Genomic DNA, 69278 nt, shown 5'->3' with positions numbered 1-69278 from the left:
GTAGGCCAGTTGCGTAGCTCTAGTTAGTTAACTAGTTAGTAAATTAGTAATATAAAGTAAACCTTGGAGCTTTCAGCAACCCCTCATGGGTGCTACATGCTCCATTGCAAAAACTGTATAGCTATTACACACTCTGAATCAAAACTCTGAATCATAGCGGGATACCTCACATACTCACGGGCACTCAATCAATAGAGCGGGAAAACAAAATAGCACACTGCAGATATACAAGATACGGCGTCAGCAGTTCACACTGAAAGGGAGTTCGCACTTGGTGTCCACAATACAGTTGTGAGACCAGTCTCACTCAGGAAGGCTACCAGCGCACTGATTGCATTCAGTTGAAAGATGAAAGTCGCAGAAAAGGTTAGCCAGCTGTAGGACTCGAACCCACATCTTCTGGATTACCGGTCCAGGGCTCTACCAATTGAGCTAAGCTAACACGCCTCCCCAGTGACTTTCGGGGTGCGTCAACTGAAGGGACAAACCAGCCACTCACTCTCACTCATTCTCCTTTCACTCTTACATTTTTGCTCACTCATACACGCATTCATACGACGGGATCGACGCAAGCGGCGCCTGTTGAACATGAGAGAACTGATGTTCTGAGGCTGGAACAACATAGAAGGGACAAATACAAAAAAATCCAGAAGTAATCCAGCAGATGTGGGTTCGAGTCCTACAGCTGGCTAACCTTTTCTGCGACTTCATCTTTCATCGTTAATTTCTTAGGCAATTTGAGACTTTGTTTGTATTTGTCCCTTCTATGTTGTTCCAGCCTCAGAACATCAGTTCTCTCATGTTCAACAGATGCCGCTTGCGTCAATCCCGTCGTATGAATGCGTGTATGAGTGAGCAAAAACGTAAGAGTGAAAGGAGAATGAGTGAGAGTGAGTGGCTGGTTTGTCCCTTCAGTTGACGCACCCCGAAAGTCACTGAGGAAGCGTGTTAGCTTAGCTCAGTTGGTAGAGCCCTGGACCGGTAATCCAGAAGATGTGGGTTGGAGTCCTACAGCTTGCTAACCTTATCTGCGACTTTCATCTTCTTTGTCCCTTCTATGTTGTTCCAGCCTCAGAACATCAGTTCTCTCACGTGCATTCAGTTGATTGCGCGCAGTATCCCATGGATCCAATAAATGAGTCAGCTTCACTGGGCGGTCTGTCATGCGCAAAATGCCGGCAAGGAGTGACTCTCTCTCTGATCTGAAGTGGCAGCATTCCAGCATAACGTGACCGCCGTCATCCACCACATCACACTCGGGGCACAACGAAGAATCAACCAGTCCCATCTTGTGCAGACGAGAACAGCAGAACAGGACGCCAGCTCGAAGAGTCTCACCAGGTCAGGATTCCCCGCGAGGCATGAAAAATCTTATCTTGGTCCATCTGTCGTCAAGTTACGGCTGCTGTCTGCAAACCAGATTCTAGCTCTATAGGAAGAATATGTGATGAAGTAAGCGCGCAACATTTCCCTTTACACGTGAGCAGTAAAAATTAAACAAGTCAGAAACGTGAGAAGTGGAGAAGGAGCATACGCAAAGCGGTGCCTGTTTGATTGGTCATTGCTTGAAAAGTAAATGTAGTTCTGCTTATTGGTAGTTCAATTGTGTCGTGATACATTGCCTTTGTGTTGTGGATTAACTGGTACACTGCTGTGAGCTCGGACACAGCAAGTCTGGCAGACTTATTTTCGACATGCTTCAGTACAGTTTGAGATCGATTCACGCTGCGAATGCAATGTGCCGGCAAGTACCATCATCTATGTAATGCTGTCCGTCTTATTAGGCTTCCTTTAAGTGTTCTTGCTGGATATGGTTGTGTTGATGGCTTACAAGCTTGTCTACGAAGCAGGGCACAGGCTCGTTCTCCAATGGATTTCAGCCCATTGCGGTGTCGCAGGCAATGAACAGGCTGACAGCGCTATCGAAGCAGCTCTCTCGTCTCGGAGACGGACGCGTATTGCACTGCTGAGAGGAGATCGTTAGTCCATACTTCGACGCCTCGTGACTCCTCAGGCTACCCGCCAACCGCTGGACCGCTGACATTCTACCCCCCGCCATGCTGAGCAGAGTTGACCCATCGTCAAGATGCCGGATTAGTTCACCGAATGCGCCTCGACGTGGCCTGAACAGCACAGTGGCGCTACCGCTTGAGACAAGTTGCCTCTACTCACTGCAGCCACTGCGGTGCTGTTGAAGATCTCGAGCACATTCTTCTCCATTGCCTACACTACCAACCTTCCCGAACCGTGCTCTCCGCATCTCTCAACCAGCTAGGCTCCCGCCCGCCCTCTCTCACAAAATTGCTTGGTCCCTGACCACATCCAGCACACCAACGCTCTGCCCTCAAGGCTCTCTTCACGTTTCTGGACACCACAAGACTTCGATCCTTGTTGTGAAGAGGCTCATTATCTCATTCTCCATTATCTTATTATCTCATTTACAGGCTTTAGCCTCGCAATCCAGTTGGTATTTTGTGTATACATTGTTTATTGTGCATAAACAAAATCTGAATCTGAACCCCGCAACCCCTCCAGCACTGGGGTAGAGCATCGCCCCCGGCGATGAAACTCCCCACCCATCATACCGAAATAAAGTTGTTGTTGTTTTTATCTTGCTGGCACTGTGCGTGTGAAAAAAGAGACTTTGGGAACAGAAAGTTTCACGACTACACAGCTTCATCACCATGGACTCTATTTGCAATAAGTGTTTATCCATTTGTCCGCTCTCTCGCTAAAGGGAGTACCTGACAAATAAAAACGTCATTGCAGACAATAGCATTTCTTGATAAAAGCAGCTTTATGGGAGATATAAAATGGAAGCGGTTTGCGAACCGGTTTGGTTTCTGACGTGACCGAACCGGAACTGAACCGGAACAAAATCCAAGCGGCACGAACACGAACCCGAACCGAACCCGTATTTTTTTGCGGTTCGACACCCTGGTTTCAAATACTGTTTTTTTTCCTACTTGCCATTGCCAATTAGAATAATTTACTACATCAGGATGTCTAATGTGGCGCATTACCATCCTGTACTGAGTTAGTCGAATGTTACTCGAGTTGAATTTTTATCATTTGTGCATTTCGTTGTATTATGTTGTGCCTTGTAGACCTCTTTGTACGGCCTAATATTGAGCTAGAACTATGCTAAATAGTAGTAAAGAAAAATGCTGATAAAAGGGACCGTGTGATCATTAAACCCTGCCTGATAAAAGAATAAGGAAATAAAGGGCGTCAGCCGCCAGTCTGTTCCGCCAACAGATAATCCGATAGCATCCACACACAAATACACCAATAAGTATCATCCACATGAACAACTATCTGAGCACCGTACGACGTGTCGTATCTTTGAAGGTACTGTAAAGTAGTGGAGGTGCAGTCTCAGAAAAAAATATGTTGTCAAAACTCCCGGGCTAGGGAGCTACGAAAAGATACATACATGGACTAAGTATTCATAGTTCCGTAGTCTCGGGTTTTATTAAGATGAATTATAATCCATTGTTTCCTTTTTAGCAGTTCTTTCAGAAAATTTTATCTGATCCCTAGGCTGAACCATCAGAACAGTTATGTCAGAAGTTTCGTCCCGATTGCGCTCATAGTTTTTCTAGCAAGTTGAAACGGAAAATCACGGGCAACACTTTTCGAAGTGGTCATCAACTGAGCACAACTGAGCATTGCTGGTCAAGTGCGGTGGCTAAACTATATTACATGCGTACAACACTGGGACTAAAACGAAAGCAGTTCTCAACGCGTCGGAACCCAGGAAAAATCTAGAGTGGGACCAGTCCAAAGTGGTTTTTGAAACAGGTCTCATGCTGGTCCCCACTCCCAGGTGGTCCCAGTAGGGAACCACTCTGGGATGGGGACTGCTTGGGATCTGGAACCAGTCAGGAAGTGGGACCACTTGATGGATGGGATTTCAGTGGGACCCGTCTAGGCCCCGATCCCAACCCAGGCAAAAATCTGAAGTGGGACCACTTAGTGACTGGGACCAGTTGAAAGTGGAACTAGCCTCACGATGGTCCCACTTGAAGTGGAACCAGTGGAATTGATCCAGTGGTCCCCTCTGCTAAATGGTCCGGGATCCGGCCACTTAGCAGCTGGGACCACTGAATGTATGAAGGAAAATAATGAGTAGAAATGCACATATTAGTCAAGTGAATACCGTTTATTCTGCTAAAAGCATACACTGAGCAGAAAGAAATAATCAATACATCTCTACATGTACATACTACGTAGTATAAGTCTGATCACTCACTGTGTCTAGACAAAGCATATGCCTGACTGTGCGATGCACTCACGGACCACAGGGAGCTTTCGTTCGTTGGCCACCTCACGTCTTGTATTTTCTCAGAGAAGATGACACATGACACTCCTGTTTTCCATGCAGGTCGCGACATACACCCCATACCCACCGTACGTTCGGAATCGTCTAATCCTGTTTCTCTTCAAGTTCCTCCTAAGTTTCTAAAATGAAACATCTAATTAATAGTAATCAAAACATCACGGTCATCACTCATACCTGCAAACATTCGCGACGTACAGTCCAATTGGCGTTTCACAGTGCGTTCTTGCCCCTACGCCGTTTACGTCTTCTTGGCGTCAAAACTCTTCCGGGAAATCGACAATGTGTTGCACAGAAACCACTGTCATCGCATTGTCTTACAAAGCGCACTAAACCACACGCAAATACTGCACAGGAGGGAAATACACCATCCTTGCGACGGCAACGGAAGACAAAACCAACTTGCTGCGCGCGTCCAAGTTCCAACGTTCCAACCGCCACCTGCCAGTCTCGCCAGTCCTCCTCAGGTAACCGAGGATGCGGCTGTAGAGTATGTACCACTGCGCCAATCGACAACGTTGCAAGCTCATTGGCCCAGACTGCGTGCGCGCTCCGATTGGTCGACAACGTATTGAAATCGCACTTTGTACGCGCGCATGTGTGTGCAGCGTCCCGGCGGCCATTTCAGCAGTTTCAGCATAGTTTCGAAATAGCTCGCATCGGTCGGCACGGCGTCCGTCCTCTTGTGTTCCGTGTTTCGGTGATGTCAATCGGCAGAACAGTTTGTGATTCAACGCGTGTTGTGCTGTTCCTGGACACGACTATTATCCCACGTACAGTCTATCAACTACGGAACTGGAATGCGTCGTGGGCTGGTGCGGTTGGAGCGTGAAGAACGCGTTCGGGCGCCGTCGGATTTTGAGGCCTGACAACAAAGACGGGATTACGATTACGTGCCACACGAGCGCATTTTCCGCTCTGCAAACAACGAAAGAAGATGCTCATCATAAAATCGGTCGGCAAGGCGTCCTCTTGTGTTCCGTGTTTCGATGATGTCAATCGGCAGAACAGTTTGTAGACGTGTTCGCTGGTTTATTCATGCGTCGATGTGATTCAACGTGTGTTGTGCTGTTCCTGGACACGACTATTATCCCACGAACAGTCTATCAACTCCGGAACTGGAATGCTTCGTGAGTTGGAGCGGTTGGAGTGTGAAGAACAAGCGCGGGCCCCGTCGGATCTCGAGAGCTGTGTTCGTTTTGCTTCAAGTTCGAACTTAGTTACAGTGCGTCAGCAACGCAATGGACTTTGTATCCACAGTGCATCCATGTATCAGATCTTTGAATCAGTGCTTTGTGTCAAATACATATTTCTTTTAGCCAAAAGAAGCTTCAGTTATTTTGAATATCGGGATCGGGTAACTGCGGTAGGCGTGAAATCCGGTAGAAGTCGGTGGTAGCCAGAACCGGTCGAAAGGTCAGCCAAAGTTAAGGCTCCTGATTGGCCGGCTGGCATTGCATAATTTCTACAATGTTGCACTCTCATTGGTCGTGTGCCCAGTGTTGTGTGAATTATCTCAAACTATGGGCTCTATGGGGAGCTGTTGGAGCCTGGTCTCGCCTTGCCCTCTCCTCTCCCTCTTGGCTCTCGCCGAGCCGTCGTGGCGTCTTCACATTGCATCAGCATCTGCAATTACCTTTTCTTCTTTTTTTCGTTGTCTTTCTTCTAGTTATTTAGTTTCATTTTTGTTGTTGTTGAGATGTATTTTTTTTTACATTTCTCTGGTACTTAATATGTTATGATATTCATCCACCTTCAGATGAGAATATCTGCACGAATTGGAGTTACAGGGATATAGTATATATTTGATCGCAGACGCGCGCATCTGGATGAACAGCAATAAAAAGAGGTCATGTATGTGCTAAAATAGATCAGAGTAATAGATCAAACAAAACCAGAAGGATATATGGCAAGTGCGGACAAGATGAAATCTCAAAGGGGGAAGGTGGGAAGCTGCCCAACTTGGAGTCTCAAGTGACCATTCTGGGAACAAAATGGTACCTGTGAGGCTCCAGTTGGAACTTCTGGAACCATCTGAGACCAGAGTGGTACCACTGATGTCAGCAAAGTGAAACCAGCCACCCCACTTGGGAATCCAGCTGGGACCATCCACATTCAACTGGAACCATTCCGGGACCAGTCCAGATTTTCGCCTGGGAAACGTAACCATCATAGCAGCAGGGGTGCGCAGTACGAGTAATACCTTGTATTACAATACTATTACTGTAATACTTTCGAGTATTTGTGTTACATATTATAATACTCATTTCCGAAATGTATTTCTTTCTGTATTACGATACACACAATGGATGTGTAACATGCATTACAATAGTTTTGAAGGTGCAATACTTTCCCAGAGGTCATACGTCCTAATTCCTGGGTGTCACGGGCGCACTTTATCAGTGATTTTTCGTGTCCCACAAGCATTTGGACACCAACAATGCCCCTATTATTCCCCTGTCCCAACTTATCCCAAAGGTAGTGACCTCGGGATCAGACGCTGACCCGCATTGCTTCGGGTTCCGGGTCTGTAAGGATGAGTCATCCCATGGCAATGTCTTTATTGTTTGAAAGTGTACGCACAGTCCAGTGACCTCTATATGCGTATGCACTATAGACGGTCACACACTTTTGGACGGACCACACTTTGTCCTCCAGACTCAACGAACTCGAGACTTTGCCACATTGTGAGCAAGCTGTTCGCTGTGGTCGAGTTCACCAGCGCTATCTCACCAAATTCGGAAAGGATGCGCACTATAGAGGACTACCCCTTGGAGAACACCCTAAAAGTGTAAGCACCTGACATAAAACGTGGGTGGAGAATGACCGTCTCGATAAATATTGCACAGGTCGTATATATTTCTGCTTTTCTTATCATTTTGCTCGCTAAGTTATGTGTCAATGACTCCTAGCATTACTCGTGTGAAACACGCCAGTATTAGTACTATGTATTATAATACCCCAGAGTCAAAGTATTATGTGTTCGTATTAGGATACCGATTTCTGTGAAGTACTATGTATTAGTATTATAATACAAATTATGAGCATTACTTAAACAAGGTCCAAAAATGTTTGTGAGTATAACTTAAGTCAGTCGCGAACATAGATCACTGTTGACCGACAAAGAGAGCACTATTACCTAGCCGAGCCCACGCGTCTCACGAAACCGTATTAAAGTGAGTTTACTAACATATGAAAAACATAAGGTGCTGTCTGTTACAAGTATACTGATACTGATATGTTTATTGTGTCTCAACTGAGAGTACAAAAAAATACAAGACCACGAGGCCATGCCTGTATGATGGTTATAACTTGTTGTTCTGGGTTTACAAGCGAAGCTCTTCACCTACGCCGTCTACATAAACAGCCCGTCCGCTGCTTCCCGGTACTTCAACATTTTTTTGTATTGCCTACACATAAAGTCAGATAATGTGTATGCTGTGTCCTCCTTCGTTCATCCGTTCCGCCATGATGCCTAAAAAACCAGCATACGGAGTACGAACGAAAATAAGCTTCCATGAAATCTTGCAGATTGCAGCCTGGCCTGCTGCGGTATAGACGACCCATTTCATTTGGACATCACTTACGAAGTTACAGGATTTTATGCTTTGATGGCAAACCTTGCAACCTTGCAAAAGATGTAAGTTCAGTACCCTGGGGGCCAGAAATCACTACTCATAACGCAACAGTTCTTCACTTTCGGTAGCTGCTCAAATGTTACATTTCAGACAAACGCAAAATGGCCTAGTAAGTGGAGAGATCGAATACTCTGAAAAGGTGTGCACATACCTTTAGATTGGCATCCAGTACATCATTATTTTCCGAACAGAAATCATACACGGTTGACTTAACGCCGACGCACACATATGGAACACGTTGCACGGACACACAACTCATCCAATGCATCAGGCAGTCAAACTTCAAACAGGCATTCACCGCAACGCTCGATCAAGACCATTCTTAGTGACGAACACGAAAGTTCCTCAGACGAAATGGCCGACGAACAATTGTCCAAGGAAGTGACACCAGACACGCTTCGATGTGAGAAACAGTTGCAATTTTGCACACATATGAGTGACCGTTGAGACGGAGAACTATCTGCAAAGAAACCGAAGTTAACACCAGCTCGCAGTCTTCTCACATGAAAGCTGGAAACGATACACCATTTTGTAACTTACGTCCTTGCAACGAATACAGTCCCACAGTCATCTGGAATGAAAGGATACAATTAGCCTCACTTGTAATGTACGCCATCCGTTCACCCATGTATCCGATCCTCGTCTGCCGCCATTTGAAATGTGTCCACCGATGTCTGCAAATGAACGTACTTCATGCTCAAATACAAGTAAAACGTCGGCGTCGTACGATGCATCACAGCTAGGTTGACCTACCTCTCTTGTATTTAATCAAACCCAGTGAAAAGAACGGTTGTCATCCTTGTCAACGACGAGGTGCAACGCAGACAATGGGCGTGAAAGCAAGGAGAGCCCTGCGGAAGAATACGCGGTGTCATGCCACTCCTCACCGGCAGAGCAATGTAGTGCGCTCCAACAAAGGCACACATATTAAGCGGGCACAGAAACTGCTGAACAAGCACACGAGTACACAGGTTATGAGACACACATATAATTCAGCGGGAACACAAATTATTCAAAAGGCACGTGTGAACGACATTGTCAAACTAGAGGCAGTTTTTGTGTATTGTTTTTGTTGCCCTAATGTCTTGCCCATGCGAGAATGTTGTGCTTGTTGTGACTGAGTAGCGCATTCTACTAATATACACATGGAAAGTGCATCCAGCAATAGACCACCAGGATATGCCTTTCACGGTACGATGAGGCTGCTTATACTTTCTGTTACTTTATACCTTTATGGTTTTTTATACCTTTACTTCTGCAACGTGCTGTATCACATCATTATTATTTTTTCTTGAGACGGTATCAGCTAAGTTAAACGAATATTTAACTAAGAAACGCACACATCAGTACAGTACTATCTAAATCCACATGGTTAGTTTATGGCTGCATAAAATCTTGATTGCTGGAATGTGGAATCTAGATGTCCTCCCCCTTAGGGTTGCGTACCAGACGAAAGCTGCTCCACAGTTTGTCAAGTCGCCACCAGTATATCAGTATATGTTGCTCTGTAAATGTCTATCTCGCGATACATCGTGATACACATTTGATGACTGCGCAGAGCGACCTTGCTCGTTGAAAATTTTCTTTGCAGTTGAACTCCACATACTTTTTTTTTACATGCGGAGTAATGTTCAGGAGCTTTTCGTCCTACTTCACAGCCATATGCGTTTGCGTGTGTTTGTAGTACATGTGTGTGTGTAAGTCAAAAACTTTTCTTTCCTCCAAAGGTGATTTTTCTAGTTCGCTCCTCTAAAAATACCTATGCCTAGGTGTGATGTAACATCATCATGATACTCGTGCAGACCTTCACAGGGGTATAGAGCTATACCCCTAAAGGTATGGCATATAGCCCTTTGTTGAGGACTATTTTTTATACCTGGTAACCGATGTATAAAATAATACCTAAGAAGGGCTAAGTTATTGAACAGGCGATCTAAACCTATAAAGGTATAGATTTTTCTCTGAGTGTGTGAAAAAGACATGTCTCCGTGCAATCTTATGCATATATCTTATCTTATCTAATGCATTCTATATACAACTTTGTATTCAACATGTGTATAGACATCTGTATACAATTTTTATAAATTTTTAACCATAGGCACAGCAAGCATATAGAATGATATAGGAATATATAGGTGCTATGGTACCCAGTCTATAGGCCATTTTCATAAGGGTAGCTCAGCCCTGCGCGCTAACTTTACATCATTTTGACGTGGCGCCTTGCTCACCAATTACGATCAAGGGTTCCACGTATGATTTTATTTCATTGGCGCAAATGGACTAGGTGAATGTGTTTCATTCAAAACCTAAACAGTTAATACCTCACACTGGAAAAGAAATGTGTTCAGTTTAGGTACCACACCGGAACTACGTTTTCCGCGCAGTAGCACGCAGCACACCGCGAGCGCGAATGAATATTCTGCGCTACAGTTCCGCAATCTTTGGTAGGTCATCTTCGTCATCTCCAAATGGTTCCCACGGCTGGGCTGCCGTACTTTGGATTCAGCCACGCGGCATCGCGGCACTAGCTCACGTGGCACAGTGGTTAGCGTGCCGGCTAGCGTCACGTCATGACTGGGAGGTACCCGGGTTCGAATCGCGTCGTATGATAGCAGCTCCATTGTTGACATTTGCGCCAGCCGAAGATGTTGGAGATGTCATGACGCTGAACTTCGGAACCACGGAGCGCAAAATGTAGTTCCACACAAACAAACGGAGCACCCCGCCTCACAGCTGATGATGATGTCTGTTTATTGGCTGGTAATTCGAACCGTCATGTTCGGAACTCGGCTTCTGATTGGACAGCAAAAGGCAACGTAGCCATGTGACGTATGCGTGGCGGAGAGAGGCGCGCAGGTTTTTCATCTTCGAAAGCATTTATATGGCCACCGAGCTGCCACGAGCCGAACGAAATGTATGTTTTTGTATTATGACCTGTGTTCTTTCATGGGGTATCATTATTTGTGAAATGTTTGGCGGCCTGTTTACGACCCCTTTGAAGTACAAGTACCCAGAAATTGACCTGGTGTAGTACTTGGTACTTCAAGTACTTCCCATCACTGGATGGGGACGTGTGCCGTCCTCCAGTCCTCGCGCCGGCTGTGGTGTCTCTAGCGACAAATCACAAATGTATTGATCGTTCCTTTGTGGTACTGCACGTGTGTATTCACATTCTTTCAAAACCAAACCAAGCTATTCTCCTGGAATTCGACAGGTGTGCAATAATCATGATGCTTACATCTCGACATAGCACAAGCACCTCAATGGATGGGAGTGTATGGGACTGGTGATAAGTGTGCATTATTGATGAGTATTACCTGGGCGCCGAAGAGGTCTGACACACGGCGACAACTAAACACTAACATTTCAATTAAACAGGAATGTGATAATGGTGCATACGCCGCTGATGCATAAACTGGAAATGATCTGTCCCAATCCAACTTTAACTCTGCACTATGAACATAACGCACTCGTTTAGGAGTGGCATATGTATTAGTGCTCATTCAACTATTCTTTGGACAACTTTATGGAAACAATGCACATTCTTGCTTGTGTTTCTCCCGCGCAATGTTTCCTACGAAATCGCACCCCGGTAACGGAGACAGATTAGCTGTAGACGTTCATTCAATGACTACATTGGCTTAAGGAAACTACGTACTAAAAACAACTAAAACATTACAGCATGGCATCTGCATTCTTGGAAAATGCGTTGCGAATACTACATCAAGGTAGAAGAGGTCAACTGGACCACTGACGGGATTCCACGTTGGCTTTCAGTCGCCGACCCTGAGACAACCCTAACTGTGTACACTATTTGCTTCATTAAAGCGAATTATATCTTATTTGATGCTGTAGGTAAACATGCCTGCGCACAGAAACATGTCCTAACGAAAGGTAGGTTATTTCGCATTGCTTAGTAGTTGTGACACATCCGCAGAGTGTTTGTGTCACTGGCGTTTATCCTTCATGTTGTCTGCATTTAATCTCACTCTGTCGGTTTATTAAAGTGACTGCCTTATAGGGTCCATCAAAGCAGGTAGCCCTCCTCAGTCAGGCTAAAACAAATCAAGCTGTAAAACACAGAATGAAATGCAGAAATGCAATGCACATAGATATCAGTCAACGTATAATGACCTAATTATTGACCGGTGTGAAAGTGATTCAACAATGATGTTATTTTGTAGTTGTGTTTTAATGGGAAGTGGCGGCTTCTGTGATAGCAGCTGTAAACCATATTTGGTTATTAAACCCGCGATATTGTAAAGTTCGTTCCTACGTAAAGAGTAGGAGATCGGCCTGGTTGTGAATTTGGCTAGCTTGCGAAAGATGTAGTTGTGCTTAATTGGCGTACTGTAAAGAATTGCCAAACGGTGACTATGCAAGTTAGTTGTTTTCATTATGTTAAATTTTTGAAAAAGAAACTGCGTGGAGTGAAAAGAAGGGGACACCTGAAGTCAGATGAATCACTTTTTTCTGGCAAATGAGCGGTCTGCTGAGGTTTGTTTGTGTTGTAGTGCCGCATACTAGGTGACAGTATGTAAAGTGAGGTTATAAATGAGAAGATTGTATAATCATCAATTTCGCTTTACAAGGCAGTAGGTATCTAGGGGATCACTCTGGTTTACACTTCGCAAAATAAACTGCGAGAATAAACTCGTCGAAATAAATCACGAAAAAATCTACGGTACAAAGATAAAGCCGTAAAAATCAACTTTTGCGATACAAACGCTTGAGATTCAAACTTTCAAAATAAATAGTCTCTGATTGGTCGACAGCCTCTGAGCAGCGAAGGCGTGACTCCAGCGTCTCAAAATAGTTCCCCGCAGGATGTGGCTCTTTGCGGTGGGCTGGGAACGAGAGTAGCGTGCCTGGACGAATTGTTTACTGTATTTTTCGCCGGCTATCAGGATTCTGTTGACATTGCAGTTAATGCTTTGTTCTGCTGCTCGCCTGTCAAATTTGAGTATGTTGAACTCTGACTTCGTGTCGTAAGTCACCAAATTAGTTCCCGGTGTTGTTTCCAACTATGGTGGACACCTGCTATATTATGAACATTGTCGCGAACATCGCCATTCTCCTGGAGGGCTTCTTGGTTGTGAAGTCGTAGAGTTGAATAGTGACGATCGACGAAAAAGCCCGATACCGTGTGGATGTGTTGTGTTTGTCCGTCTGTGTTTATTTGTGTGTGTTCCAGCCTCAGAACCGTAGAATCGTGAAATCGAAACCTGCCCAAGCAGCACAGCAGCTTGGCCCAATATTGGCTGCACATTGGGAATACCAGTCCAATATTAGATCAGTATTCCCCAGATTCTGCCAATATTGGCTCACCATTGGGCATATTGGCCCTATATTCCCAATGTTCTACCAATATTGGCTCGTCGTTGGGCATATTGGCCCAATACTACCAAGATCCTGCCAATATTGGTTCATCAGTGGCCATATTGGCATTCCCCAATATTGGTCATATACAGGGAATACTGGCATTTTTTCGAAGTCTAGAAAATCAGATATAATAATATTCCCGGGTCAAACCAGAATCTGGCAGCTACACACTAAATCCAAAACACCCTTTTCTACACAAAAAGGGTGCTTTAAGTGATATACACCTTTTTTTACTCCAGTGACCATGATGAAGAGTGTATCAGGCAGTGTTTAAAAAAGAGTTTTTAAAAAAGCACCCTTGGTAACTCAAAATGCTGTGATCAGAAAAGGTGCTGAAGTGATTTACACCCTTCCGCACCACGTGTTACACCGTTTTAGCCGAAAGCATGTCAGAAAGAGTGTTTTCAAAAGCGAGTTAAGTTAGGAAAGAAATATCATGTCAGTGTGATCCCATGCGACGTTGCAAAAGCACTAGAGGTCGACCTCAAGGGGGTACACAGCATCCCATACTGCCGGAGGGGGGGGGGTACATGTATATAGAGGCATAGTTTATATTTGTGGGTCTATTCATCGGGAGACCAGCTGTATGGGTAATATAAGCAATTTCTGGGTGTGCTGCAAAAAACATGCGAGGTGTACGCCACTCCTGGGGGTTAGAGAGATTCGTGTTATCGGCTCTCTGAACAAAGCAGTATTTGAATCTGAACTTATGATTAAATGCTGTAGCTTGAATGTCACTTTGTCACCCTTTAGCTGTATATTTAAACTCTAAATACATTTGGCTTTGAGAAAGCGGTTCCTCGTATTATTTATACAGTTCAGTATACAATATATTTCCAACTTATACGACCACATGAGGATCATGCGCATGCGACAGGTTTGCTCCACATTTTGATTCTGCGCATCCGTGCCTCGCCCTCGCATAGTCACGAAGGAGTCATCGCCATTAGCATCATCGTAATGCCGTTGGTTGCACCATGTTTCAAACTCTGTCAGCGTTGGCTCGTCCGTTACTGAACAAAGGAGAATATGATTTTGCATCGTAAGAGGTAAGCTGTGTGATAGAAGTGTGTGATCAAGCTTCACTTATATTCATACCATGACTGTTGTGCTGTATGTTTTTGCTGTTTGTTTCGAGCAGCGGCTGCAGTCTTGCGTCCCGCCAGGTAAGTATAAAGTTTCAGTTCATGGCCGGTGTTAGTTCTGCTAATTCCATTCTCGTTTTTGCAGACCATGAAAGAACAAAGGAGGGTATGATTTTGCGTCGTAACGGGTAAGCTGTGTGATAGAAGTGTGTGGTCAAGCTTCACTTGTATCATACCACGACTGTTGTGCTGTATGTTTTTGTTTGTTTCGAGCGGCGGCTGCAGTCCTGCGTCCAGTCAGGTAAGTGTAAGTGTACTTGTACCAGTTAAGTGTACCGTCAGGTGTATCAGTCAGTTCTTGGCCGGTGTCGATTCTGCTAATTTCAGTCTCGTTTTTGCAAGCCTTACTTTGTTAACAGTAAGCTGGGTGAACGAATGTCGTTGTTGCTATGACCATTTTACTCAGTTTTACTCACTTGCGTCTGAACATTACTAATTTGCGATTGAATGCCCTATTTCAGACACATTTCTCTCTAGCGCTTCAGAGCAGAGAGAGAGCCGACAGAGAGCCGGGCCGTTTCATCGTGGGTCGGCAGAAGAACTCAGACTGCAGCCGGTCATTGGGTGTCAATTTTGCGACGCGACACTGTGCCGCATGAGGCATGTGTACGTGTGAAATACTTCACTACTGTGTGCGCGGGATGTTTTGTACGATTGTGTCGACACTGGATACCACTTTCAAGGTATGCATTTTCGGAATAAAATAGAGACATATATAGTTTTGCAGTACTTCATTTCGTGTATTTTATGCGTGTTGTGAGCGAGTGAACAATACAACGGAGAAATTCAACTTTGCCCAAGTCACAGAAAGTACGAAAACTATTCACATCATACGCGAGATGGTGTTAATTGGGCTTCAGTAAATGATGTTGCACGTGCCATTCTGGTCAGGGGCACCATGCGGATTGGTGTATTCCTGTTAAAACACTGATATAGATGGGTGCTTAAAAAGGTGTTTTTGGCATTATACACCTTTTGAAATGGTGTTTATAGCAGAATACACCATTTAGAAAAGGCGTTTCTCGGAGAAAACACCATTTCAAAAAGGTGTACTCGAACACTCTCATTTGAGAGGTGTAAAAAAAGGAGTGCGCCCTGGAACATGTCATTTACACTTAGAAGGGTGTTTTCGGATTTACTGTGTATGCACAATTTTACCAAAGCTAAAAACTTCACACTGGCAGCCTGACTGAGGGTCTGGAACCGCCCCAAGTTCTGATGGACTTCCAAATCCAAGCTTGTCTGATAAGCCGTCACTCTTCGCACTTCGCTGTGACCGTCCTGGCAACAATGTGCTCTTTGCCTCTCTCTGCTGGGGCTGTTGTGAATGTGCGAATGTGGCGGTTGTGGTGTTACTTGCGGCATGTTTCAACAGTTATCTGGGTGTTGCGACGGGTCGTTTGTTGCTCTACAAGTCATTGATCGTGTGAGTGTAGTGTGATATCTGCAAGGCAAGGATAACCGTTCTCGCTTCCAAATGCAAGTAACGTGGAGCACTGGACTGATACACAACATTCTGCTAGTGGTAAGTATTGCCTCTATATTTTGCTCCCTATTCCTCATTTGAACTACCATTGTAACGGGTTGCTTAGACTATGTAGTTTAACTTTAAGTGGAATGCAGAGATTAGGGCAGTGAACATTATGCGTTGCGATTACCAGTTATATCTCGGATAGTTTCTTTCCGAAAAATGCTAATAGTGGAGCTACATATAGTGTGTTTTGTGTCTTTTTGAAAGGCTCGACGTCCTCTTTCCAACTACTTTGGTCTCGTATGCGCGTGACGTTTTGTTCTCCAGTTGACAGTTACACAAGCAGATGTATGTCAACATTGAAAAGATGAAGGAAAAAAGGTATTTTAAAATGCCTCACTATGTCTAACTCAATTTACTACTTTTCATAGCTTACACCTTAAGAGGTGTTCTTTATCCTAAAATGGTTTTATTGCCAAAATCCACGAGAATGACCGTCATCACATTAACAAGTTTCAACTGTTTACCAAGTAATAACAAACATGTTCTTACTTTTTCTGCAATCAAGATGTGGATTACATCGTTGAGGTGCAGGCTTCAGTGAAAAATCCCTGCTAGTGACGTCACTGCTGAGTGAGTACCAGGACCGGCGATAGGGTAAGGCGACCACCTTAGGTCCCGCGCACGAAGCCCTCAGCCACGGATTACTTTTTTAAACATCAAGTATGCACTTAATCGCACGCGGGATGTTCGATTAAAACAGAAATGAGAGAAGAATATGCTATGTGCCATTCCGTCATGTGATGGGAAAAAGTTCCAATTTTAAGAAAAATCCACCAACCCTGCAAGCTATACCGAGGATTTCGCACCCTTCTCTCCTGCTGCCATTTCCCATACTGCTAAAATCTCCCACAGCGAAAATCTTACCATTTCTTATCTTTTCATTACTGCTTGTGTGAAACAGGCCCCGCGATGTGCCTTTGCCTCAGGCCCCGCGCACCCCTAGCACCGGCCCTGGTGGGTAAGTCACTGCTATTGACGCAACATGTGATGCCAGTGTCTTTCACCCCACCCCATGTTCTTTCATGAGCAGTTAGCATCACAATCAATGAGCTCGCATGATGCACTTATGAAGGGTAATTTCATGTGTGCCGATAAACATACTGCAGTGCTAATTTAAAATGTAGTTTGTGGCTGTGGACCACGCTCATATTCAGTACGGCATGTGAACTGGGGGAGCATTTTCTGGCATAAACATTAGATGAGTGAAGACCCCAAAAAATGTAAGCACTGTTTACGTGCATTTGACAAGCTGCATTTTTATTACTGAGAGGCTTTCTTCGTAGCAAGGGGGAAAGGGTGCTGGCAATGTGGCACATGTTCATAAAATGTAGAACCAGCGGCACAGAAAAAAATTGACAGCATATCATTATCTCAATCATGTCGTTGTGTCCGTATTTCTGTCTCCTGTTCTACATTTGTTAATCTTTTTGTGTAGTTGCTGGACTTTAGCCCAACAGCGGAGGTCAGCAATTAGAGAACATCTATAACACGCAAGGCATACATTCCCTCATTCTTCGCATTCCTCATTCAAATAATGTTGAAGAAATAACCATGCGAAGAAACAATACAACAGTGAAGCTGGCTTCAGTACACTACAATATGTCACATTTAGCAATATACGGTATGCCTCAGTGTTTCCCAAACCTTGTGTCAGGACCCCCATTGAGGCCGCGATAGCCCAAGCGGGGCCCAAGAAAAAGCAGATGAAGTGAGCGCAATACGCCACAAAACCAAGCAACTATCCCGCTACAACTGCATTATATTGAAGTTGTTTTACAAAAATGCAAGTTCAGTCGGGAAACAAGCTAACTCACAGCAATGCTTTCAATCAAGTGTGTCGTAGTTGGTCGCAGTATTCCTCACTGTATGATGACGAGACCCGGGACCTGCATCAGACGTTACTTGCGCGCACTAGTATAACCTTCATATTACTGTATATGTATCAGGGCATAGTACAAGCTTCCTAAACAAGAGCGCGCACGTACACATGCACAGACGGTGATCTCAGTTGTCTCGCGACGTAAACTCCCAATTATTAACGCACATGCACAGACGAGAAAAGATATCTGCTGTCGCACACACAGCCATCCCGAAAGCTACGCCCATCTTCGTTGATGCACCCACGAATCCACAGGAAGACTGCCGAAGCTCTCCCACTCGTATTAAGTATCTGTACCCTGAACTGCAAAAAGTTTGGTGCATGCTCCACCAAACGAGAACAGCTGATTGTCGATTTCATGGGCGCGGCCATGCGAGCCGACAAGGACAGTTCAACAGAGGAGCAATTTTAGGTGAACGCGAATGTGGCGCTTGTGGTGGGCGCAACAATTGGCACTTTAAACGACGTAAAACACCAAAAAGGTGAGTAGCGAGGATGCTTGCTCGCTCATTTGTCATTTGCATGTCAAAATTCAGGGATGGATATTTTAATACACGTGTGTGTTTCAAAATTTTTAAACGTGGTGTAAATTTTATCTAGGACAGTCCCCCATATCGGTATCTGGCTTTTGTTCAAGACGTCCTAATTAATAATTCAAGACGTCGCCTGCCACGCGGGTGGCCCGGGTTCGATTCCCGGCCGACGCAAATTTGTCCTTTTGCAAGGAGAATACGCAACGTCTCAGTATGCCTCATCAAGTATATCACTATTCGGAAGAGAGATGTTCGAGGGAGCCATCCACGTGATTCGTATATTTTCTTTAAATGGGACGCTGTTATAGTTTGCCAAATACGCCTGCAAAGTGCACGTATGTGGCGTCGGTGGTTCAGTGGTAGAATACTCGCCTGCCACGCGGGTGGCCCGGGTTCGATTCCCGGCCGACGCAAATTTGTGCTTTTGCAAGGAGAACACGCAATGTCTCAGTATGCCTCATCAAGTATATCACTATTCGGAAGAGAGATGGTCGAGGGAGCCATCCACGTGATTCGTATATTTTCTTTAAATGGGACGCTGTTATAGTTTGCCCAATACGCCTGCAAAGTGCGCGTATGTGGCGTCGGTGGTTCAGTGGTAGAATACTCGCCTGCCACGCGGGTGGCCCGGGTTCGATTCCCGGCCGACGCAAATTTGTCCTTTTGCAAGGAGAACACGCAATGTATCAGTATGCCTCATCAAGTATATCACTATTCGGAAGAGAGATGTTCGAGAGAGCCATCCACGTGATTCGTATATTTTCTTTAAATGGGACGCTGTTATAGTTTGCCAAATACGCCTCCAAAGTGCACGCATGTGGCGTCGGTGGTTCAGGGGTAGAATACTCGCCTGCCACGCGGGTGGCCCGGGTTCGATTCCCGGCCGACGCAAATTTGTCCTTTTGCAAGGAGAACACGCAATGTCTCAGTATGCCTCATCAAGTATATCACTATTCGGAAGAGAGTAGTGGTATATATAAGATCTTATAACAATGGGCCGCTCAGGTTACATGCGACACGCACACGCACGATAAGATATATCATAAAACAATGGAAATCATGTATCGATAGTGTGAACAATGGGTTCCCAGGTTTCAATAACATGCGGCGCCAGGATAAGGTAACGGTTAACTCGGGTAAACAATGGGAACTCACGTGTCGATAGTGTTTGATGGGCACCTAGATGCACGTTTAATGACATTTAATAACACGCAATGACATGTAATAACGCACAATGACATGTAATAACACGCAAATGACATGTAATAACACACAAATGACATTTAATAACAGGCAATAACATCTGATGACATTTAATAGTATTTTTCCGATCGGGTTGACGTCAGTCCGTCACCTAGTTTGGTTGCCCCGTCAGAGCGCCAGGTAGTTTCGGTTCCCACCAAGCGCCCTCTAGTTTTCAAGCTTTGGCCGTCTGTAGTTTCGGTTTCGGTTTTAAATGAATGGACGCAAAGCTTGGTTGCTCCACGTGTAGTTCTGGTTTCAGTTTCGAATTCCTAGGTGTTGCCAGATGCCCTCTGGTTTCAAGCTATTGACCGACTGTAATTTCGGTTTCAAACCGCAGCACGCTAGTTTCGCTGTGACAACGTCAACGCATTTTCTGGCGATATAAATTAAGCGTACGCGTAGAAATTTCATCAGAAAAAGAGAAAAAAAACATGGTTGACCAGTTCTATGTGAACCTGCTCTCAAATGCATCTTTGGATGTGTTTCCCGACAACACAATGAGCAAGTTCCGAGTAAAGCTAGCCCATCCACAGATGTTGGAGGGTAGGTGGGAGGCCGCTTTAACAGAAATCAACATCCCTTTTGCGATTAAAAATGTAACTGACACAGTCAATAGTATATCGGAAACGACATTCCTTGGTTCTACGATTGAAGCAACAGAAAAGGTCAAGTTCAACGCTAATGAAAACATTATCTTGTCTTTGAGACAATTTTTAGCAAAACATTGCAGCATAAGACAAGAATTATACGTGGTAGCGGTCATTATGAGATACAACTTCCTCTGAACTATGGTTTGGAAATTAGCGCAACTCTTGCCGCTAAGCTTGGCATGGCTGAAAAGATAATCGGCTGTGGAGAGTTGGACAGAGGGTCACCCGTGAAGCTACTCAAATACCAGGTGGATACGGAAGAAACGATTAACATAGTTACCTATCGTTCACGAACAGTAAAGTATGAAGTTCCAGAAGGCTACTACGAGTCGGGGAAGGACCTCGTTAATTCCATTAACCATGCCTATCGAACAAAACTTCATTTGTCGCAAGATGCTCGTCTCCTCGTATGTAACCCATACAACGGAATTTGTCACCTGGAACGCATGAACGATGGCTATGTGACCTTTCATCCTTATTTGGCTTTGATGTTGGGCTTCGTAAAGAGGACAACTTTCTCAAGTTATGCAGTCGCCGAACGAGACGTTTGTCTATTTCCTGCTCAAAACTATATTTTCATATACTGCGATGTCATCGAGAACGAATTTGTGGGTGACGTGACAGCACCACTTCTTCGATCGATACCATTCAGGGTCCAGGGTAGGAATGATGTGATGTCTTATTTATTCACAAACCTGTACTATAAATATGTATCTGCGAAGGAATTGACAACCATTCAAATCGAGTTGGCAAACGAGATAGGTGATTTCATTCCATTCATTTCTGGCTCTGGACGTGTCGGGTTGACGATCCACCTACGTAAATGTATATAACAAACCCACCATGTTGCATAGCACATTTTGGTGCAGGAAAGCGAGAGCATCTACCCCACTATACTGCTCCCGAGCTTTATCAGATTGGAGGAGGCATATTTGGTGACGTATTGAGGGGTTTCTTGCCCATACTGACCAAGAAGGTAGCGCCATACGTTGGGAGAAAGCTCCTTGATACTGGAAGACATATAGCCGAGGAAGTCCAGCAAGGAGTATCATTTCGAGAAGCCGTCAAGAAAGGAGTAGACCGCACAGTGCATAAAACTCGTGACGAGTTACTTCAGAGACTCACAGGGAAAGGAAGAAAACGCAAGGCCGTTAAAAAAGCTCGACCTGCGGAGAAGCGGAGGAAATCTGACTTCTTTACTTGACAGAAAAAAAAAATGTCTATTGCAGTAGTGCATAAAGATTCCTGTCTGTGTACTACAAACCAGCTGGAACTCTTCTCTCTTCCACCTACAAATTTTGCTTTGGAGAAGTCTGAATACGTCGAGTTTTTCCCAGTATCTGCTCCGACATCAAGCGGAGTGATCGAGTACAATGTTCCGGGACTCGGTGGGGGCTTCTTTGATCTTCAATCCAGCTTTTTGCATATTCAGTGCAAGATCATTCGAAAGAATGGAGATCCAGCGGTAACTACAACAAGCACTTCAACAACACCTGATGCAGTCATACCTGTCCAAGCGTTTGGTTCATCATATTTTCAACACGTACATATCTACCTGAATTCAACCTTGGTTTCGAGTTTCGAACATTATGGCTACCGTTCCTACTTGGACATCATTACGAATGCCAACAATGTAACTCAGACACACACCCTTTCAGCAATGTTATAGGAGCCAGACCCTTTAGGCACGAGTGAGGTATATGCTCCCACATCTGATTCAAAAGGAGTTTTCGCTCGTTACAAGCGAACCAGAGGATCGGCACTGTGTGACATGTACAGCCCAATCTTCAGCGACATATGTCAACAACAGAAGCTCATTCTTAAAGGAACCGACATTCGAGTTGTGCTACGTCAAGCGTCGGATGATTTTCGTCTCTTGCAAGCTGATGGTGCAACAGAAAAGCACACTGTGGAATTTTCACGTATCGTGCTCTATCTCCGACGTGTTCAGTTATCGCCGAGTATACTTGTTGGTATAGAACGAAGACTTCAAACAACACCTGCAGTATACCTTCTCCGAGGACTGGAAATTAAGTACAGAACCATCGCCCCTAACCAATCTCAGGTGATATTTGACGACTTGTACAGCGAGCGAGTTCCCTCCAAGTTAACAGTATTGATGGTCAGGAGCGATGCCTACCAAGGTAGCAGACCACGAAACCCATTCAAGCTTGAGAACTTCAAACTAAAACGAGCACTACTGGACGTTGGTGGACAACAGTACACGGATGAGTTCGACTTCCAACGAGACATCTATTCCAAAGCCTATATACACCTGCTTCACAAACTAAAACGCAAGGATATACCAATAGCTCCAGCTGCGTATGCAAAAGAGACATTTATGCTTTATTACCATCTGACTCCAGATGCAGAAGTGAATGCTCTTTGTCCTGTTGTTCAAGCCAACGTTCGTCTGACCCTAATGTTTGCTGCCAATCTAACAGAAGCAGTTACGGTGTTGTTTGTATCCGAAACACCACGTGTGCTAGAAATCAACAAAGACAGACGAGTGAAATTTGTCTGAAAAATAAACAAGGAGGAGTGGCAGTTCTATGCAGCATTCAGTAGACACTACTGCACCAGAGAACTGTTTCGGGGAACCTTTGCATGCAATGAAATCGCAAGACAGGAAGCCATACCCGGGATTTATGTGATTAACACAGCTCCAAGGAGCAGTAACGGTGAACACTGGACCATGACTTATGTTTCCGGTGACAATGTGGTTACGTATTTTGATAGTTACGGCATTCAGCCCGTCTACAAAGAATTCTACCAATTCATTCATCCTACCAGGTCATTTTACTATAACAAGAAAAGACTTCAGGGCTATGGATCAGCTACATGTGGCCTCTACTGCCTGTATGTAGGCAGCATGCTCGCTTGTGGATTCTCGCTCCGAGAGTGCACTCAGAGATTTTCGTCAACGAACTTCACACTGAACGACAAGCTGGTACCCGTCCTTGTACGGAAGCAATTCCCAAGAAAGACAGACAACATGTCATGTTGCAGTGTACTTTGACACAATAAAATTGTATTTATTTCCATGTCGTTACAGGCACAATCTTATATATATATATATATAAAAAACAGCATTACAACAACAACAGCCAGGTAGGGCAACATATGCATAAAAACTGTCTACATCTTTCCATTGGATGCGTACCCAAAGGGTAACGTGTGGATACCATCCTCACAAATGAAACGCTTTGTGTCTAGGGGATTTAAAGCTACTTTCGTAACACATACACTTTTATTTATATTTTCCTTCCGCACAATGAGGTTCTGACAAACTTTGTACACTTCACCAAGCTTAAGAGAGTCTATGTACATTGAATAATGCAACTTCTGGGCTTCACATTGTTTCACCCCCTTAGCACGATTGTATCGTCTTTTACTATGGAGGTCTAGTGCATAGAGCTTTGGTTTCAGGCAACAGAACCCTAGGATGTGGTCGTGGGGCATTTCGTTCTTAAATTTTCCTAGCACCATCTTGTTTTTCGTAGAATACATCGAGTCATCACAAGAATGACCAGATGTATCAAGGTGGGTATCGGCGAGCTCCGCAAGGGCCTTCTCATCGCTCAGCATCACGATATAAGAATCTGTGTCCATATACAAGAGCCTTGTGTCCGGGGCTACCCGAAGCAAGTTGTTATAATAAAAGTCATACATCATGACTTTAGACAGCTCGAGAATAGTGAACCCCAGGTACAGAGGCTGTCGCATACGGATTATCGATTGAGCGAACTGAAACAAGACTACGTTAGAGCTTAGAGCCCTGAATTGTTTGAGGTTCGGTTTACGCAAGAATCTCAACACTTGCTCCTCGGAAGTTGCTAAGCGACAGTCGACGAACTTTCGTACATTCATACATGTTTTCCCATATACGGAGTTAATTAAACACTTGTACAGGTTACGTTCGAAGGTATTGGTTGCCTGCTTGCGTAGTTCATGATGGAAGTCAACATAGGATCGCAGGAATGGTTTTTGTTTGAACCTGAGCACCCGGTGAATTTTCTCGAGCCGAAGACCCAACTGTAGGTACAACTTTAGACTGCGATAATGAAGAAAATACTTCTTCTTGTCAAGCAGTGTAAGGAGTAATTTCGGTTCTATATCATGCTGTGGGAGGTTAAATTTTTTCATCAGGTCTTTCTGATAATCTGAAAGCAACTCATACGGGACGCTCATTTTTTCGGGCGCGAGCGGTAAATCTTTATGTCGTTCGTGGAGCTCTTGTACGTAGGCCAGGTCTACCTCTAAAAAATAACCAACGTCTGCATAATCTGCAACAAGGGTTACATCTAAACCTGCAACCTCTTCGGGTGACAGCCATTCAAAGTCTCCGAATGGGAGTGGTTCACGCATCACTGTGCCATAGAGTCCATTTATGTCCATGTAATGAATTATGGTCTTTGGTTTTTGCGGGATCGTACTGATCTGTCCCTGGGACATTTGCAGTGGCCATTCACGTTGAACACTGGGTCATACCACCACGCAGGCCCCGTTCAATTAACAGATAGGCATCGGGATCGTGGATTAAATCCAGATTAATCCGGCTCATTTTTAGTGCGCAAGACATGCTTAGTCCCGGGAGTGACACGAAATGAAGTGGTTCAATTTTGTGCGTCTCCAACGCCCATATTCGGAAGTTTTGAAACACGTCTGCCAGAAGCAATGCGTCCGTCAGAAGGTACAAATCCGAGTACTCGCCCAGGCTCTTCAGTTGAAATTTTTCAAACACATTTTGCGCATGGCGGTAATCTTCCTCGCTCACTTCTGATCCGTTCAGTTGGTTAAAGAACTGGTCACGTGATGGCAAACAGGGCTCGTCGTAACGTTCAAAAGAGGTAACGTAGTTATAACAGAAAACCCCTTTACGTACAACCAACCTGAAGTAGTCCTCCTCTACGAAAAACTGACGCAGACACCTGAAGTTAGATTCACCTTTGTCACATAGATTTTTCGTCAATGTGTCGAGACTAGCATTGAGGAAGCTTAACGAGTCTATGAAGCGGAACACACCAATGTCTATAGCCTTAAACTTTTGACAACTGGAGGCTATCACTCTGATATCTGTCTTCCGAAGCAGGTGCAGATGAGCTACTATGAATCCGAGGTCATAATTGGCATTATGTGCAATGATGGGCACTTTCCGTGGTATCCGCAGTTTCAGATTACATCCCTGACACAATGATTGGCGAAATTCTCCACTTACGTGATCATGGTCTCGCACTTTCTGCTTCTTAGTGAATGGTTCTTTACAGATGTTACAGTGAGTGGCTTCAGAATGTTCGAGTTCGTCTCCTGGGGTCATTTGCAAGGGCACAGTCTCGTGCAACATCGCATACAGCTCATCATGCAAATTACGCAATAGTTCCATGAAAACGGAAACGCAGTCTGCACCACGGTAAATATGTTTCTTCAAGACATACGAATCGCACGAGCGTATGACGAGGAGACAGAAGGATGAAGGGATGTGTTCCTCGTAGACACTCCCGCCTCCCGAACACGGTGATAGTACACTCTCAAAGTCGTATACACAGTAGAAGGGAACTTCCGACATCAAATGCTCTCCGGCAAACGACAGTGTCTCACCCTTCTTTGGAAAAATAGTCTTGGACACTTTTTGTTGTTTACACATTAGTAGATGATCGGCGAGTACACCCGGGGTGGTGAAACCCATCGTACACCGTTTGCAGTGAAAATAACCAGGTGGTGTGAACAAAGCATTGAAATTATTAATGAGTACAAAATGGAAGTCAATCAGCAGTAGATCGACATGCTTCTTGCACTGGTCGTCAACAACCTTAATCGGGTAAACATATTTTTCACCTTTGTCATAACCGTACACGTTAATGCTCACATCGTTCTGCTTCTCAAACATTTCTACATCTTTCGGGAACGCTACAGGAAACGTCTCTGGAAATACATATTGAGACAGGTATGACCTGTAGGATGAAGCTCTGCGTCTGTAAGAACCCTTTGCAGGATGTAGACCGGCAAGTACGCAAAATGCGAAACACATGTTCTGTTCACTATCCTCGTGAAGGTCGACACTCGGAAGACACCGACACTTTTTTTTCAATTCGTTTGGCAATTCAAAGTCGGTACAACCAATGAGCTGTGGCGCGAGACGACCGACATGAAGAATGCAGGCGTGAATTCGAAATAAGAAAAATCCCGACCCTTGCATTTCAAGCTTTTCTAAATTGTTGGTGACTTCAGTGCCTACTTCAATGACAGCACGTTCTACGTCTCGTTCCGACCACAGCGTATGCACACTCGAAGGAATAAATTGAGTGACAAATATGATCTCATCCTCAGGCGTATGTCGACCGAGTTCCGCCTTCAGCAAAACATAAAAGCGTAACGGAAATCCGAAATGTCGAAGTACACCGGCAAGGTAGCGTCCGTTTTCATGAAAGAATGTGCTGACATCCTGCCCGTCGTCGTCTCTGTCATGTAGATGAAGCTCATAGCGGTTGGTATAGTTGCGGAGCGTACAGAGTGTCTCACAAAATGGGATACAGGGTGTTGCAAGGTTATGAACGTTAGCCAGATGAACTTGAAGTCCCAGCGCTGTTGTGTAGTGCTGCCGATCGGCCGGAGGACAAAGGTGGCATGTCACCATTTCTTTTTATTTTTTTACTCGGATTGACCGAACACGATGTCTGGCGAAAGAAGACGTTTCCCCTCTTTTCCAACTCGCTCTTTCTTCTCCATCCAGAGTCCGCTCGTGTTCCTCATGTCTTCGATGTCTTGAGTGCTTAGTTTATGAAACCGAGCTGGAAGGAACACCTTTACGTGCTCGTGATCCTTCATAATTTCTACGTAGACCGCCTCGCCATACCTCGTTTCAATTTTGTTAACATCAACCACATCATATTTGATGTTTTTAGGAATTGTCGCCATTTTTTGAAACTCTCCACATTTCTTTAACTTGTCAAGTTTATGCAAGATCGACGAAGACATGATGCTTACTTGTACACTGATGCAATGATGACGACGATGATCCTTCGGACACGTTGGACCGACTGAAAACAAAAGGAGCACATGTTAGAACACTGCAAAATATTTCATCATTCTGAACACCATACCTCCTCAGAAGGAGGTTCGAGAGTGAAGGAGCTGAGCGTCAGACAGTTCTTATATAAGAAGTTGCCAGCATGGCAACCTTGAGGAGTCTTCTTTTTTTTTTTACATCGTCAACTCTGCAGTCGAACCTACCTTTGCAGTTTGCTTTTTTTCCCTGCAGTTTGCAAGCACGGACTTGTTTATCTAACGAAACGTATCTTGACCAGACTTCATTCCCTTGCACGAAATGACAGTGATAGCACCTTTTAGGTTCGTGACGCCTGCCTCGGTGTCAATTTCAGGGGCTAGTCAAAGTGGGAAATCCACCTTCGTGGCACGACTAATTAAACACAGAGCTGTCCTCTTTGACAAACCGTTCAAGCAAATATGGTATATCTATCTTTATAAGCAGCCGGTATTCGATACTCTTCCTGAAGTAAATTTCAGTCAAGACATCCCTGCAGATCCGGAGAATTATAGCCACTCATTATTTATATTTGACGACTGTTTAGCCGACCGGCAAAGACTCAAAGAAATCTGCAAATTTTATATCGCTGGGTGTCACCACCTGTCAATCACGGCTGTGTTCATCTCGCAATACCTGTTCGTCAACGACCCTTTGTATCGCACAATACAATTCAATAGCACGGCTCTCGTTTTATTTCGTTCACCACGCACTACAGACCAGCTGCGTATGCTGTCCAGGCAGATTTTCGGGCGAAATGATTTGTTGCCCACGATATATAAAGATGCCTGTCAGAAACCATACTCATACTTAGTTATCGACTTGTCTCAACAGAGCAACGATCACTATAAGGTGTGGACCAACATTTTCCCGGATGATCACAGACAGATCGTATACAGGTCATGAAAAGGCTTAACAAACACATTCGTTTCCTTCGTATGATCGCTGAAGCAAAGACAGGGGAAGACCGTTACAACCTGATTCAACATGCCAGCAGGGAACAGCTACGAACAATCAGGGAGATTTGTATGAACCTCTGCAAAGGAAACATCGATGTACCGCCGAAAGTTAAAAAGCAACTGCAGCCTTTTGCAACACCCATTAGGACACTGGCTTCCAGGCAAGACCGTGCAGATGTGAAGAAAGTTAAACGGATTCTTCATCAGTCCGGCGGGTTTTTGCAATTTTTGTTGCCCCCCCTTGTTAGGTCTCGTTTCAAGTTTAGCGGGCAAAAGCATCGCAAAAGCAATCGGCATTTGAATAATGCAGAAATACGAGCTTGTTCCCTATCGGGAAAGCACTATTCCGTCGATATTGAATAAACAGGAGCCTGATGATATCAAGGCCAAGGAGATCATCCAGTACTTGCACAAGCTATTGCATCCTCGGATACGGAGTAAATCTGTCGCAAAATGATACACGTCAACTATGGCATTGCTTGAAAGAAGCAAATGTCGCGCACAATTATTATAACTTCGAGTGCTCGAAGCTATGTGAAATAAGCTTCGAACCCAGGCAAGTAATAGAACGATGTCCCGGCAATGTGTACAATATTGCAAGACTCATTGGGAATGGAAAGCACAGCGGTTACGGTATCACTCTTTCGAAATCGGCTACCATGTCTCTGCTGTCTCATCTGAGCGAAACAATAAAAAGAATTTAAAACAAATACATGCCCGCATTTCATTTAGCTATAAGATACACTGTAACACAAGAAATGGTTTGAAATACTCACATCACTTGGCTCTTACGTGGCACACTCACTGCTGGAAGCTCGTACGTGGCAGACAGCGTATACCACCAGTCGAAAATTCATCTTGCGAGGGCGATAACGGTTTCTTTTTGTGTGTGTGTGTGGTTGGTGTTCCCAAAGAGCGTTTGGAAAAAGCCAGACGGGTGTTTCGCGGTTGTGTTATCATACCAAAAGAAGAAGAAAAACGAGCGCGTCGGCAAGAGGTATCGCATTTCACATGCTGCTCCTGCGAAAGGAGAAGCTGTCCACGATGCATTCACGTGATCCTTCCTTCCCTTGAAATAAAACAAAAATGAAGGGTCTTATAAGCTAGCTGTCGACGACTGAGACCGATCAGACCTTCATCGACGACGCAACTTTGAAAGGATGTGAGTATACCTCTTGTCTTTATGCCTTTTTTTTGTTATTTTTATTTCGAAACCATCACAGCTGGTAACCGCAATACGTAGTCATGCAATGCTTCTCGATTCGTTGTATGCTGTTGTCGCAATGCGCAACACAAGTTTGGAAATGTGTGTGTATAGAACACCTCTATTTTATTGTGATTGTTGTCACTGGGTTATTTACTTCCAAACGTCGTACTCCTATGCAAATGCATGACACAGTAACAGAGACATATCGGAAAGTGGAAAACGTTAACCGATTCTTTGATAATGCTGCTTGTTGTTGTTGCGTGACACCTGATCGAGATTTGAGTCATCCTAGACTTTGTCGTGATTGAGAAGAGCATTCACAGGATGTTACGTTTTCCCGATTCGTATATTTTCTTTAAATGGGACGCTGTTATAGTTTGCACAATCATAGCCTCCTATATTTGAGAATGCCTGCTCATTCGCCTCGAAGCGCCCGTTCTTCACCAGCTCCGGTGGCGCAGCGGTAACGCGTGCGCTTGGAGACTGGGAGGTCCGCGGTTCGAATCCGCGGGCCGGCTGTGCCGTCTGGGGTTTTTCCTGGGTTTCCCTCAGATGTGTAATAGGCGTATGCCGGCACAGTTCCCCTGAAGTCGGCCCATGGACGCAGCTATCCTCCCCCCGAGCGGATTCCGCTCGGTCTTCCACTTCACCCTTTCCTCCTCTCCACCATCTTTCCCTTCCCGAGAAACATGCCGCCTAATCAGGCAGGCAGACCTCTCGGGTTCCTCCCAACGACACTCCTCCTCCAAGCGCCCGTTCAACCTCCTCCCCTATCCTCCTCTGCACCGCGCCGCTTGGGGCGCTCGCATCCTAGGGTTCTCCTCAATGCAAATGCTATGGAGCGCTCGCGCAATTAGTAGTAATATGCGTTGACGACTGCCAGTACTGGGATGGATGATTGGGAAATTTATTAATATTAAATCAGGTATTTTTTAAGAAATTCGACTGCTCGGGATATTGATTCTGAGCTGCGCAAAAACCTAATTGAAAAGTGGAGAACCCAACGCTGCCGGCGCTCTTGGTGTCATACGTGTATTTTTCCTCACATTATGTAAAATTGCAGTTGCGTCTTGCTTTGAACTGTATGCGCAAATACGTGGCCTACAGGTTTGACAGCTGCTGTTGCATGCGTACATGTGTACACATTATTGTAACGAACTACTCCAGGAATTACGAAATGGTGTTAACTCCGCGCTTTGATTTCTTTATTTCTTTCTTTCAAGAAATATAATAAAGCTGATCTTTACAAAGAAGCAGGCTGCTTGCTGTGGTGCCCTCTTGTACCAGCATCTTCCGCTACGTCAAGGTGCAGTTATTCTGCGCCGGACAAAAAGAAAAAAAGAAAGAAAAAGGAGAAGCGGGTGATCAATATACCGCGGTTGCTCATCCCCCGGGACTATTTGGCTAAATCATTTTAAATCTCCTAAAGCAAGTACTTCTTCTCAAAAGACTTAACTTCATGAAAACGGCTTCAACATGCAAATGGGCTTCTCTGCCAGAGGATGTGCGATACGAACAATAGCGCACCTGTTCGTGACCAAAAGCACACATACGTGAGCATGCATTGGCAGCATTGCAAACGGCTTTATTTTATTCTTGTACTTTTTGCTTTCCACCACCATGAGATTATTTATTCATTTTTATTTAAAATGCTTCCGGCATAGAAAGCATTACGAGGAAGGTAATACATTGGAAAACAAATACATTGCTTGAAAATCTACATTCAAGTGATGCTAGCAAAGAGGAGGAACCTGAAACATCCCCTTAAAGCAGATGTGGAGCATATGCTACTGAAATATTAAATAAGCGGGAAGTATTAAAATGCTCTGTTCCTTGACATAACCGGCAGCTTCTGGAAGCGTTGCTTACCAAGTTTTTCCGCACACTGTTCACAAATTTTGCTCTCGGAGTAACTGACAAGAATGACATGGCAAACTTTTTCGCCTCCAAGCCCCTCTCACCGAAGGTACTAAAACTATAAAGAAATGCGATAACAAGCGGGGCGGAGTATAACCCGAATATATATAACCGAATAAATAATTTGTCTGTATTTTGTTTGCTTGTATTTTTACTGTCATTTTTGCGTCGCACATTCTATGCGTATATAGTCTACACCGCTGCACTATGATGATCTGTGCATTCGTGAAGCTCGCTCAGATCTCGGGGCATCCATACTAAAATCCGTCGTCATCAGCCCTTTTCACTCCCTAGTCACAATACAACATGTTCACATAATCTCCCCTGCTTCATAGCGTCAGCTACAATTCGACGTGAAACATCTTACTGCCGGAAAATGGATATTTTTTGCGGCTCCGACGTTTGCGCCTTTCATCACTAAACACCCTCGAAAATAACCTAGCGCTTATTTTTTTTTTCTATTATCAACTTCTCAACTAATTATCGTAAGCCCTAGTCTGCGTTGCAGTATTAAAATGTCGAAAATATGCCACATAAAATTAGTTTCGCGATGCAACACCGCTCATAGAAAAGCATGGCAATCGCAGCGCAGTATCCTAGGGAGGCAGCGCCCCTTGCGGTGGGCGCCGGAAACGGATTGGATGGGCGGTGCTCTTTGATCTCGGCGCCGTTGAACAGGCATTCTCAAATATAGGAGGCTATGGCACAATACGCCTGCAAAGTGCACGTAGGTGACGTCGGTGGTTCAGGAGTAGAATACTCGCCTGCCACGCGAGTGGCCCGGGTTCGATTCCCGGCCGTCGCAAATTTGTCCTTTTGCAAGGAGAACACGCAATGTCTCAGTATGCCTCATCAAGTATATCACTATTCGGAAGAGAGATGTTCGAGGGAGCCATCCACGTTAATCGTATATTTTCTTTAAATGGGACGCTGTTATAGTTTGCCAAATACGCCTGCAAAGTGCACGTATGTGGCGTCGGTGGTTCAGGGGTAGAATGCTCGCCTGCCACGCGGGTGGCCCGGGTTCGATTCCCGGCCGACGCAAATTTGTCCTTTTTGCAAGGAGAACACGCAATGTCTCAGTATGCCTCATCAAGTATATCACTATTCGGAAGAGAGATGTTCGAGGGAGCCATCCACGTGATTCGTATATTTTCTTTAAATGGGACGCTGTTATAGTTTGCCCAATACGCCTGCAAAGTGCACGTATGTGGCGTGGGTGGTTCAGAGATTCTGGTTCCGGGCACCGAGAGGTACGGACGCAGGATGAGCTCGCTCCGGGCGGTGACAACGGCTTCGAGCCGGGATGAACTTAGGCCTAGTGGTACCGAAAAAGACTACAGGATAATCATGCCCACCATAAACGCAGGTAATTTTTCTGCTACAACTCTTCTATTGCACGCAGACCCGTCTGCTAAGCCTTACAAGATATTGGATTTTGACGCACCGTTGAAGGAAGTGGTTCAACGGAAGACGATCCGTGCTATAGGAGCTTACAGATATAATCATGTGTGGGCTATCACGTTTGACAACGAGGCAGAGAAACAACGTCTTCTCAGAAAGAAAGAAATAACGGTAAAAGAGAAAAGGTGTATCGTCGTGGACCCACATTCGAAGGACGTATCAATAAAACTACATTGGATATCCACTCAGATACCGAACGAGGAAATCAACGTGGCTTTGTCGGACTACGGCGAGGTTATGGATATAGTTCGGGAGAAGTGGAAATGCGAGGAGTTTGCAGGAATAGAAACCATGACCAGAACTGTAAAGCTGCGCTTGAATGAAAACTACAGTGTTGACCGCATACCATACATGATCTATATACGAGGCGACCCTATTCTTCTAGCAGTGCCTGGAAAACCGCCACTCTGCCTGCGGTGCAAAGAAATCGGGCACATTCGCAGTCAGTGCAGGGCCACGTGGTGCAGAAAATGTAGGACTTTCGGACACGATGCAGATGACTGCGTGCAATCTTACGCAAGCAAGACAAAACCGAAGGTGAATGAAATCAATGTGGAACATTTGATGGACCATGAAGAAACAGGAAATAGCGAAGAGATTAATGCACAAGACAAGGAAGGGAAAAAGGACGTCACACAAGATAACACCCCAATCAGCACAGACACAGCGATAGTTCGCAAAGATGATGATAGCAGCCAGAAGGATGACAGCGATATGGATATAGTCGAAGTGGAGGGAAAAGTGGTGAAGCGTAAAAGACGCGACAAACAGAACACGATAGGAAAAGACTATTTAAAAGAACAGAGGCGAGACGCGAGATCAGAAAGCCGCTGGAAGAAGGCTGATGCTATGAGACCGCAATTTGCGCTGGAAGAGATCGGGACGTCCCAGCTTGACGATGTGCACTTTACCGACACATAACAGAACGCTTGCTGTCCTTTTGAAAGCCTTCAATGATGGAAAAAAAGCTTAAAGTAGGAACTTTAAACACATACAGCTTAATCCGGCGAAACAGGAAACAATGGCTGATGGAAACAGTAGATGAGCATAGGCTCGATATTGTATGCATTCAAGAAACAAAGATTTCGACAGTGGACCAGGAGAACGAACTTGTCAATTTTTTCAAGCAGAAGTTCTGGTGCTACCACTCTGCAGGCTGCGGGCGCAGTGCTGGAACGGCGATTTTAATAAGGAAGCGGCGAAGCTTTACCGTAGTTGATCTTGTTTTAGACCAAGGAGGACGGTTCACGTGTGTCGACCTTCTCATACACAGAAACCTAATTAGACTTCTATGCATCTACGCTTCAAATAGCAGCGAGGACCGTAAAATGTTCTTCCGTGACCTGAGAAGTTTTGTGGACATTCCAGCAAAGGTTATTCTTTGTGGGGACTTCAATGTCGTGACGGGCAAAAAGGACTGCAGCTATACTTTCCGGAGCGATCCCAGTGTGGCAGAGTTGAAGGGAATGTTGAGAGACTTCAGCCTTGTTGACGTAGCGGAAGAACAGTCCGACAATACTCTTCGTTACACTCATTGGCAAGGTGCATCATACGCGAGACTGGATAGGATCTACATGTCGGCAGATTGGATAGCAATGGCCGAAAACTATCTCGTCACCCCAGTTGCCTTTTCTGATCACGGACTGGTAAGCGTGGAGGTGAATTTCAACAGACGAAGAACCCCCTCAAAAGTTACAGGGTCAAGCACTTGGAAACTCAATGAGAGCATTTTAGAAGACGAAGACTTCACGCAACAACTAGACCAACTTATAGAAGAATATGGGACCACCAATGAAGTTAATGCTGTTACGTGGGAAATGTTTAAAGGAACCCTCAAGAAGAAGGCTATATCTTTCAGTGAAGTGAAAAAGCACAAAGAGCGGGCAGAAATCAGGTGCTTAATGCAGGATCTTCTCACACTGGTTTCAGAGGAGAGCATCAATCCTGGTGGTCACAAAGAAGATATACAGCTGGTGAAGAAAGATATACTTTGCATCATGGAAAGACGCTTCAAAGGAGCAGAGATTAGAAGCAGGCTGAATGCATTGTCGAGAGAGGAACAGCCTAGCAAGGTGTTCCTGTTGCGAGAAAAGGAAAGGGCATGCGAAAACCAGATAACGTCCGTGAAAGTGGGGGAGACAACCGTAGAAACCCAACAGGAAATCCAAGAATCGTTCCACAAGACGTACACCCAGCTCTTCACTTCCCAACCCCCAGCAGACTCGCCGGAAACGCTACGATACTTGGAAAACTTGCCGGCGGTCAAAGAGGACTTATCAGAGGTAATGAACTCACCAATATCGGTGGAAGAAATAGAAAAGGCAATCAAGAAACTGGGCCGGAACAAGTCACCGGGGCCCGATGGTATTGGATCTCTCTTTTACAAGAAGTTCTCAACGCAGCTATCACCTATCCTGAAAAGAGTGTTCGACGATATTTCAGCCCGCAAGCTCTTGCCACCATCTATGCGACAAAGCTACACCGTGCTCATTCCGAAGAGGACTGTCAAGAAGGGTGAAGCGCCCACGGTGAATGACTTCCGTCCGATCAGTCTGGTATGTACAGATTACAAAATCTTGGCGAAAACCCTAACGAATCGACTGGAAGCCTGCTTAACCACGGTTGTAGGATTACACCAAGCATACGGAATGAAAAGGAGATCAATTGCAAGAAACTTGCACATCATGAGGACAGCATGTGAAGCAGCGGAAGCTCTGGCTGTGAAACTTGGCATCCTCCAAGTGGACCTGAAACAGGCTTTCGATCGCGTCAATCATCAATTCCTCTGGGAAGTTTTAAAGAAGCTAAGGGTGGGAGAGTACCTAGGAAACTGGATAAGAGTGTGCTACACGGACATTTGCACCAGACTTGTCATAAATGGAAAGGTCAGCGCTCCGATAAACATTCATACTTCAGTACGTCAGGGTTGCCCACTCTCTCCCCTTCTGTTTGCAGCGTACCTGGAGCCGCTGTGCCGGAATATTTTGGCTAACAATCGCATCACAGGATTGCAGATTGGAGCAGAGACCGTCAAGCTGTTGGCTTATGCTGATGACGTTGCGGTGGTGTGCACATCGAGAGAGGGAATAGATGAGACTATGGAATCCATCAAGGAGTTCGCAACGTTATCCGGTGCAGAGGTAAACCTCAAGAAGACCATTGGAGCATGGCTGGGGCCGTGGAATGAAACACCCTCCGTGTTCCTCGGTATTCAGTGGACTACAAGATTAGACAAATACTTGGGTATCCCATTCGACCTACGAACGCCAACGGATCAGCTTTGGAGCACAAAAGTTAGCAGCCTCAGGGGAGCGTTGATACCTTGGCATGGCCGTTATCTCTCCTTATTCAACAGAGCTTACATCTGCAATTCAAGTTTGTATCCGGTTGTACTGTACACAGCACAATGCAGTAGATATAACAACGGGATGATAAACAAGTTTCACAGAACCTGCGCCACCTTCGTCTGGAATTCCCCCATGGAGAAGATGCGAAGAACCAACCTCTTCTGGAGTTTGAAGAGAGGGGGACTTGGGCTAGTCAATCTGGAGATTAAGATGAAGGTCCAACGCTTCCTCTACTTTAGAGACAACTCCGACCCATTCCTAAGAAGTGGCTTACAAGCGCTCGGCGGAGATCACCTATCTAGGTGGACGGTGCTAGCGGGATGCTACCTAGGAAAGAAACATGTAAGAGCTTTCTACCGAGAGGTTGCTGCTGCAGTCAGATTCTTCGAGCAGCGATTTTCCTGGGAGTATCACTGTACAGTGAAAAAGAAGAATCTCTACTGGGACACTATAGAGACTGTCCTACCAGACCCCCTGTACCGGCACCCCGGCCTTTCGTCACTGGCTGAGAACGTCCTTCGGAGGCTTCGAAGGTTCCCCGTTCCAACGGGCACCAAGGATATGTTCATCAGATTCCATTGCGAGGTACTGCCAGTCAAAGTGTGGCTTCGGAAAAAAGGGTTCTTCGTGCCGTGGTCTTTGAATTGCGACCTGTGCGGAGCAGAGGAGACTCTCTTCCATGTATTCGTAACGTGCAAAAGAGCCAGGGACTTCTGGGATGATTTTCGACTGCATACGAAGCTCGATGTAAACATCGACTGGATGTCCCTGAAGTACTTGGTGTTCGACGCCTATTCTGAGAACGACGCTGCAGCTACGCTAGTGGTAAGTGTACTCCATGGAATATGGCGCTTTCGTATGGCCATCGCAGACTGCAAAGTGAATCCAAAAACGCCATGGAACTGCTTCATGGGTACCCTTGCTTGGATAGAGGCTACTTTGGTCGCTCGCACAGATGCTGCAGACACTCTCACAGACGCTTTGAAGTTACTCTTCGACACAATGAAGAAAGAGAAGACAACCCCAAGGAAAGCTGAGTGATGCGGATCCGCGCTCAGCGAACTAAAGGGTCACGAATAGCACAGCAGGGAAATACCGCCACCGGACAAACAACGCTGCACAAGTCTGAAGGCTTCGGCCAAAGTGGACGGCGGGGTGCCTCCACGGTCTTAGTGCTTTTATTACAAAACTGCAAAAATACTAATAATAAAAAAGAAAGGCGTGGGTGGTTCAGTGGTAGAATACTCGCCTGCCACGCGGGTGGGCCGGGTTCGATTCCCGGCCGACGCAAATTTGTCCTTTTGCAAGGAGAACACGCAATGTCTCAGTATGCCTCTTCAAGTATATCACTATTCGGAAGAGAGATGTTCGAGGGAGCCATCCACGTGATTCGTATACTTTCTTTAAATGGGACGCTGTTATAGTTTGCCCAATACGCCTGCAAAGTGCACGTATGTGGCGTCGGTGGTTCAGTGGTAGAATACTCGCCTGCCACGCGGGTGGCCCGGGTTCGATTCCCTGCCGACGCAAATTTGTCCTTTTGCAAGGAGAACACGCAATGTCTCAGTATGCCTCATCAAGTATATCACTATTCGGAAGAGAGATGTTCGAGGGAGCCATCCACGTGATTCGTATATTTTCTTTAAATGGGACGCTGTTATAGTTTGCCAAATACGCTGCAAAGTGCACGTATGTGGCGTCGGTGGTTCAGTGGTAGAATACTCGCCTGCCACGCGGGTGGCCCGGGTTCGATTCCCGGCCGACGCAAATTTGTCCTTTTGCAAGGAGAACACGCAATGTCTCAGTATGCCTCATCAAGTATATCACTACTCGGAAGAGAGATGTTCGAGGGAGCCATCCACGTGATTCGTATATTTTCTTTAAATGGGACGCTGTTATAGTTTGCCAAATACGCCTGCAAAGTGCACATATGTGGCCTGGGTGGTTCAGTGGTAGAATACTCGCCTGCCACGCGGGTGGCCCGGGTTCGATTCCCGGCCGACGCAAATTTGTCCTTTTGCAAGGAAGACACGCAATGTCTCAGTATGCCTCATCAAGTATATCACTATTCGGAAGAGAGATGTTCGAGGGAGCCATCCACGTGATTCGTATATTTTCTTTAAATGGGACGCTGTTATAGTTTGCACAATACGCCTGCAAAGCGCGCGTATGTGGCGTCGGTGGTTCAGGGGTAGAATACTCGCCTGCCACGCGGGTGGCCCGGGTTCGATTCCCGCCCGACGCAAATTTGTCCTTTTGCAAGGAGAACACGCAATGTCTCAGTATGCCTCATCAAGTATATCACTATTCGGAAGAGAGATGTTCGAGGGAGCCATCCACGTGATTCGTATACTTTCTTTAAATGGGACGCTGTTATAGTTTGCCCAATACGCTGCAAAGTGCACGTATGTGGCGTCGGTGGTTCAGTGGTAGAATACTCGCCTGCCACGCGGGTGGCCCGGGTTCGATTCCCGGCCGACGCAAATTTGTCCTTTTGCAAGGAAGACACGCAATGTCTCAGTATGCCTCATCAAGTATATCACTATTCGGAAGAGAGATGTTCGAGGGAGCCATCCACGTGATTCGTATATTTTCTTTAAATGGGACGCTGTTATAGTTTGCACAATACGCCTGCAAAGTGCACGTATGTGGCGTCGGTGGTTCAGGGGTAGAATACTCGCCTGCCACGCGGGTGGCCCGGGTTCGATTCCCGGCCGACGCAAATTTGTCCTTTTGCAAGGAGAACACGCAATGTCTCAGTATGCCTCATCAAGTATATCACTATTCGGAAGAGAGATGTTCGAGGGAGCCATCCACGTGATTCGTATACTTTCTTTAAATGGGACGCTGTTATAGTTTGCCCAATACGCTGCAAAGTGCACGTATGTGGCGTCGGTGGTTCAGTGGTAGAATACTCGCCTGCCACGCGGGTGGCCCGGGTTCGATTCCCGGCCGACGCAAATTTGTCCTTTTGCAAGGAGAACACGCAATGTCTCAGTATGCCTCATCAAGTATATCACTACTCGGAAGAGAGATGTTCGAGGGAGCCATCCACGTGATTCGTATATTTTCTTTAAATGGGACGCTGTTATAGTTTGCCAAATACGCCTGCAAAGTGCACATATGTGGCCTGGGTGGTTCAGTGGTGGAATACTCGCCTGCCACGCGGGTGGCCCGGGTTCGATTCCCGCCCGACGCAAATTTGTCCTTTTGCAAGGAGAACACGCAATGTCTCAGTATGCCTCATCAAGTATATCACTATTCGGAAGAGAGATGTTCGAGGGAGCCATCCACGTGATTCGTATACTTTCTTTAAATGGGACGCTGTTATAGTTTGCCCAATACGCTGCAAAGTGCACGTATGTGGCGTCGGTGGTGATTCTACTTCCGGCAGCGGTAGCGAAAGGTTGTGGAAATCATGAGCTCCGCAGGAGCAGCTAACCCTAACACGGCTAACACTAGCCGGGATTCTACAACAGACTCTTTGGCAAATTCGTCATCGGACAATTACAGACTTCTTCTGCCCACACTGCCCACAGGTAACATCTCTTTCAACACGGTATTTCTGCACGCTGATCCCTCTGGGAGACCATATCGGGCGGATGACTTCGCGGAAAGCGTGTTGTCAATTATCGACAAGGAAGATGTGGCCCAGTTTGGGGCGTACCTTTACAATCATGTGTGGGCTTTGACGCTGCACTCCAGATTGCCAAAAGAAAGATTAGTCGCCAAGAAGCAAATCTCTGTGAAGAACAAGAAGTGCATAATCATCGACCCGAATGAAAAAGACGTTCACTTGTCATTGCATTGGCTTCCTATGCATATTCCAGACATCGCAGTAGTCAACGCACTCAGCGGCTTCGGTAAAGTTGAAAAAATCGAAAGGGAGAAGTGGCGTTCAACTGCGTTTGCAGGTGCGGAAACGACTACGCGCCGGGTCTCTATGGTGCTACGTGATGGGGTGTCCGTCGAGAGTATACCTCATATCATGAGGATTCTGGGAGGCCAAGTTCTAGTGGATATTCCTGGACGACCACCTCTATGCCTCAGGTGTAAAAAAATTGGCCACTTCAGGAAAAACTGCAGCTCATCGTGGTGCAAGGCTTGTCGAAGGTTCGGCCATGATGCCGATGACTGCGTGAGCACGTACGCGTCGAAGACCAGGGCGGCGGTAGAGGATGCTTCAGTGGCGGACATGATGGACGTTGAAGACACAGCAGCGCTTCATCCACGCCCTGAGGGGGACAGCGACACCTCAGCGCAAAACCACCAGGGACATATTGAAAGGGATGACAGTAATCGACAAGAAGCAGCTACTCAACATGGCGATAAGGAAACCGTAGTTTCCTATGAAAACACTCCGGCGAAAGACGAAGAGCTCAGTGATGATGTGTCCGAATCTAACAGTGACGACAAGCAACGTCAAATAGAGAAGTGTGATGCACAGGCGGTGAAGGAGATGGAGGGGCAGGATACATTAGAAGTCAACCAAGGCAGTATCCTGAACGTGAAAGGAAAAGAAGACGATAGCCGAAATATCCCGGAATCGGTCACCTCTTTATTGATTGAAGAATGTGGGAAGGGAAACGTAGCTGACGGTGGAAGGAATGACCTGAAGTGGAAGGACAACCTCAAGAAATCGCGGTACACCCCAGCCCCTCTCATCACACCGGAAGAAAGAAGGAGGCTCCTGAAAGACAAAAGTAAGCTTCCTATAGGAAATCTTTAAACATGAATGGACACTTGAAAATTGCAACGTTAAATGTAAACAGCTTAGTGAGACAAGAAAGGAAGGCGTGGTTAAGAAGTGTTCTCTTAGAAGAAAAAATCGATGTTGCTTGCATACAAGAGACGAAGATATCGTCTAAAGAACAAGAAATAGAACTTGTAAATGCTTTCAAGTGCTGGTACATCGTGCGGCATGCATCGGGCATAAACGGAAGTGCTGGGACTGCAATCATGATAAGGAAGGACAGAAATATTACGGTGATTGACAGTGATCTAGAAGAAAACGGTCGAGTAGCAAGCGTGGACTGTATCTGGAAGGAAGACGTGATTAGGATTGTAAGCGTATATGCCCCGAACGAAGGCGCCACGCGGAAACAGTTTTTTGAAACAAGCATGGACCACTTCGCAAGAACAAACAGCAAGATTATTATCGCAGGCGATTTCAACTGTGTTTGTAGACAGGAGGACTGCACATACAAGAGAGATAAGACGGATAGCAGTGTGAAAGAACTAAAGAGGCTGTTACATGAACACGACCTTCAAGACGTAGCAATCGGAAAAGAGGGGACTACAGAAAGATACACACATTGGCAAGGTACATCCCATGCGCGACTAGACAGAATATATATCTCCGGAGAATTTCACCTTCAGGATGCGAAGTACAACGTCGTGCCGATGGCTTTTACAGACCACGCGTTAGTCATAGCAGAGTTGGAAGCAGGTAAAAAGGGACAGTTCACGAAACGTAAACTGCCCTGGAAAATGAACGAGAGCGTCCTGGAAGACGGGAAGTTCAGACAAGATATAAAACAAATGATTTCTAATCTGAACAGAGAAGGAGCGAATGCCCCCGCATGGGAAACTTTCAAACAAGAAATACGCGCGATGGCCTTAGAGCGTGCGGAGAAGCTATCGATGGAAAGGAAAAGGGAGATGGAAGCGTTGAAGGACAGCCTCAGGACGATACTCAAAGCGGAGGAAGAGCATCCTGGACGCTTCGGTGAGGACATCCGAGAAATCAAGAAAGAAATGTTAAAGCGGATGCGGGAGAGATACGCAGGAGCTCAGGTCAGGAGTCGCGTTCAGGCAACTCTGCGTGATGAGGTTCCAACCAAGGTCTTCCTTTTACACGAACGAGAGCGAATTACAAGAAATCACATTTCGAGCCTACGTGTTGAAGGTATCGTGCATCAAGATGCGCCGACAATAGAGGCCGCACTACACGAGCATTATCGAAATCAGTTCAAGAGGGACGACCCTGCTACCGGGGACAATGTAGAGCTGTTTCAACATATGCCAAAGGCCACAGAAGAAGATAGAGAGAAAGTTCGAGGGAAAATAACGCAAAAGGAAATTAAGTACGCTATAAGGAAGTTGCCACGGAACAAGGCGCCCGGACCCGACGGAATAGGCTCGGCTTTCTATAAAGCATTCGTGGAAGAACTCTCGCCCATACTAGAAGCTGTTTTTGAAGACATCAAAAATCGACGTTTGATGCCACCATCCATGAGGAAGAGCTACACAGTGCTGATTCCTAAGAAATCTATCCACGAAGAAGCACCAACAGTGTCAGAGCTACGGCCGATAAGCCTACTCTGCACAGACTACAAAATATTGACGAAGGTGTTAGCGCGACGTCTGGACGGCTTGCTGTGTAAGATAATCGGCATGCACCAAACCTACGGCGTGAAGGGCAGGTCCATATCAAGTAACCTTCATGTAATGCGAACGGTATGTGAAACAGCTAGGGGGACGGGAACTCCACTAGCCATTGTTCAAGTCGACCTGAAGCAAGCGTTCGATCGGGTACGCCACAAATTTCTTTTCGATCTCCTGCGATGGGTTGGCATAGGGGAAGACCTCGAGCGCTGGACGGAAGTCTGTTACAATGACATCTCAGCGCAGCTGATCGTCAATGGAAACGTGGGACCAAAGTTCAGTGTCACTAAATCGGTTCGTCAAGGCTGCCCTTTATCTCCAGCCCTTTTTTCACTCTACCTGGAACCGCTCTGTCGTTTCATCCTGCAGAACAAGGAAATCACCGGAATGAATCTAGCGCAGCAGGAAATCAAGCTCTTAGCTTTCGCTGACGATATTGCAGTTATCTGCTCAAATTCTGGAGAGATAAAGACAACGCTCGCTATCTTCGAGGCCTTCTGTCAATCATCCGGAGCTGCGGTAAACATCGCCAAGTCGAAATGCGCTTTTGTCGGAGAATGGGACAGTGCGCCAGATAGATTTATGGGCTTCGAATGTTCAACGGAACTGGGAAAATACCTGGGTGTTAAACTGGATCCGCACACAACTGATGAAGAGAAATGGAACAACAAGGTGAACGCGCTGCAGGGAAAACTGCAGCCGTACAGAGGGAGGGAATTGTCACTCCTGCATCGCACCTACATCTGCAATACTGTCCTTCTTCCAGCCATCCTTTATTCGGCTCAAGCAACCTGCATTGATGCAACAACTACGCAGAGATTCCACCGAATCTGCGCCACTTATGTGTGGAATTCAAAGTTTGAGCGAATGCGACGGACGAATACTTACTGGCCCATTCAATCTGGTGGTTTGGGTTTGATCAACCTGGAACTAAAAATCACGGTTCAGTTTTTCATTTACTTCAGAGACCAAAAGACCCCAGAGCTACGAGCTGCTATGCAAACTTTGGGATCGCGATACCTTCAGCAGTGGATGGTCACCACCCAGGCATATGCAACAGAAGCGTCCGCGCTAAAATTCTATAAGAGCATAAGGCAGAGCATTAAGTTCCTGTTGGAGCGTTTCTCGTGGGACTACCTGGCCTCTGTGAACAGGAAGACGCTGTATTGGGACACGGTGTCCAACGTGTTTCCACCGCCACTCTACCGACAACCTTTCACGCACTTGATGCAACAAGATGTCCTGAAACGTATCAGGCATCTTCCTGTGCCAACAGCAACGAAGGACTTCTTCGTCAGGTTCCATATAGAGGTACTGCCTACTAAACAGTGGATGGAAGCAAAGGGTTTCTTCATGCCACGGGAAGCAAGCTGCGATCTGTGCGGCCAAGCAGAAACCCTCAGGCACATTTTCTACGATTGCAAAAACGCGATACTTTTCTGGAGTGATCTGCGAGCGTCTCTGCAAGTCCACGAGGAAATCACATATGAATTGCTGAAGTTCCTCAACTGCTCGAACAAAGAGCACGTCGAAGTGCAATGTGTTATACTAATGGCCGGGCTACATGCTTTATGGAAGTCGAGGACGGCGCGGGTAGAGTGTCATGCAGGGGTGCAGTCGCCGGTTATCTACCTGAAAGCGAAGCTTTGCTGGACGCTCTCACTAATAGGGAAGGAGAGGCTTCGTGATGAACGAAAATGGCAAGAACTTCAGCCTATAATTAGGCAGCTCCAGCCAAAAACATTCGGATGTTGGATGAAGAACAGTGTAATGCCGGGGAAAAAGAGAAAATAAGCACCAGGTCGGCAGAGCCACCGTCAACAGTCGACAGCACAATGTGTTCTTTTTACCAGAAATACACACAGGTCGTGTTTTATAAATTTTATGAAAATAAAACAAAAAAAAAAGTGGCGTCGGTGGTTCAGTGGTAGAATACTCGCCTGCCACGCGGGTGGCCCGGGTTCGATTCCCGCCCGACGCAAATTTGTCCTTTTGCAAGGAGAACACGCAATGTCTCAGTATGCCTCATCAAGTATATCACTATTCGGAAGAGAGATGTTCGAGGGAGCCATCCACGTGATTCGTATATTATCTTTAAATGGGACGCTGTTATAGTTTGCCAAATACGCCTGCAAAGTGCGCGTATGTGGCGTCGGTGGTTCAGCGGTAGAATACTCGCCTGCCACGCGGGTGGCCCGGGTTCGATTCCCGGCCGACGCAAATTTGTCCTTTTGCAAGGAAGATACGCAATGTCTCAGTATGCCTCATCAAGTATATCACTATTCGGAAGAGAGATGTTCGAGGGAGCCATCCACGTGATTCGTATATTTTCTTTAAATGGGACGCTGTTATAGTTTGCCAAATACGCCTGCAAAGTGCACGCATGTGGCGTCGGTGGTTCAGTGGTAGAATACTCGCCTGCCACGCGGGTGGCTCGGGTTCGATTCCCGGCCGACGCAAATTTGTCCTTTTGCAAGGAAGATACGCAGTGTCTCAGTATGCCTCATCAAGTATATCACTATCCGGAAGAGAGATGTTCGAGGGAGCCATCCACGTGATTCGTATACTTTCTTTAAATGGGACGCTGTTATAGTTTGCCAAATACGCCTGCAAAGTGCACGTATGTGGCGTCGGTGGTTCAGTGGTAGAATACTCGCCTGCCACGCGGGTGGCCCGGGTTCGATTCCCGGCCGACGCAAGTTTGTCCTTTTGCAAGGAAGATACGCAATGTCTCAGTATGCCTCATCAAGTATATCACTATTCGGAAGAGAGATGTTCGAGGGAGCCATCCACGTGATTCGTATACTTTCTTTAAATGGGACGCTGTTATAGTTTGCCAAATACGCCTGCAAAGTGCACATATGTGGCGTCGGTGGTTCAGTGGTAGAATACTCGCCTGCCACGCGGGTGGCCCGGGTTCGATTCCCGGCCGACGCAAATTTGTCCTTTTGCAAGGAAGATACGCAATGTCTCAGTATGCCTCATCAAGTATATCACTATTCGGAAGAGAGATGTTCGAGGGAGCCATCCACGTGATTCGTATACTTTCTTTAAATGGGACGCTGTTATAGTTTGCCAAATACGCCTGCAAAGTGCACATATGTGGCGTCGGTGGTTCAGTGGTAGAATACTCGCCTGCCACGCGGGTGGCCCGGGTTCGATTCCCGGCCGACGCAAATTTGTCCTTTTGCAAGGAAGATACGCAATGTCTCAGTATGCCTCATCAAGTATATCACTATTCGGAAGAGAGATGTTCGAGGGAGCCATCCACGTGATTCGTATACTTTCTTTAAATGGGACGCTGTTATAGTTTGCCAAATACGCCTGCAAAGTGCACGTATGTGGCGTCGGTGGTTCAGTGGTAGAATACTCGCCTGCCACGCGGGTGGCCCGGGTTCGATTCCCGGCCGACGCAAATTTGTCCTTTTGCAAGGAAGATACGCAATGTCTCAGTATGCCTCATCAAGTATATCACTATTCGGAAGAGAGATGTTCGAGGGAGCCATCCACGTGATTCGTATACTTTCTTTAAATGGGACGCTGTTATAGTTTGCCAAATACGCCTGCAAAGTGCACATATGTGGCGTCGGTGGTTCAGTGGTAGAATACTCGCCTGCCACGCGGGTGGCCCGGGTTCGATTCCCGGCCGACGCGAATTTGTCCTTTTGCAAGGAAGATACGCAATGTCTCAGTATGCCTCATCAAGTATATCACTATTCGGAAGAGAGATGTTCGAGGGAGCCATCCACGTGATTCGTATACTTTCTTTAAATGGGACGCTGTTATAGTTTGCCAAATACGCCTGCAAAGTGCACGTATGTGGCGTGGGTGGTTCAGTGGTAGAATACTCGCCTGGCACGCGGGTGGCCCGGGTTCGATTCCCGGCCGACGCAAATTTGTCCTTTTGCAAGGAAGATACGCAATGTCTCAGTATGCCTCATCAAGTATATCACTATTCGGAAGAGAGATGTTCGAGGGAGCCATCCACGTGATTCGTATACTTTCTTTAAATGGGACGCTGTTATAGTTTGCCAAATACGCCTGCAAAGCGCACGTATGTGGCGTCGGTGGTTCAGTGGTAGAATACTCGCCTGCCACGCGGGTGGTCCGGGTTCGATTCACGGCCGACGCAAATTTGTCCTTTTGCAAGGAAGACACGCAATGTCTCAGTATGCCTCATCAAGTATATCACTATTTGGTAGAGAGATGTTCGAGGGAGCCATCCACGTGATTCGTATATTTTCTTTAAATGGGACGCTGTTATAGTTTGCCAAATACGCCTGCAAAGTGCACGTATGTGGCGTCGGTGGTTCAGTGGTAGAATACTCGCCTGCCACGCGGGTGGCCCGGGTTCGATTCCCGGCCGACGCAAATTTGTCCTTTTGCAAGGAAGATACGCAATGTCTCAGTATGCCTCATCAAGTATATCACTATTCGGAAGAGAGATGTTCGAGGGAGCCATCCACGTGATTCGTATACTTTCTTTAAATGGGACGCTGTTATAGTTTGCCAAATACGCCTGCAAAGTGCACGTATGTGGCGTGGGTGGTTCAGTGGTAGAATACTCGCCTGGCACGCGGGTGGCCCGGGTTCGATTCCCGGCCGACGCAAATTTGTCCTTTTGCAAGGAAGATACGCAATGTCTCAGTATGCCTCATCAAGTATATCACTATTCGGAAGAGAGATGTTCGAGGGAGCCATCCACGTGATTCGTATACTTTCTTTAAATGGGACGCTGTTATAGTTTGCCAAATACGCCTGCAAAGCGCACGTATGTGGCGTCGGTGGTTCAGTGGTAGAATACTCGCCTGGCACGCGGGTGGCCCGGGTTCGATTCCCGGCCGACGCAAATTTGTCCTTTTGCAAGGAAGATACGCAATGTCTCAGTATGCCTCATCAAGTATATCACTATTCGGAAGAGAGATGTTCGAGGGAGCCATCCACGTGATTCGTATACTTTCTTTAAATGGGACGCTGTTATAGTTTGCCAAATACGCCTGCAAAGCGCACGTATGTGGCGTCGGTGGTTCAGTGGTAGAATACTCGCCTGCCACGCGGGTGGCCCGGGTTCGATTCCCGGCCGACGCAAATTTGTCCTTTTGCAAGGAAGACACGCAATGTCTCAGTATGCCTCATCAAGTATATCACTATTTGGTAGAGAGATGTTCGAGGGAGCCATCCACGTGATTCGTATATTTTCTTTAAATGGGACGCTGTTATAGTTTGCCAAATACGCCTGCAAAGTGCACGTATGTGGCGTCGGTGGTTCAGTGGTAGAATACTCGCCTGCCACGCGGGTGGCCCGGGTTCGATTCCCGGCCGACGCAAATTTGTCCTTTTGCAAGGAAGACACGCAATGTCTCAGTATGCCTCATCAAGTATATCACTATTTGGTAGAGAGATGTTCGAGGGAGCCATCCACGTGATTCGTATATTTTCTTTAAATGGGACGCTGTTATAGTTTGCCAAATACGCCTGCAAAGTGCACGTATGTGGCGTCGGTGGTTCAGTGGTAGAATACTCGCCTGCCACGCGGGTGGCCCGGGTTCGATTCCCGGCCGACGCAAATTTGTCCTTTTGCAAGGAAGACACGCAATGTCTCAGTATGCCTCATCAAGTATATCACTATTTGGTAGAGAGATGTTCGAGGGAGCCATCCACGTGATTCGTATATTTTCTTTAAATGGGACGCTGTTATAGTTTGCCAAATACGCCTGCAAAGTGCACGTATGTGGCGTCGGTGGTTCAGTGGTAGAATACTCGCCAGTTCACTTCCGGTATTCTTGGAAGACGGTTGTGGGCGGAATGAGCTCCGTGCGGGCAACGAACGATACGGCTAACCCTAGCCGGGAGAATGTCACTGAATCTTTGAGTGGGTCTACAAACAGTTACCGGCTTCTTTTGCCTACGTTGCCGACAGGTAGTACTGTTTTCAATACTACTTTCCTGCATGCGGACCCATCCGGCAGGCCTTACAAGGCTGACGATTTTGCGGACGGAGTGCTATCAGTCATCGAAAAAGAAGATGTGGCTCAGCTAGGAACCTATTTGTACAACCACGTATGGGCCTTGACACTGCACACGAGGCTAGCGAAAGAGAAACTCGTGAAAAAGAAAGAATTTCTGGTGAAGGGGAAAAAATGCGTCATTCTGGATCCCAATAAGAAGGAGGTGGAATTATCGGTGCACTGGTTGCCGATGCATGTTCCTGACCCTGCCCTGATAAACGTGCTGAGTACGTTCGGAAAGGTCAAAGACGTCCAAAGAGAGAAGTGGAATGCAACGGCTTTCGCAGGCGTTGAGACGACGACTCGGAAAGTAACCATAGAACTCCATGCGGGAGTAACGGTGGACGGCAGTCCGCACATCATAAACGTCCTGGGCGGGCAAGTGCTCGTTGACATACCCGGAAGGCCACCATTGTGCCTGCGGTGTAAAAAAGTGGGGCACATCAGGAAACTGTGCAGGTCCCCATGGTGCCGGTCGTGCAGAAGCTTCGGTCATGAAACCGAAGATTGCATCAGCACATACGCGTCTAGGACCAAAGCCAGAATGGAACAAAGAGTGGTTGACGAACTCATGGACGTGGCCGAGATGTCAAAGGCGATGAGCGAAGTGCCTGGAAGCGTTGATACAGCCCCGGCCCAGCTGAGCTCTGGTGCTGAGGGGGAAGCATTGAAACAAGGAGCGACTGGGGAGGAGAGGTCCGGAGGGAGCAACGAAGCTCAGGCCAAACAACCTCAAGCCAACGAAGCGACGGACCTACAGGCAGAAGGGCACCACCACTCCGTTTCAGAAGCTGCCGATACTGTGGATCCAGCCACGGCGACCACCAGCAGCGCTTCTGAAATGAACGTTGACAACGAAGACAACGACAAAACCAGGATGAGCACCACCGAAGATATACTGGGGATGCCACCTACTGCTGCCACCGATGGAATTGGAAACATTTCTGACGGAGGCAAATGGAAAGAAGTTGGCCCAGGTCATAGAAAGTCCCGTTATACCCCAGCGCCTTTCATAACACCTGAAGAACGAAGACGGCGCCTCAAGAAAGATCACAAATCGTAAGTGCTGTACTGATACATCACAATGAGAAGAATTCACTTAAAAGTCGCTACATTGAACGCAAACAGTTTACTTCGACGAGAAAGGAAAGATTGGCTCCTGACTATACTTCTTGATGAACACATTGACGTAATCTGCATACAGGAAACGAAGATTTCATCTGTTGAAGATGAAATTGAACTGGTTAATGCTTTCAGCAAATGGTTTTTCGTGTATCACGCATCCGGGGTGAACAGAAGCGCAGGAACTGTCGTCATGATAAGAAAGAGCAGCAAGATGAAAGTTATTGACTGTGATTTGGAACAAAACGGCCGCATTGCCAGTGTTGATATGATATGGCAAGGCGAAATCGTGAGGGTGATAAGCGTGTACGCCCCGAACGAGTCTTCAGAACGTAAATTGTTTTTTGAAAGCAGCTTAGCGCACTTCGTGAGTACAGATAGCAAGGTGATAGTGGCCGGCGATTTTAACTGTGTGGAACACCAACGTGATTGCACATATAAGAAACAAAGCAAAGACAATAGTGTAACAGCACTAAAACATATACTGGTGGGAAATGACTTAGAAGATGTTTCAACCGGCAACGACGATTTGCCGGTCACGTTTACGCACTGGCAGGGCACGTCACATGCCAGATTAGATCGGATTTATGTTTCGGGGGAGTTGAGCCCTAGCAGAGCAGAATACCAAGTTAAGCCTGTGGCTTTCACTGATCACGCACTTGTCATTGCGCAGTTTAAGGCGTCGAAGGTGCCACAGAAGCAAAGAGGGGTGGTCCCATGGAAGATGAAGGAGAGCTTTTTGAACGACGAAGCCTTCGTGTCACTGATAAAAAAGATGCTTGCGGAGCTTAATAAGGAAGGAATAGACGCCCCAGCGTGGGAACGTTTCAAAGAGGAAGTACGAGCCAGTGCAATCGAGTACGGGCTGAAAATGGCAGCGGAAAAAAAGAAAGAGATGAAGGTGCTAATGGGAAGCTTGAATACCATAATTATGGCAGAGGAGAAAACGCCCGGCTGTTTCACACAAGACATAAAAGGAATAAAGAAGAAGATACTGGAAAATATGCGAGAGAGGTACCGTGGCGCACAAGTGCGCAGCAGGGTAGAAGCCATTGAGAGAGTCGAGACCATGGTGAAAGTTTTCCTGGTGCGGGAAAGAGAAAGAAAGGAACAGAAATTCATAACAAAGATACGAAGTGACGCCACCGACATGGAGGGGACGGAGGCTGTAGAGGAAGAGCTTTACAAGCACTACGAAACACATTTCAGCGCGGAAGAAAACACACGTGTGAAATGCGCGGATATTTGCGAAGGAGTGCCAAAGGTGAACCCCGAAGACAGGCAACAAGGCCGTGTAAGAATCACTCAGCAAGAAATTCTTGCGGCAATCAAGAAGCTATCCAGGAACAAGGCACCTGGACCCGACGGCCTCGGTTCAGCTTTCTACAAAACCTTTGTGGACGATTTGTCTCCCGTTCTAGAAGTGGTTTTTGAGGATATTAGAAATCGTGGACTGATGACTCCGACAATGAGGAAATGCAACACAGTTCTCATTCCGAAGAAGATGAAGCAGAAGGGAGTCCCAACCGTGTCTGATTTCCGCCCAATAAGCCTCCTCTGCAGTGATTATAAAATACTTGCAAAGATACTAGCACGACGACTGGACAGCGTGCTCTGGAAAATCATTGGCACCCATCAGACCTATGGAATCAAAGGGAGGAAAATCTCAAGTAATATTCACCTGATAAGGACAGTATGCGAGGTGGCAAAAACAGTTGGCCCTCCACTAGCGGATTTCAAGCGGATCTGAACCGGGCCTTCGACAGGGTATCCCACGGCTTCCTTTTCGACCTTCTGCGATGGATCGAAGTCGGGGAGGACATGGTAGAATGTGATCAAATCTGTTACAAGGAAATCTCGGCGCAGCTCGGGGTTAACGGCTGTCTGAGTCCACGCTTCTCAGTTTCGAGGTCAGTGCGGCAAGGATGTCCCCTGTCGCCAATTTTGTTCGCACTCTACCTGGAGCCGCTGTGCCGTGCGATAATTGACAACGTCCTAATAAGTGGGCTGAGGGCGCCTCATCAAGGGGTTAAACTTGTAGCGTATGCGGACGACGTCACGGTAATCTGTTCAAGTAAGGAACAAGTGAAGGTCGCCCCTGCGATTGTGGAAGCTTTCTGTGATGCGTCTGGAGCCCGCCTCAACATTAACAAATCGAAAGGAGCGTGGATAGGAGACTGGGAAGAGAAGCCTACGCAATATCTCGAGACACAGTGGTCCTCAGAAGTTGGAAGGTACCTGGGAGTAAGCCTAGACTGGGAAACTGCCGACACTGCAAAATGGGAGCCAAAAATCAACGCACTTCAGGCGAAGCTCAAACCGTACCAAGGCAGAAAACTGTCACTGATAAGCCGGAGCTACGTATGCAACACGGTGCTCTTCCCAGTAATCTTGTACCCGGCCCAGGCTACGCCCATTGACGCAGCGACAGTACATCGCTTTGAAAGGACATGTGCCGTATTCCTGTGGCAGTCCAAATTCGAAAGAATGCGGCGAACCAACATCTTCTGGCCATTACAAGCGGGAGGGCTCGGTGTCGTCAACCTTGAGATCAAAATAAAAGTGTTACACTTTATATATTTCCGAGACGAAGCGAGACCCCAGCTTCGAACTGCTATTCAGACCCTAGGAACCCACCATCTTCTGCAGTGGATCGTCAGCACGAAAGGCGGCGTGCCCAACACCAGGGTGCTTGGCTTCTACAGGGAGATTCAGAAAAGCATCACCTTTTTCTGCGAGAAGTTTTCCTGGGACTACCTGTCCAAGGTGAAGAAGAAGAAGTTGTACTGGGATACGGTATCCAGCTCCTTCCCTCCTCCCCTTTATCGCCGCAGCTACAATGAAACACCCGGAGAGCATGGGCAGGATGTGTTAAGACGCGTGCGAAGACTCCCCATTCCGACCAGCACAAAGGACTTCTTTGTACGCTTTCATGTCGAAGTGGTTCCGGTGCAGCAATGGCTCTTAGGCAAAGGCTTCGACGTGCCACGAGCTGGTATGTGCCATGTGTGCGGCCAAGAAGAGACTCTCCGGCATGCACTGTTCGATTGCAGGTCAGCCGTGCTGTTTTGGAGCGACCTTCGTGCAGCGCTGGAGTTGTCGATCGACTTCTCATACGAGGAACTCAAGTTCCTCTTTTTCCCACGGGCCAGGTTCCCTGAACTCGTCAGTGTGGTTGCCGCAGAGGGATTGCATGCTCTATGGAAAAGCCGAACTGCGCGCGTAGAGTGCGACGTGCGAGCACTATCGCCGGTGGCATACCTGAAATCGAAATTGATGTGGACGTTATCCCTGGTTGGACAGAACAGGTTGAGGGAAGAGCCCGAATGGAAGAGGTTAGCCACAGTAATTGAGAACATCGACCCAAAAACGTTTGGCTGCGTCATACGGAGGCGGTACAGAGCAACATGAGAGTCGCATGACAAGGCAGTCATGTTGAAGTGTTTTATATGTATAGACTTTTCGATGTAAGATTTTAATAAAAAAAAAAGTGGTAGAATACTCGCCTGCCACGCGGGTGGCCCGGGTTCGATTCCCGGCCGACGCAAATTTGTCCATTTGCAAGGAAAACACGCAATGTCTCAGTATGCCTCATCAAGTATATCACTATTCGGAAGAGAGATGTTCGAGGGAGCCATCCACGTGATTCGTAGATTTTCTTTAAATGGGACGCTGTTATAGTTAGCCAAATACGCCTCCAAAGAGCACGTATGTGGCGTCGGTGGTTCAGTGGTAGAATACTCGCCTGCCACGCGGGTGGTCCGGGTTCGATTCCCGGCCGAAGCAAATTTGTCCTCTTGTAAGGGAAATACACAACTGTAGAGTGTGAGCTCGTAATTCTTAGCTTTTTGTGTTAGGGGAGGCTCTTAAATTTGGCCAAATATACCTCCAAGGTACACCCATGTGGCGTCGGTGGTTCAGGGTCATTCTACTTCCGGCAGCGGTAGCGAAAGGTTGTGGAAATCATGAGCTCCGCAGGAGCAGCTAACCCTAACACGGCTAACACTAGCCGGGATTCTACAGCATACTCTTTGGCAAATCCGTCATCGGAGAATTACAGACTGCTTCTGCCCACACTGCCCACAGGTAACGTGTCTTTCAACACTCTTTTTCTGCACGCGGACCCATCAGCGAGGCCATATCGGGCGGATGATTTTGCCGAAGGCGTCTTTTCGGTTATCGACAAAGAAGATGTGGCCCAATTTGGCGCCTATCTGTATAATCATGTCTGGGCGCTGACGCTCCATTCAAGGCTGCCCAAGGAAAAACTTGCAAGGATGAAACAGATCGCTGTGAAGAATAAAAAGTGCATCATACTGGATCCTAATCTAAAAGAAATCCAGTTGTCAATTCACTGGCTGCCGATGCATGTGTCGGATGCTGCTGTGATCAATGCGCTAAGTACATACGGCAAAGTTGGAAATATTGAATGAGAACGCTGGAGATCCACTGCTTTCGCAGGCGCTGAAACCACGACGCGCAAGGTAGAAATGGTGCTGCGGGACGGGGTGTCCGTTGAGGGCATTCCACATGTCATGAGGATCATGGGAGGCCAGGTCTTAATTGATATTCCCGGAAGGCCGCCATTATGTCTCAGGTGCAAGAGGATCGGCCACCTGCGGAAGGTTTGTAGGTCGCCATGGTGTAGAACATGCAGGAGCTTCGGCCACACAGAGGAGGACTGTGTCAGCACCTATGCATCGAAGACCAGAACACCTGCGGCAGATGTAGCGGCAATAGACCTCATGGACGTTGAAGAAAATGCTCAAGCGAGGACAGCCGAAGAAAAGCAAACTCCCAAGGCCGAGTCCAATGAAATGTTGAGCGGTTCGGACTCCCGTCCGGAGCGCAACTGTGAAGCGCCAGCAAAGCAAGATGAAGTCATCGTGCCGTTGGCTGGACAGACTGGCGTAGAGACAATTGTGGTTGAGGACAACGCAGACGTTACGCCGGATAAAGAAATGGATTCCGCAGATCGTCGAAGTATAGCGGACCCTTCAAACGAGGACCCTGATCACAGCCAACAACACAGTGCTAGAGCACATGCATCAAATGAGGACCTTTTGGGGGGTACAGTGTCCGACGCTCAAAGTGAGGCGAGCGTTGAGCAGGAAGATTTTACCATGGTAAGGGGCAAGTCACATGAGCATGATGAAATAAAGGACGGTCCATGGATCACGATGGGAGCAGGACAAGTTACTCTCAACGACGGCAGCAAAGCGTCCGACCAGGGTAGGACAGAGTTCAAGTGGAAGGACGTTGCAACCAACCTCAAGAGGTCCAGGTACACACCGGCCCCATTAATAACTCCCGAAGAAAGAAGGCAAAGACTACTTAAGGAAAAGAAGTAAGCTTCCGTTTTTATATTGTGCGTCATGGAAAGCAACATAAAAATAGGCACCATCAACGTCAACAGCCTAATTCGTAATGAAAGGAAAACGCGGCTGAGAAACATTATTTTCGAGGAAAATCTGGATATTGTTTGTATTCAAGAGACGAAAATATCGTCCCAGGAGCACGAGTTTGAACTTGTAGAGTCTTTCAAGCCATGGCTTATTGTACAACACGCGTCCGCGATAAACAACAGTGCAGGAACGGCGATATTGATAAGAAAAGGAAGGAAGATTACCGTTGTCGATTGTGATTTGGAGCAAAATGGACGGGTGGCGTGCGTGGACGTCATCTGGAACAACGAGATAATAAGGATCGTCAGTGTCTATGCCCCGAATGAAGATTCGGAAAGGAAGCTTTTTTTTGAATCCAACGTTCGGCATTTCGTCACAACGGATAGCCACATCATTTTAGCTGGGGATTTCAACTGTATATGCCGCAGGGAAGACGGCACATACAAAACTCATAAGTCTGATAGCAGTGTGAGTGAGTTAAAACGACTGCTACAAGAAAATGATTTGGTAGATGTGACCACTGGAAAAGAGCATACCACAGCTAAGTACACACATTGGCAAGGAAAATCTCATGCCAGGTTGGGTAGGATTTACATCTCTGGCGGAATTCATCTAGAAGAAATCACGTACAAAGTGGTGCCTGTGGCTTTTAGTGATCACGCCCTCGTCACTGCGGAACTGATGAGGAAAGCCAAACGTCACACTCAGCAGCGGAACACACCTTGGAAAATGAATGAGAGCCTCCTCGAAGAAGATGCCTTCGTGGAGGAAATAAAGAGGTTAATCGATGCTCTGAAGAGGGAGGGAGCGAGCGCACCGGCTTGGGAATCCTTCAAGCAGGAAGTTCGTGCCTACGCTGTGGAATACGCAGAAAGAAGAGCATTCGAACGGAAGAAAGAAATGACAGCTCTGATGAAAAGCTTGTGCAGGTTAGTGAAGCAAGAAGAATCCAACCCAGATCACTTCACGGAAGACATTAAAGCAATAAAAAAAGAACTGACTGACCGTATGCGTAGACAACATGTGGGAGCGCAGATACGCAGCCGCCTGCAGATCATTGAACGTGATGAGATTCCGTCCAAAGTCTTCCTATCACGTGAGAGAGAAAGAACAAAAAAGAACGAGATTTTGAAGATCATGTCGGGCGGCGAGCAACACGAGGGATCGGAAATTGTCCACGATATTCTTCACAACCATTATAAAGACTTCTTCGGAGAGCAGGGCGGAATACATAGAAAGGACAACGTGGGCATCTTTAAAGGTACCCCGAAGCTGACAGAAGAAGACAGGGAAAAGGTCGGTGGAAAGATAACCCAAAAAGAAATAAGGCATGCGATAAAGAAGCTGCGGTGTCACAAGGCGCCGGGACCGGACGGCATAGGCTCGGCCTTTTATAAAAAGTTCATCGACGAACTATGTCCCATTCTTGAAGAAGTATTTGAAGACATTAGAAGGCGGGGTCTAATGCCTCCGTCGTTGCGGACAAGCCACACAGTGCTTATCCCGAAAAAAATGACGAAAGAGGGCGCCCCAACGGTGCTGGATTTTCGTCCGATCAGCCTTCTCTGCTCGGACTACAAAATACTAGCTAAAGTACTCACGAGACGTCTGGATCAGCTGTTGTGCAAAGTCATGGGCAGGCTCAAGCATACGGTGTCAAAGGGAGAAGCATCGGGGACCACTTACACATCATGAGGGCGGCATGTGAAGAAGCTCGAGCGACGGGAAATAAACTCGCTGTCGTCCAAGTAGATCTTAGACAGGCATTCGACCGGTGAGCCATTGTTTCTTGTTCGACCTTCTCAAGTGGATTAATATCGGAGAGGAACTGCAGAACTGGTTACAGATATGCTACGCAGGCATTACGTCCCAGCTACTCATTAACGGTAACGTTGGAGCCAAGTTCGACGTTAGGAGGTCTGTGCGGCAAGGGTGTCCCATATCTCCCACGCTTTTTGCACTGTATCTGGAGCCATTATGCCGCCATATTATAGAAGACGAGACAATCCAGGGTACAAAAGTAGCCCAGGAGGAAATAAAACTTCTGGCTTTTGCCGACGATGCAGCCATCATCTGCACGGAGGTGACACATGTGGAGAGAGCGCTCGAGATCATCCGTCACTTCTGCGAAGTGTCGGGAGCAACATTGAACCTGGACAAGACCAAGGGCTGCTGGTTGGGCGAATGGGCGAAGAAGCCAGAAAACCTTTTGGGAATCGAATGGACTACAGAACTGGACACTTACCTAGGAGTAAAACTAGATCCAGAAGTATGGCACCCTGGGATATGGAAGCAGAAGCTAAACCAGCTGCAGGGAAAGCTCCAGCCATTCATGGGAAGACAGCTGTCCATCCTACATAGAAGTGTGATAATTAATACTGCTCTCTATCCTGCCATCCTATATTGTGCACAGGCGATTCCTGTAGACGGGGGAACAGTGCAGCAATTCCACAGGCTATGTGCAAGGTACCTGTGGCAGTCGAAATTCGAGCGCATGCGCAGGTCAAATATCTTCTGGTCACTGGAGGCAGGCGGACTGGGCGTTGTAAATCTGGAAATAAAAATTAAAGTCCAACGCTTTCTGTACTTCAGGGATCAAAGAAGGCCCGAGATTCGTGCTGCCATGCAAGTAATGGGAACAAGTCACCTGTTGGAGTGGATAGTGACGACGACGCAAACTACAGCGCTCGATAAGACAACCCTAACTTTCTACAGGGAAATGAAGCTCAGCATCAGGTTTTTCTTAGAGATCCTTACGTGGGAATACCTGGCAACAGTCAAAAAGAAGAAGTTGTATTGGGACACCGTGGCCATGATGTACCCACCTCCACTATACCGGCAAAACTTCACAGAAATCTCGCCGCGGGATGTTCTAAAGCGGATAAAATACCTGCCTATTCCAACGAGCTCCAAGGACTTCTTTGTGAAGTTTCACATAGAGGTACTTCCTGCAAAACATTGGCTCCAGGGCAAGGGGTTCCTGGTACCCTGGGAAGGAAGATGTGATATGTGTGGCGAAACAGAAACCTTGCGTCACGTCGTGTATGAGTGCAGGAACGCTTTTCTCTTTTGGAGCGATCTGCGTACATCTCTGCAGATTGAGGAAGAACTTCCATACGAGGCCCTGAAGTTTCTCAATTTCAAGCGCAAGGAATTCACCGAAGTGAAGAGCGTTGCTGTGGTAACAGGGCTTCAAGCTTTATGGAAAGCGCGAACATCCCGGGTCGAATGTGACGCAAAGCCCAGATCACCCATCCATTTCCTGAAGATAAAACTGATGTGGACGCTTTCACTGATAGGCACCAGGAGACTAAGAGAGAAGAAGAGATGGAAGGACCTAGCGGATACCATACAACAGCTGTCCCCGAAAACTTTTGGTTGCAGAAGAAGAAACACTTGCAAGGAAAAGGAATAAGAAAACTGCACAGACGGAGCGAGGTTTTAAGGGGAAAAAAAGTGTTGTGTACAAAAGTTCTGTATACGTTGACATGTTTTCTGTGATTTTATTATAATAAAAATGTCAAAAAAAAAGTCGGTGGTTCAGTGGTAGAATACTCGCCTGCCACGCGCGCAAATTTGTCCTTTTGCAAGGAGAACACGCAATGTCTCAGTATGCCTCATCAAGTATATCACTATTCGGAAGAGAGATATTTGAGGGAGCCATCCACGTGATTCGTATATTTTCTTTAAATGGGACGCTGTTATAGTTTGCCAAATACGCCTCCAAAGAGCACGTATGTGGCGTCGGTGGTTCAGTGGTAGAATACTCGCCTGCCACGCGGGTGGCCCGGGTTCGATTCCCGGCCGACGCAAATTTGTCCTTTTTGCAAGGAGAACACGCAATGTCTCAATATGCCTCATGAAGCGCAAAGAACTGCGCAGAGCTGTGACACCCGTTACTGGTGGCAACAATCGATGGTGATCAAGGCAGGAAATTAGCCTTGTTAGTAAACCAGCTTTGTTAAGAAGAGATGGAGATGGAGATGGAGACACTGACGAAGATACACAAGTGAGGTACGCATCGCTGCCAGCACCGGGTAGCCCAGGTTTCCAGTGTACGTTAAGGATCCCCACAAGGTCGATATTATCCGTATTCCCACCGCCCTGCAGCACATGCAGCATGCAGCCGCGGATGTGTTGGCGGACTGACCTTATGTGTAAATCTATGCTCAGTTGTTTAATTTACTAGTGATACAGCGATACTAGTGATACAGTGATACAGAAACGCTCCGCCATTTCAGCGTCCCGGTATACCCGTTTTGGCTTACACACGCAAGGTTGCGGAAGTGCCAGTATAATCTTCCACACCATTATCAGATATCATATACGTTATTTTTCTGACAGAGACTTAAAGAGAACTGTCCGAAGCCTATGTCGTTCATAAACGGGAAACACATAAATGTGTTTGGGGAATCGCGCTGGGCGTTGTATTCCGGAGCAAGTTACACTGGCTCGATGCATGTCACTCGTGATGATGCACTCGTTGCATGTCGCAGAGCCGCTCCAATCCAACGTGGGTCACGTTTCGTTGGTCCATCCGTTCGCTCTTCGTTCGTATCTCAGCTGCCCACGATGTCAGAGCTATGAGTCCGTATTCACCAGCCGACTTGAACCATTGGTTTAGTGACGTCGGGTTTAAATCGATCACGTGATCTCTTCGGCTATGAAGAGCGGTTGACCAAAGGGTGACCACAACGCATGCGCACTATTGACATTGGCACGAGATGGTTGAGGGGAGGGAGAACGTAGCAGACGACAGGATTGTGAAGAGGAAGGCTCCCGTTTGTTTTTTGATTATGATGTTAACGGAAGAAAAGTTCAGGCGGCGCTGGCGCTGCTGCAGGTGGTTGCGGATCGGGGTGTCGGTAATCGTCGGTTATGCGTTATGCCTACCTCTGTATTTGTGAACTTTGGGAATGACAAGCTCTTGATATGCTCGCTAAAAAGAGAGCGTTTGCCATGTTATTTGAAAGGCAGCAGTAGGTATCCTCGCGCAGGTGATCGTTGTGCTTTTGTCGGTGTTCGGTCCTCGATTGTGGATGCGTATAATAACGTCATCCGCATCGACCATCGCTTTTTTATCGTCTGTTGTGCGGCCTGTGTGGTGAACTGCAACGATCAAGATAGCCTCGCGATTGATGGGGCATTCCAGCAGAGTCTTTCATACGCTTTCGAGCCTGATATCATGTTCGCAACGTGTGTACAAGTGCTTGGTCACTGTGGGCTATGTAAACAGAAAGAACACTGATGCAAGGGTGACCTTATCCTGCAATTGACTCCCATATGCATAACTCGACGTGGTATTTTCAACGTGTCACAAATCTGAAACGCGTTAGAGCATCTCTTTGCTGGCTGTGTTTCTTTGGAGTGTGACTCCTGCGGAAAACGTACTCATGGTGCTGCCTTGTTTACGTCCTCGTCATGTGTGTGTGTGTGTGTTTTTCTTTGTTTGTTTAGCGCTGTTTTCGTCAGTTACCCAGGGCGTCCCTGCTTGTGAGCGTGGAAGTTGCCAGTGTCGTGACCCCCTGTTAGTGCGGTGCTGTGCTTGCCTCTGACCTCCTTTATTTCTACATATCAGCATATAAGATTATTGTACAAATCATTAAGCACTAAATTGATTGTTCTGTTCAGCCAACAAAGATACATCATTACGTTGCGACTGTCTCTTGCTCTGATGAAATTTCACACAATGGGAAGATACCTAATGTATATATTTGTCCTTACTTGTCATCTGCTATGATGCACTTGACATCACAGACATAATAATTGCTAAAATAAACGGTCACACTTTAATGCCATTACACTGCATCCGAGCCATTCAGAATTTGTAGTTTATTGAGACCGTGTACACAAAATACAGATGTTAAAATGAACCAAATACCTCGTAAAGAAGGATATCTTATACCGGTTTCAATAGTGGTGTTTCAAGGATGGAGCAAACAGGAAAGGACCAAAGAAAACACACACAACAACAGCTGCAGCATCAGCCACAAACAAGCCTGTGCTGCCATTTTGTTCAATAATTGTGTTGAGCTTATTTGTTCAAAGCCATACATTATTCAGGAAACACTTTTACACACCTGGTTGGGGACTTATCCATTTTTCCATGCTCATTCTTTAGAAACTTCTCTCTCGACTCCATACTGGCATTGTAAACAATTACACTGGCATTATCATCGCACCATTACATGCCAAACCATCACCACCACCAATGCCTAAAAACTCCCCACAGCTCATGCCATGTTATAATACGGCTGCCAACATTACATCATGCACTAAACAAGCGTATGAAGGCGGGGTAGTTGGTACGAATTCATTCCGCAGCAAAGAGACGTGGACAGAAGGACGACGACTGCATCATTCACTACGATCTTTGAAATCACTCCTTATTCAGGCTTTTTTTAAATTTACGAAAGAATTTGCATAGCGATGCAGTTACAGTTATCACTTCACTCTTACACAAATCACTCAACTTCGACTGTGAAATGACATAAGAGGCCGGTGTGATGCCATGAGAAAGATAATCGCCATTGTACAATTGTGTAAACTTATTTAGGGAATTTTTACTTCAGCAGCTCTTCACCGCTTTCTTGACATTTTTTCTAGTTTTTCAGTCATGCAATAGTTCTCAGACTATTCCCAGTTTTCCATGCTTTACTGGATTGCAGACATCCTGAAATACAGACGATGATTCAAGCAACTCAGCAACTGGGCGTTTGAGGCTTACATGTTTGTATCATCCGTATTTGTGGCCTGCTTCGACTAATTTTCGTTTACACAGATGATAAAGCTATGAAAAATTATTGCACAGGCTGCATTTCTGCACCGTGTGGTTATGCAGTTTGACTGTGCACCTTTGTACTGAGAAATTGTGCTATTTCTTGAGAAACAACACAGTGGAATACTACAGCAAGGCACACTTAGAGATGCTCATTCTAGCATAAAATCTCAGTGCTACAGCAAACAGCAGCACTGATTATTGTCTGCTCGCTTTCTATATTGATCTGTATCATACCGTAAGGGGAAGTCTGCAGTGGAAAATTGGACGCAATGCAAATAAGCTTATACAAAGAAAAGGATGCAACTTTAAATCATGTGCATCTTAGCTACAATGTGCTGTATTACTTTTATTAAAATTTACATGACTGCATATCTTTCTTCTGCAATTTCAGTTATTTTTTTATCCACATTGGTAGTTGTCACTTTGCAGAAGCCGACATATTGATCCAGTTGTGTCAGCACAAATCTATGCAACTGAACAGTTTAATGTAGTGAGCATGGTGTACTGTATCATCAAGGACAAAGCCTGGGAGCAGATTTATTGGACACAATGCTGAATTCATGGTAAAATAATGTAGATGCCTCTGCATGACTAACCACCAAACTTCAGTAATGAGTGGTGGACATGCAGAGTCTTCTGGCAACTTCTGGTAATTAATACATGTCATATGGGAGATGGTTTGCAAGATACCAGCACCCAAAGCAACAGTTTCACAGATTCTGGCCATATGCATTACGTTGGCACACAAGAAGAGCATGTAACTACTTCGGTCCACTTTACTGAACTTTAGCACCCCTAAGAGTGCCATAGAAAATGTGGGGAGGAGGGGGGGGGAGTTCTAAAAAGAAACAGTAGTAGTGTGAATTTCCCATTAAAAAGAAATGAAAAATTCCACACACACAACCACAAGATTTCTGAACCTATGGTGAAGCTAGCTCTTACACAGACATGTTTTTTGTGGGGCATGGCATGGTGTGCCTAAGCTAATGCCAGTCACATATTTGAATAGCAATAAATTTGTATAGCAATTATTTTCTTCACATATGGCATTGAAGAACAGCTTACCTGAAACAAAATAAATAATCAGGTTTGACACATATACAATCATATGTCACAGGCAAGAAAGCAGTGTGCACGAGACGCCACATATTCTCCTCTCTCTCTGGTGATGATGTGAAGGCTTTCCAACAGTAAATGTATGTACGTGGTATCTTGTATTGCAACAGCATTCAGGCACTGTTTCCAATGACAGATCCATAGATGTTAGAATCATTTGTCATGATGCTGATGACACATTCTTAGCTACACCAGAACTTTGTGACCGTAGTATGCCCATATTCTGTTTATTCTCCACTCACTGCTGTACATTTATGGGTGGAGTGCGAGTCAAGGAAGAGGAGAGCTGGTGTGAAATGAGAGTACCAATGTACAGGACATGTCATACAGCAAAAACCGTGGACACTTAGCATGCACCTGAGCTGGTGCAAAGAGAACAAGTTGTAACATAATTGAAGGTAAAGTGATGTACTACACATATGCATATTAGCAGGATATTGGTTTGGTTCACTATTTTGTAACTCAGCTATTCAGAACACGTTGAAGACATGCACAACACAGCCAAATTAGAGGGTAGTGTTTCGGGTGTGTTGTATGTTGTTACCGTCAATAAATTTTCCTATTACAATTAGAGGTATTGTGGCATTTGCGATGAATAGAAGCATGATTGCAATGTGGATGCAGGTGTATATGATAAATCATGTGGCATGATTCCATAGGGATGTGTTTTTCGATTCTTAAGATTTACCTCAACAGGATCAACGTGGCTCCAACCAAAGTTAGCTTGAAAGAGGGGTCCCGACGTTTCAGAGCCGAACCGGCTCCTTCTTCAGGGGTGACGAACTAACAGGGCTAACTTTGGTTGGAGCCACGTTGATCCTGTTCAGTTTCTACCCAACCAGGCACACCTGTGTCAAACATGTTCACGTTTAAGATTTACCTGTACAGGATATGAGGCTACACAAAAAGAGTGCACAGATCACACCAGTGTAAAGCTGCAGTGCGTCGAGTAATTTTTAACAGTCCTGCTCACAAAATGATGCAGAACAGCATGCATACATTTTTGCTTGAAAGAAAAGCCTTGAGCTTCAGGAGACACAAAAGGGACACCATTTTTTGTTTAGCGCTGTATTCACGCTGAACAGATGAGCACATGGATAAACTCTGTGGCCATATGACAGCTATCAACGACGTAAAAGGAGGAGAGCTAGTGTAACATGGGTGCTTGTTTACCCTGCTTTACTACTGTCGTCTATATCCACACTGAACACATGAGCACAGAAATAAACTATGCGGCCATACGGCAGCTGTCAGTAACGTAAAAGAACGATAGCTACTGTTAACATGGGTGCATGTTCTTCCATGTGCTCGTGTGCTCAGTGTGGATATAAACGGCTGCACTGGCTGGACAAATCTGTACCCATGTCAACGCAAGCTAACTTTCTTTTAAGTAGTTGACAACTGTCATGTGGCCATGTACAATTTATCCATGCGCTCATGCTGCAGTATGGGGGAACGACATTTCCATTTTGATCTTGCATGAACCAGCTGACTCCTATTATAATTGTCAATACTATCTATTGATGAGTCTGTAGCCTATGTTTTGTTATATTCGTCTGGAAGGTGCTATATGCAGTAATTGCAGTTCATCTAATTTTCAACTTTAAGTGCAGTTCAATGGGAGCAAGAGAGCTGTTTCTGTACACAATTGCCCTTTATTCCTGTGCAATTCAAACGTACTGCAGTACGACACCTCAGATATATTGGCGGAGTCAGCATGTGGAATGTAGCAAGGATTTTTTTTTTTCCTTGTGCACCATTGCTCACTTATGTTCTCATGTGACCTTGACAACTAATTGAGCAGGATATCCAGAGTGCACGCTTCTATGAAAAAAGTCATCCTTGTGGAACTACGTAATAGCCTTTATTGTCTGAATATAAACAAAAAACTCACGAATACAAAGTTGTTGTGATGAATGAGTCCATAGCAGAAATTTTAAAGAGAGGATCTCCAGAATATATGTGCTTATACAATGCAGAAAAGCTGTCAGTGATTGGTCATGGTTATGTACCTGCAATAGTAATGATACTTCCAAAAGGTTTGCAGGCTCCTTTAGCACATTGCTGTGTAGTGTCTTTTGCAGAAGCAGCCCTACAAAAGCACATCTACTGTTACCAAATGATAAATCAATATAGAAGTAAGCAGCTGTCCCTTTGAATGTTTTCTAATGTAGCAGTGGCAACACGATACCTGAATAACAGATATTCATTGGTCTGTTCTGCTGTGGCATGTTGAAATAAGTAAAACACACATTTCAGTTTCACCTATGTTTGCATGTGAATCCAGGGGAAATGGGGACCTCCTTAGCTTTTGCTCCGGTATTTTCATAATCGGGGAACGTAAAATCTGCTCAGATTTCGTGTTCAGTGTAGTGCAACAACATGCAATGTCTCCATGCCTTGATAGTACCCACACAACAGCCGCAAGACGCTAATGCACTTTATGATCAGTCCTATTGCACTGTTAGATGTCTCTGGAGATTAGACACGCTGCGAAGAGATGATAGATACTGGGATGGTTGATAAGCATGCCAGTGGATAACGCCCCTCAATTTCTCCATCGGGGCTCGCAACAACCATCTAGTATGTTATCGCTCTTACTGTACAATGACGGGGGCGCTTACAGTGTGTATCACAGGAGATGACGCTCATAATAAGCGCCAGCACTACTTATGCTTTGTTTTTGAAGATGCACACTGACGTTCGGCCATCCGCACGCTCTCTCGGTCCCTTGGATTGGTATATGGATTTTGTCCGGTGGCACATGTCGATGTCACTCTCTTTGACCACACTTTGACGGTGCTTTTTACGTTTGTCATGCAAAAGTTCGGAATAGCGCCTTCTAAAAACAACAGCGGCATTTCGTACCCCCGGTCAAGCGTTACGCCGTTTTTGTTTACTAACCGTGCATTTAAAACGATTCTGCTTAATTCTTACCAGTTAACATCGAATTAGTGCAACATCACCTACCGCAACCAATCTACGATAGTTTTTTCAACACACTCGTCCACAGTAGTTGCAACGTATACTTAGACCGATGTTAAACTAGCCCCTCCACTAGTTTAAAATACGTCCCATTCAAATGCATGGGGCTTAAACCACCAGTTTAAGTAGCTTGGGTGGATGACCGAAATGGAACATTTGTGGCAAATATTCGTCCCATTGTGATCAAATCTGTCTCCTGGGCGCTTCTAGTAACTATATTAATCGAAACTTACCCAAGATTTGAAGAAAAATTCTTCGTGAACCGGGGATAAGGCCTACCGGCTACCATCGCTTCTGGCAGACTCTAGTGAAATGCGCATGCGCTGTGCAGGAAGCTCGCTATGTGCGCCGCCATAGGCTTCACAGCAGCAGGTGGTAGAGCATGGGGTGGTGATCCAGGATTGGCGAACGAAAGTCTCACGTGATTGATTTAAACCCGACGTCACTAAACCAATAGTTTAAGTAAGTTGGTGAATACGGACTATGGGGTTCACAGCGGCAAGCTGTTACCACCACCACCAAAACCTCTGGGCTGTACCCACACCGGTACACTACACTGCCTATGCAGGCTGTGGACTTCGACCACAAGAACACGTGAGCCTCACCCCCACCCCCACCCCCACTTCTTCCTGCTGTCCATGTTTCCACGTCTGTGCACAACTGATAGCGGCAGTTGCTTCGCGGCTCTAGCACGGAATAAAAAAAGAACGCGACCCTTCAACATTCAGATTGCATCAAATCAAACAACCCTGGAAAAAGACGCTGACGGCAGGTGAGGAAGGTCTAGGTTCGAGTCCCGAGATCACGAGCTTTTACAGCGATAGCGGTATGGGGTGGGAGGAGGGGGGGTTGCTTTCTCGGAGCGCGTACTGGGGAGGGGAGGAGGAGAGAGAGGGAGATCCAATGTATCAACTGATGTTTTTTGGACGACCCCCCCCCCCCCCCCCCGGATTCGCCACTAGATCTCACGTTAACTTTTGCGGTTGGCAGAATGAACTGCCAGAGATGTCGTGTTTCGTACTCGCATTGGATACCTCTTCTGCTAACTGCTCGGGTAATGCTTTCTACACTCGCAGAGAAAGAAAAATTTGCGAGCCATGAACGAAAGTGATTTTTTAAACGTTAATAATTATAAAGTATTTAGCGAATCGCGTCTTATTTCGTGTAACCCTTTCCGGGTTATCCTTTAATACCCTTTTCCGGTTTACCCTCTCCGGGTTAACTCTTTCTTTTTAGAGCGTGAAAGCGAGAATGGCTACTACTCTGGCCAGTGGCCGCTGCAGACGGTTCGTCCATGAGCCACTTGGATTTGTCTCTCGTGGGGATACTGTGTGGCATTTTCCTCAGATGCTGTAGCTTGCAGAAGATGGTCTGAAACACGCATGTTCACGTTGGTCACATGCACAGAATGAACACACAATTAAAGAGGCATTGGAGTTATTTATTTTTGTACCGCATTAATGCAGTAAAGCTCGTATCATGCAATGTCGAAAACAAATCCAGTCTACTACCTTCGGCCCCTCTCTACTTGTTCTAGTTTATTCTTCAAGTTAGAAGTGTACGCACGGGCAACACTACAGTGGGTAAATAAAAATTTCGAGATCCTGACGACAGACACAGAAGTAGGACTACGTATTTTACTTGAACACATGTTTTTTTTAATATTTTTGTTCTCTACCTTCTTGTTTGCTTTTGCACTTTGAGTGGAGTATTGCATCTGATTTAGTTTTTTTTTTTTTTTTTTTGCGAATCGTCCGGAAGACTATACAAGCACACCGCGCTCGTGTTCCTAAGCACGTGGGTGTTCTATGATCGCTATACTTCATTTATTCATTTTTCCTGGTTCTTTACGATGTAGTTAATTGCCATTGCGCCCCGTGACTGCTTTTGAGTTTGAGCCTCTAGTAATATATGCCTCGTGTGCATATCTTGTTCTGTTTATAGCCTGCACATGTTTTTACAGCGGCGCCCGTGCGGGACCTTGTCAGCTCTTTCGTAGTCTCACATCAGGTGTGCAAATAAGGCACTCTCTCTGTGCATAGTGCGTGCTCGCTTGGTACGCTGAACAGACGGTACCTAGAACACCTTAACTGGTGGCATGAGTGATGGGCACTGAGAGGGTTTAGGTTCGAATGCACTTCTGGTACCTTTTATTCAACTGTCATTATTTAATTGAAGTAAGGGACCGTGTGTTGCGAGTCTTGTTTTGTCTTTGCTCCCTATGTTTAATTGCTTTATCTACCGCTCCGTCCTGTACATGTTTCGGCATGTCAACTTGCTCGTGAATAACAGCATTGTTACTATAGGCTCGGGATCCAACAAGTTTTTTCCGGTTTTCGTTTAAAACGTTTTCGTTTACACGTTTCACACGCCGTTTAGATTGACGTATAGTCTGGAAAACGTTTCCTTATGAAACGTTTAAACGTTTTGTTTAATGCGAAACGTTTAAACGTGTCGTTAATGTGAAACGTTTAAGCGTTTTCTTAACGTTAAGCAATTGAACGTTATGTCAAGGTCGTTTAAAACGTCTTGTTAATACGAAACGCAACGCCTTTCGAAACAGATAGCTATTTTAGCAACTTCTTATCTTTATTAATGGGAAACATTGACCAGCCAGGCATTACCAACGACGCCAGTTTCTCACTGTCTTATAAGTAGCTTATTACTTCAGTTCATATTTGGCTTCCCCCCTATTTGTGTTCATTTTCGTCGTACATTTCATTATGAATCGACGTGTTTCACTATAGTTTTAAGCATGTCGAGCTCGTAAAGGCGGTGATGACGTTTGAATCTTTTGGGTAGTTTATACTAAAAATTCCGTATTTATCTTCTTTACGCCAGTAGTATTTTGGTGAAAAAAAAACAACGCGGATGATTGTTATACTGAGCGAGTACTTTAGCCTGAAGCATATAACCTGCTCTTTCCTACTGGTTCCCACTATTGCACTCTAAAACCAGAACATTTGCCAATAACGCGCTAAGAACAAATCACTGTCCCGAATGATATCTGTCTTACACCAGAGTGGGAAAAAAAAGGGTGAGCACGACTTTTGTGGCATGATGCGCTGACGCGAATTACCACAAAGAGCCGTACACCTCCCGTTATGAACAAATTGGGATGGAGAAAAGGATAACACCCAGAATTGCAATTCTGCCGGACGATGTCGATGAGATAATGCTCCGTTTTTGG

General features: G+C 46.1%; 1 protein-coding gene and 31 non-coding genes across 32 annotated transcripts; all 32 read left to right on the top strand.

Annotated features, from left to right (window-relative positions):
- The first annotated feature begins 18795 nt into the window (after positions 1 to 18795).
- On the top strand, positions 18796 to 18866 carry Trnag-gcc (transfer RNA glycine (anticodon GCC)). The gene has a single exon. It is a non-coding gene; the product is annotated as a tRNA-Gly (tRNA).
- Positions 18867 to 19034: 168 nt separating this feature from the next.
- Positions 19035 to 19105, top strand: Trnag-gcc (transfer RNA glycine (anticodon GCC)). The gene has a single exon. It is a non-coding gene; the product is annotated as a tRNA-Gly (tRNA).
- Positions 19106 to 19273: 168 nt separating this feature from the next.
- Trnag-gcc (transfer RNA glycine (anticodon GCC)) lies at positions 19274 to 19344 on the top strand. The gene has a single exon. It is a non-coding gene; the product is annotated as a tRNA-Gly (tRNA).
- Positions 19345 to 32207: 12863 nt separating this feature from the next.
- Trnag-gcc (transfer RNA glycine (anticodon GCC)) lies at positions 32208 to 32278 on the top strand. The gene has a single exon. It is a non-coding gene; the product is annotated as a tRNA-Gly (tRNA).
- Positions 32279 to 32446: 168 nt separating this feature from the next.
- Trnag-gcc (transfer RNA glycine (anticodon GCC)) lies at positions 32447 to 32517 on the top strand. The gene has a single exon. It is a non-coding gene; the product is annotated as a tRNA-Gly (tRNA).
- A 4986-nt stretch (positions 32518 to 37503) lies between these two features.
- On the top strand, positions 37504 to 37574 carry Trnag-gcc (transfer RNA glycine (anticodon GCC)). The gene has a single exon. It is a non-coding gene; the product is annotated as a tRNA-Gly (tRNA).
- Positions 37575 to 37742: 168 nt separating this feature from the next.
- Positions 37743 to 37813, top strand: Trnag-gcc (transfer RNA glycine (anticodon GCC)). Its single transcript has one exon. It is a non-coding gene; the product is annotated as a tRNA-Gly (tRNA).
- A 167-nt stretch (positions 37814 to 37980) lies between these two features.
- Positions 37981 to 38051, top strand: Trnag-gcc (transfer RNA glycine (anticodon GCC)). Its single transcript has one exon. It is a non-coding gene; the product is annotated as a tRNA-Gly (tRNA).
- A 168-nt stretch (positions 38052 to 38219) lies between these two features.
- On the top strand, positions 38220 to 38290 carry Trnag-gcc (transfer RNA glycine (anticodon GCC)). The gene has a single exon. It is a non-coding gene; the product is annotated as a tRNA-Gly (tRNA).
- Positions 38291 to 38458: 168 nt separating this feature from the next.
- On the top strand, positions 38459 to 38529 carry Trnag-gcc (transfer RNA glycine (anticodon GCC)). Its single transcript has one exon. It is a non-coding gene; the product is annotated as a tRNA-Gly (tRNA).
- Positions 38530 to 38696: 167 nt separating this feature from the next.
- Positions 38697 to 38767, top strand: Trnag-gcc (transfer RNA glycine (anticodon GCC)). The gene has a single exon. It is a non-coding gene; the product is annotated as a tRNA-Gly (tRNA).
- A 168-nt stretch (positions 38768 to 38935) lies between these two features.
- On the top strand, positions 38936 to 39006 carry Trnag-gcc (transfer RNA glycine (anticodon GCC)). Its single transcript has one exon. It is a non-coding gene; the product is annotated as a tRNA-Gly (tRNA).
- A 167-nt stretch (positions 39007 to 39173) lies between these two features.
- Trnag-gcc (transfer RNA glycine (anticodon GCC)) lies at positions 39174 to 39244 on the top strand. Its single transcript has one exon. It is a non-coding gene; the product is annotated as a tRNA-Gly (tRNA).
- A 5337-nt stretch (positions 39245 to 44581) lies between these two features.
- On the top strand, positions 44582 to 44652 carry Trnag-gcc (transfer RNA glycine (anticodon GCC)). The gene has a single exon. It is a non-coding gene; the product is annotated as a tRNA-Gly (tRNA).
- A 168-nt stretch (positions 44653 to 44820) lies between these two features.
- Positions 44821 to 44891, top strand: Trnag-gcc (transfer RNA glycine (anticodon GCC)). Its single transcript has one exon. It is a non-coding gene; the product is annotated as a tRNA-Gly (tRNA).
- A 168-nt stretch (positions 44892 to 45059) lies between these two features.
- On the top strand, positions 45060 to 45130 carry Trnag-gcc (transfer RNA glycine (anticodon GCC)). Its single transcript has one exon. It is a non-coding gene; the product is annotated as a tRNA-Gly (tRNA).
- A 168-nt stretch (positions 45131 to 45298) lies between these two features.
- On the top strand, positions 45299 to 45369 carry Trnag-gcc (transfer RNA glycine (anticodon GCC)). The gene has a single exon. It is a non-coding gene; the product is annotated as a tRNA-Gly (tRNA).
- Positions 45370 to 45537: 168 nt separating this feature from the next.
- Trnag-gcc (transfer RNA glycine (anticodon GCC)) lies at positions 45538 to 45608 on the top strand. The gene has a single exon. It is a non-coding gene; the product is annotated as a tRNA-Gly (tRNA).
- A 168-nt stretch (positions 45609 to 45776) lies between these two features.
- Trnag-gcc (transfer RNA glycine (anticodon GCC)) lies at positions 45777 to 45847 on the top strand. The gene has a single exon. It is a non-coding gene; the product is annotated as a tRNA-Gly (tRNA).
- Positions 45848 to 46015: 168 nt separating this feature from the next.
- On the top strand, positions 46016 to 46086 carry Trnag-gcc (transfer RNA glycine (anticodon GCC)). The gene has a single exon. It is a non-coding gene; the product is annotated as a tRNA-Gly (tRNA).
- Positions 46087 to 46254: 168 nt separating this feature from the next.
- Positions 46255 to 46325, top strand: Trnag-gcc (transfer RNA glycine (anticodon GCC)). The gene has a single exon. It is a non-coding gene; the product is annotated as a tRNA-Gly (tRNA).
- A 168-nt stretch (positions 46326 to 46493) lies between these two features.
- Positions 46494 to 46564, top strand: Trnaa-ggc (transfer RNA alanine (anticodon GGC)). The gene has a single exon. It is a non-coding gene; the product is annotated as a tRNA-Ala (tRNA).
- Positions 46565 to 46732: 168 nt separating this feature from the next.
- Positions 46733 to 46803, top strand: Trnag-gcc (transfer RNA glycine (anticodon GCC)). Its single transcript has one exon. It is a non-coding gene; the product is annotated as a tRNA-Gly (tRNA).
- A 168-nt stretch (positions 46804 to 46971) lies between these two features.
- Positions 46972 to 47042, top strand: Trnag-gcc (transfer RNA glycine (anticodon GCC)). The gene has a single exon. It is a non-coding gene; the product is annotated as a tRNA-Gly (tRNA).
- A 168-nt stretch (positions 47043 to 47210) lies between these two features.
- Trnaa-ggc (transfer RNA alanine (anticodon GGC)) lies at positions 47211 to 47281 on the top strand. Its single transcript has one exon. It is a non-coding gene; the product is annotated as a tRNA-Ala (tRNA).
- A 168-nt stretch (positions 47282 to 47449) lies between these two features.
- On the top strand, positions 47450 to 47520 carry Trnaa-ggc (transfer RNA alanine (anticodon GGC)). The gene has a single exon. It is a non-coding gene; the product is annotated as a tRNA-Ala (tRNA).
- A 168-nt stretch (positions 47521 to 47688) lies between these two features.
- On the top strand, positions 47689 to 47759 carry Trnag-gcc (transfer RNA glycine (anticodon GCC)). Its single transcript has one exon. It is a non-coding gene; the product is annotated as a tRNA-Gly (tRNA).
- Positions 47760 to 47927: 168 nt separating this feature from the next.
- Positions 47928 to 47998, top strand: Trnag-gcc (transfer RNA glycine (anticodon GCC)). Its single transcript has one exon. It is a non-coding gene; the product is annotated as a tRNA-Gly (tRNA).
- Positions 47999 to 48166: 168 nt separating this feature from the next.
- Positions 48167 to 48237, top strand: Trnag-gcc (transfer RNA glycine (anticodon GCC)). The gene has a single exon. It is a non-coding gene; the product is annotated as a tRNA-Gly (tRNA).
- Positions 48238 to 53516: 5279 nt separating this feature from the next.
- Positions 53517 to 53587, top strand: Trnag-gcc (transfer RNA glycine (anticodon GCC)). The gene has a single exon. It is a non-coding gene; the product is annotated as a tRNA-Gly (tRNA).
- A 3310-nt stretch (positions 53588 to 56897) lies between these two features.
- LOC135394724 (uncharacterized) lies at positions 56898 to 58621 on the top strand. Its single transcript, XM_064625621.1, has 2 exons — positions 56898 to 56954; positions 57014 to 58621. Exons 1-2 carry the CDS (start codon positions 56898 to 56900, stop codon positions 58619 to 58621), a joined length of 1665 nt encoding a protein of 554 aa, XP_064481691.1.
- Positions 58622 to 58947: 326 nt separating this feature from the next.
- Trnag-gcc (transfer RNA glycine (anticodon GCC)) lies at positions 58948 to 59018 on the top strand. The gene has a single exon. It is a non-coding gene; the product is annotated as a tRNA-Gly (tRNA).
- The last annotated feature ends 10260 nt before the right edge of the window (positions 59019 to 69278 follow it).

The sequence above is a fragment of the Ornithodoros turicata genome, chromosome 1 (genome assembly GCF_037126465.1).
Source record: "Ornithodoros turicata isolate Travis chromosome 1, ASM3712646v1, whole genome shotgun sequence".
NCBI lineage: Eukaryota > Metazoa > Arthropoda > Arachnida > Ixodida > Argasidae > Ornithodoros > Ornithodoros turicata.
The sequence above is the reverse complement of the archived record's forward strand: the minus strand, read 5'-3'. Positions and strand labels throughout refer to the sequence as shown.

What these genes read in the sequence shown, in the direction of transcription:
- LOC135394724 (XM_064625621.1), top strand. Translation starts at nt 56,898, where the DNA reads ATGAGGGCGGCATGTGAAGAAGCTCGAGCGACGGGAAATAAACTCGCT. An exon ending in ATAAACTCGCTGTCGTCCAA is followed by an intron (nt 56,955 to 57,013) that starts GTAGATCTTAGA and finishes GACCTTCTCAAG; the next exon opens with TGGATTAATATCGGAGAGGA.